This window comes from Amblyomma americanum, chromosome 3, assembly GCF_052857255.1.
Source record: "Amblyomma americanum isolate KBUSLIRL-KWMA chromosome 3, ASM5285725v1, whole genome shotgun sequence".
In the NCBI taxonomy this organism is placed as follows: Eukaryota; Metazoa; Arthropoda; class Arachnida; order Ixodida; family Ixodidae; genus Amblyomma; species Amblyomma americanum.
In genome coordinates this window covers 76852537-76924625 of record NC_135499.1, presented here as the reverse complement: position 1 = coordinate 76924625, position 72089 = coordinate 76852537, and the positions used below count along the sequence as shown (strand labels likewise).

The 72089-nt window shown below is 44.8% G+C and overlaps 1 protein-coding gene across 4 annotated transcripts; it reads right to left on the bottom strand.

Annotated features, from left to right (window-relative positions):
* Positions 1-25873: 25873 nt before the first annotated feature.
* LOC144124682 (chitotriosidase-1-like) lies at positions 25874-68156 on the bottom strand. Of its 4 annotated transcripts, none has more exons than XM_077657516.1 (9): positions 67780-68156; positions 64989-65089; positions 53669-53957; positions 50697-50808; positions 50157-50269; positions 38797-38926; positions 34313-34483; positions 31514-31584; positions 25874-27011 (listed from the first exon to the last, which is right to left on the bottom strand). In XM_077657516.1, exons 2-9 carry the CDS (start codon positions 65080-65082, stop codon positions 26972-26974), a joined length of 1020 nt encoding a protein of 339 aa, XP_077513642.1. In that variant the 5' UTR covers positions 65083-65089; positions 67780-68156; the 3' UTR covers positions 25874-26971. The 4 variants fall into 4 exon arrangements, 3 of the variants coding, with proteins under 3 accessions (XP_077513642.1, XP_077513641.1, XP_077513643.1); XM_077657515.1 differs by having other exon boundaries at positions 25879-27011; positions 31425-31544; XM_077657517.1 differs by having other exon boundaries at positions 26861-27011; positions 31514-31544.
* Between the last annotated feature and the right edge of the window lie 3933 nt (positions 68157-72089).

Below are 72089 nucleotides of genomic sequence, written 5' to 3'. Positions count from 1 at the left end.
GACGATTGCCACAACGTAGGCTTGTTGTTGTTGCTGTTGCCTCAAGGACGTTTGTTGTTTCCACATTCTCGTCCTTGTTTGTGTGTGTGTGCAGCACCCTGTACTCTGCTTCTTTGTTTTCGTCAGTGTTGCTGGTCCGTTGCCTTTGGAAGGCGTTCTTGTCATTTTCTGTTTCGTAGCGATAGCTACATTACGGTAGCATTTCGAGCCTTCAGTGTGGCGGTGGCACGTGACCATGGCGGCGGCACGGGGCAACCACCTGTTTGGTCACGTGACCAGCCACGTGGTGCGGAGCAGCTGCTGCTGCCGGTGGCGCGGCGCGCAGGCGAAACCGAGCTGCAACAGCTGTGCGCATGCTCCGTGTCAAGTGGGATGAAGATGAAGGAACGCTCAGCGAAACGGAGCGGTGAAAGACTGTCTTTGCAATTCAACTGATCAAGTTCCACTCGGCCAGGTGTAGCTATCACGTCATTCCAGGTTTGCCCAAAGCTATACCACCGCCATGTTTTTTTTTTTTTGCAGATTCACTATCCCGCTTTCATGATGCTTCAAAATTTGGAAATTTTCTTGCAGATGTTCGCGCTTTATGTAGAAATATCAGGCCCACCAAAAAGTTTCACTTAGTGTATGAGGAATTTAGCAAGCCAAATCCACACACAGGCTATGAGGGACGCCATAAGGGATGGCTCTGATTTGATTTGAACCGCATGGGCTTAGCTAACAGGTACAGCGCGGGAGAGAAAGGACACAGTGAGAATGTTTCTGCCACCTTTGTTAATTTAAGTTTTAATTTATTCGACATCATTCCAGAGGTCACATCCGCAGACAAAATCTGAAGAAGAGACAGCCTTATGGGGCCTGCTCCCCTTTGAAAAATCATATGTGTACATATATATGCAGGGCCGCCGCGGTGGCTGAGTGGTTATGGCGCTCGCCTGCTGGCCCGAAAGACGCGGGTTCGATCCCGGCCGCGGCGGTCTAATTTAGATGGAGGCCAAATTCTAGAGGCCCGTGTACTGTGCGATGTCAGTGCACGTTAAAGAACCCCAGGTGGTCGAAATTTCCGGAACCCTTCACTACGGCGCCTCTCATAACCTGAGTCGCTTTGGGACGTTAAACCCCCATAAACCATATATATGCAGGGTATCATATTTCAGGGTTCGGCGGAAACCCGTCTGGCGAGGAGTGTTCTCTATGTCAAGGAACAACCTTTCGCCAACGAAAGATGAAGATAAGCGTACAACGTTGCCATTTCGGCACCGCTACGGGTGCCTTGTTCACAATAAGACAGAAACAGTTGGGCTGTTGCGTATCAATATTATTGATGTGATCCTTCATGAACCACAACCGATCTGTTTTTGTGCCATTGTGGACAAGGCACCCGTAGTGGTTCCGAAACGGTAACGTTTGATGATTTTCTTCATTTCACCTTTTCGGTCTGGTTTCGTTTGGTTCGTGAGGTTTAACGTCCCAAAGTGACTTAGGCTATGAAAGACGCCAAAGTGAAGGGCTCCGGAAATTTCGACCACCTGGGGTTCTTTAACAGGCACTGACATCGCACAGCACACGGGCCTCTAGAATTTCGCCTCCATGGAAATTCGACCGCATTGGCCGGGATCGAATCCGCGTCTATCGGGCCAGCAGCCGAGCGCCATAACCACTCAGCCACCGCGGTGGCTCATTTCACCTTTTGAAATGTTTATTTCTTGACGTGCATACCAATATCGGGCGTTCCAGGTAACTTCAGCCACGGTTTAAAGATATGCCGCGGCACTCTAAGGCGACACGACCAAATGCATGTTGCTCGTACTCTAGAGCAAGTCATACTTTTTTTGTGTCGTACTTAATTGAAAAATTATTCGAAAGTTATTTTCGAACTTCGGAAGCAACAAATGTAGACTAAATATTTCAGTGAGAAATTTCCGCAAAACGTCCCTCTCAAAAGTTCCTAGCTATCCATATATTATGTATTAGTTGTTTTCGCTCAATGCAATGCACGCAAAATACACAAAAATAGCACGTGACATGCCCGCTTGCGCGCATGTCATGTTGCGCATGCCACAAACAGTGCAGGCGCTCGTTCGTGAGATGTACGCTAGCACAAGAGAAAAGGGCTGCACCTTCTTGTCGGTATCATGAACCGCCGCGAGGGAAAAATACCGCCGGCATAAAATTTCGCCACTGATATGCGCAGATTAGCTCTGAGCAGGTACTATAATATCATTTATAAATGAAAGTATTGATAAAACGTGATAGTCAATGTGAAAGAGCTGGTATATGAAAGAGACAGTATATAAGAATGTTATAATGCTGAAAAACTCACCAAATGCTCCCAACAAGGCGCGAAAAGTCGGAGTTACTTTACTGTGTATTCAGTGTCGTATTCAGTGTCGTTTTGCAAAACGTTCGATACAAGCCGTCTTCCAAAAATAGATCCTCTAGTTCAAAAACAAAGTAATAGAAAGCTAAAGTGCATTGCCTTAAATTTCCAGGGAACGCATTTCTTCCAGAAGGCGGAGCGCGTTCAATTTTTAGGTAAGGTATATTCGTTTGGTTTCATGAAGTGGGCTTGAAAATCGTAAGATATTAATTTCTGAGACCCTCCTTTTCAGAATACGTAGAGAGTATAGAGATTTCGTAGCACGGCGATTTTTAAAGTGCGGTCGTGACGCATTTTCTTCGGAAAATAGGCTCAATGGTAAGAAAGTACTATCAGTTTATTTAGTAATCTTCAAAGCCTTTTAATGTTCGCAGTATTCATACAGGTGCGCCGCACCTCCTAGTCTTTTCTTAGGGGAACCAAGAGATGCGGACCTTTCAAATCAGTTGCATTACCGATCTCCTGCCCTTTAAAGTTGAATGGGATGACGACGTGAAGGGGCACAGTTTGCATTCACAAATTCTGCGCGTTGAATTAGTGAGCAAGGGCTGTGAATGCACAGTGGTTTACCGTCTTCAGAAACCTAAGAGGACAGTGCGTATTCAGCTGCTTCACATTCAGCTTCGCGTTAGCGCCTGTCTATTACCCTATACTCCTGACGCTAGACGTTAACGCAGACCTCACACTCTGACGCTTCTTGAAACCCTGACATTTATTCTATTCCAGCCGCTTGTTTAATGACCTTCAAAGAGTTGCATTGAAGTTGTGTTGTTAGCCACTTGTCTTCACTTCGTCCGTAGTCAGCCAGGTTGAAATCGAGCTAACCGGAGAGTTTTAATACAAGGGCTCTTTGTCCTTTTATTTTATGATTAACACTTATTCGCGTGTCCAATCGGTTTGCATTTATTATTACACAGACATCACAGACATCAGTGTTGCGATTCATAGTATGTTCATTTCATTTCAGGACATTAACTCACGATTATGCATTGTACCCTGTACTGCTGTGCATAAATAGCGCCTTGCCTAGTTCATAGACATATAATAATAATAATAATTGGTTTTTGGAGGAAAGGAAATGGCGCAGTATCTGTCTCATATATCGTTGGACACCTGAACCGCGCCGTAAGGGAAGGGATAAGGGAGGGAGTGAAATAGGAAAGGAAGAAGAAGGTGCCGTAGTGGAAGGCTCCGGAATAATTTCGACCACCTGGGGATCTTTACCGTGCACTGACATCGCACAGCAGACGGGCGCCTTAGCGTTTTTCCTCCATAAAAACGCAGCCGCCGCGGTCGGGTTCGAACATAGACATATAGGCCGATACGGAAAAAGCAGAATGCACCCAAAGCAAGAGCGTGTAATAAATCCGATAGTACGTTTTGTTACACAGATGTTTCTCTGCTTTATTCAAAACGGAGTGGCACACGTTTGTAGTTAGAGTGAGCTTGGTCACGATTTCGTGACAACCAAAAACTACAGCGGACATCAGTCACATACATTTCTCCAGTTCCTACAGCCAAGAATATCATTCCAGCTAACGCCCGTCTTAGGTGCTGAGCCGCGATGTTTAAATAAGTAAAATGGTGTATTTATGTGCACTTAATTCAATCTCTCAGCAACTTCAACAAGCATTTGCCACTGACGAAAGGTTCTACTTAAATAGACTGAATAAGCACCTGATATCTCCAGCTCTCGCAAAGTTTGCAGTGGCGACAAACCTTGTTTGATACATTTAGCTTAATTGGTAGTAATTTCTCCCCTTCAGTAAAAGTGACCCAGTAAACTGAGTTGAGAAAAGCAAAATTGATTCCTCATTTTGCAAGAACACTATCGAAGAAATGGTGCAATGATTCTCAAGCTTTCGCTTCCTCACGCACATGCGTATACATAGTTAAAAACGACCATTTAGGAAGGAAAAAAATGTACAGCATTCACTGACATTTTCTTATAGCATTGAAGGTGCCAAAAATATCCTCGGAAGAAGATGGCGGCGTCCCAAAAGCTATTATAATGTACAATTATGTCAGATTCAGAGCACTTGTTTTAGGTTCTTGCGCTGGGACATTTTCGCCCAGTAGCTGAATGTTTGGCATTCTTTTCTTTAAAAAAAGTCCCTTCCATGACTGAGATAAAAACGCTGGTATATCGTTCCAAAAAAGAAATGGTATCTTTGCGCGTGGCAATCCATGCGCCGTGTGCTCACTGACCCCCTAGCACAAAGTAACAATTGAGCACCTATATAAAGTTGTCGGAGTGCGCTACAGGTTCAAAAATTTAAACGAGTCCCGTCCAACAGTAAGCACTGTAATTTATTTATTTAAGAGCAGCTGAGCTTCCTCTGCACAAGGTGGTACGCGATGGTGTTGAAGAACACCTGCGGATGATTTACTCCATGCTTGTCTTCTTCATACATTCCGACGCCGAGCAGAATATCGGTGCCTGATTATTGAATGTTCTGATTGTTTCAATAAATGAAAAAAGAGGTAGTTGTGCCGGCAACACCGGGATAGGTTTTTGCAGGGCAGATACGACAAGGCGAGCAATCATCCTGCAAGTTTAAATCCATCGGAACAAACGGATGCTTAGGAAAAGGAGAGATGCGGGTACATTTGCAATGTGAGTGTAAAATTTATTGGCTAGAAACAAATTCTGGGTATGAAATATTTCAACCTCCATTTTCTGGAATCTCTGGTTCATATTATTCAGAACGAATGACGAAGCCGACAGCAAAATGGAAGCGAAAGGTATTAGCCTGAATGAAATGGGGAAGAAAAAAATAATCCCCGTTCTACCTTGTACAAATGTAGCACTGAAAAACACGCATAATGCGCTTATGATCGCTGAAATGCGGCGCGAAGTTTAGACAATCAGCATTACGAAGGTCTTTTCCAAATACCAGGTCCAGCGATGGCAAATTATCTGTTGTCCTTTTTCTGTCACTGGTATGCGTGAGCAGCCGGCACTCGTGGCGGCCGTGATAGCGTCTCTTACGGCCTTTTCCTAGTGGCAGCGGTTGAGTGGAAACGAAAATGTAAAGACGCTCGTGGTACTACGCAATATGTGTGCAATTTAAAGAACTCAAGGTGGTCGAAATTGGGAGAATGCAGCACAAATAGCGCCACAAACCTGCAAGCCATTTCCACTTCACTGGTGTCAATAAAACAATATATCTCTATTATTTGCTGCCGTCAGGCGTGTTACTCGCTAAATATTTATACGCCACCTGCTGGGGAAGACCACGATATTTTATTCTATCCAGTACAGTAGGCGACAAAACATGGAAATTCATGTAATGCCTCTCACTGACGGCGAAAATTTGCTGAGCAAAGTCAATAGCCTTGCGATGAAGCTTAACTTACCGTATCTTGTTGCAAGGGACGCGGAAGGGTTACACCGCCTTCCTTCTAAACCTGACAAGGTGCCTGTTGTGTTGATTCGTTTTGCCAACCGATCCACAAAAGATGACTGGATTTCAAAGCGGAATAATTGCGAAAATGACATACGATTTTTTGATAACTTGACTGCTTCCAGCAAGAATTTACTCTGGCTCGGCAAAATCAAGGCTAAGGAAATGAAATGAAAAATGAAAAAAAAGAACCTGTGAAAATATGACACGCACAGGTTCTCTGATAGAATAAAGATATATTTGTACAGTATATGTACTTTCGCGGTGATATCCAACCATTTCAAGTTTGCTTCATGGTGTGCAACATCTGCAACAAAGATAGTAGTTACTTTACCTCCGCCACGCGGTTTTGGACAACAAGCTTTTCTCCGCTTTTTAATGAAGCGGTCCACAAAGAGACCACCCTGAAAGGCCAGGATATATTGCTCAGCTGGCGCCTCCACCAATATGCCACCGTTAATTCTAGTCTTGTTTCCTCGACACGGTTGGGGCGACATCGCTTAAACTGGAATCATCAGATTCGGACGCCAAATATTGGCGTATTTTCATGCAATAGAGTCTGCCGCACCAGGCTGTACCACAAGAAATTTTGCACACCCTTCAGAGCTGGCATAATGACTCCCGTTACCCAGTACATGCCGGTAAGCTCCTTTTCTTACGATTCTGGGGCCCTTGCCAGAAAGAGATGACAGCCCCTTATAATGGCATAGTATGCATTTCAAGGAAACAAGTTAGAGTCAAGATATTCCTTACAGGACTTTCATTGCTTCTTGCACTTGTGAGTTAAAAATTGTGCACAATAATGGTTAATGAAGGTACATAGCAAAGGGAGAACAAAGTCTAAAAAGAATCAAATATTAGAGCCATTACACGCGACACCAACTAGTAACAATTCGTTATATATTCAGAGCCAAGAACGCTTCCCTTTTTTTCGCTCAAAGAATTATCACGTGTCTGCAACCTGCTTACGGGCTATTGGTTTCATCTTAAACATTCACTCTAATGAGTAAACCTAGAGGCGCTTTTTGCGCGAACAAAACTCAATGCAGTTACTTTATCGTTCTGGATAACGTATAAACCTAATGAACGCCGCCAGTGTTAACCTCGCAGAAAATGAAACTGCTTTTCCCTGCGCACTACGACAGTAAGATGAATCGTCGTAAAATTGCATAAACAGCTAGTAGTGTACTAGGAACTACATTTTTGCAGGATAGTCAGCGAACAAATATATTTTACCACGTAATTTCCTGCCGCAGCATATGTCCACTTAACTTAGGCTAAAACGTTCACTGCTTAATTTGCCGATTACCTTTAATTCCTGTTAATTACTGCGATGGCTGTTAACAAAATAGACAAGTCACCTGAAGCCGAGGCGGTACCGCACGATGTGTGTAGTATGGTGCAGGCTGCACGTGCTATGTGCCATCCTGAAACGGAGAATGACTTCGTTCTCTTTTTCATAATATCACCAATGACGCACTACATGCAGCGGCATTCGTCAAAGCGCGAATTAAGGTGACTTGGAACCTAAACCCATCCTATTTGCTCACCCACCAATGTACACTGTCTTCAAGCTTTGCGATTACCTTAGAAAGAATACGGTCAGCGGTTGGTTTAGGTGCTTTTCCTTTGTCTGGGTAGTACTGCCTTCAAACGCCAGCAAAACTTTTGTTTGTGGGCGCTAACATAAATGCATTTTTTTTTTCAAATCTGATGGCTGCAGAGAAAGCACGCGATAAATTTTCAAGCTCAAAAAACCTCCACAACTTTGCGCGCCTTCCACCATGTGCCACATTGCACTAAACACTCATTATCACCACTGGAATTTCGAACAAGCGGCACGTCTTATTTTTTTTTATTGCCGAAGGAAATAGCTTGTGTGAGCAGAGGGAACGTTTTGTAGGTAACAATTTCAAGCGAAGAGGGAGACTCCGCCACGATAATCATTACTTTCGTGCCAAATCTCTCAAGGGTCTCCACCAATTGTCTCGCAATTGCAAATTCAAAATATCCCCATTGAGTAATGCGGCGTTCGCGCCACGCAGCCAACAGATGGCGACACTTGTCGAATGCCCATAGGAACGCTGTAGGGAAAGTGTCTCGTCTGCTCCCTTCCTAAGTTGCTGCATTGCTGCATTTGGTGCACCTACCATTGCAGACGACGGCTATGGGTGAAAATTTTCCGGGAACTATGTTCCAGCATTGCGGAGCAGATTTTTGAGGCGTTATATTTCTTTTTCAGTCTGTATATAGCCGCGAAGATGTGCTTTTAGAATAGCGCATAGAGTAATTAAAGGGCTATCATTTGAGGGTTGAAGAGTCCGCATATTTACAGCGCATTCCGCATGCATGCAGTAACTTAAAATGCAGGGGAAATGTTTCGCAAATATTTTAGTCGCTGCCTTTCCCTCTGTGACAGGGGTATAAAGGGAATCTTCCTCATCGTCATCAGCATGACTGCGCCCACTGACTGCACTCTCTAATTGCTCCTGTCCTGTGCCAGCTAGGGCGCCTTATCGCTGCAAACTTCTCAGTCTTATCCGCCCACCTAACTTTCTGCCGCCCCCTGCTACGCTTGACAACTTTAGTTTTTAAATGAGTTACCCTTGACCAGAGTCCATTATCTTGCCTTCGCATTGCCAGTGCTCCCAAAGTCCCTTTCTTCCTCATGATTTCCGCCAGGGGATCATTAAATTGCGTTTGTGCCCTGAACCACTCAGAGCTCTTCCTGTCTCTTAACTTTAAACCCATCATTTTCATAGCTCGCTGCGCTTAACTAAATGTAAGTTGGACCCTTTTCGTAAGCTTCCACGTTTCTGCCCCTTAGGTTAGTACCAGTAATATACAGCTGTTAGATACTTTCTGCTGGATGGATATTGGTAAACTGCTGTCTATGATTAATATCTTGGTGCGGGCTTGTTGGCTAATCATCATGGAAAGCTACAGCTTGAAGCAACATGCATGCGACACGAGAACACAGTAAAGCGCTTGTCCTTCGCTTTCTGTCTGTTTCAACCTGGTTGTTTCGCGCGGCCCCTTTCCATGCCACTCATGATCTGAGAGAGCCTGCGAAATGCCCCACCGCATTAATATTTTTCTAGTTATTTCACTCTCGTGATTCATATTTCTGTTCGCTACATGCCCCAAATAGACGTATTTCCTGACTACTTCCAGCACTTCGCTACGAATTGGAAACTGCTTAGAAGGGTAGATGTGCAGGCCAGTCGGCTAGACATCAGAATGTAAACTGCCGTTTCCTTCTGAGCGTGTTCAACATTAGTTTGTTTTACTGAATACTAATATCTATATCCCCCGTTCTGCTCTTCCTGTCGAAGTCAACGCTCGTCCTGTGTTTCTTCTGCTCCGGTTCTGGTATTTGCGCTCTTCGCTTTCATCTTGCTTTGCAACTCATCTCTTGGGTGGCTAAGCAAAGAAATACTTAGGTGACATTTTGAGAACGGTTAAAATTATTGGAGACGAAGTCTGCAGCCTGACTGTGGAGTTTCTACTATGACTCAAATGGTCTTGAAGTGGGTACTAAGTAATGCATCAGTAATCGAGAATAGATCTGACTTGCAAGAATTACTGTTTCTTTACTATCTTTGGAAGACGACTTAAAATTTTACGAATAAAAAAAAACATTTTACTTGCCTCAGATATTGACTGCTAGATCGTAGCGTGAATCTAGATGGAGGGGTGTTACCTAACGCACTATGCCAATAATTCGAAGCTAAAATAGATTTTCAGAGCTTTTCATGGTGATAATCAACGCTGTAACTCTAAAATTGTACAGGAGAATAAGTTGCAAATAGCACATCACGAAATACAATCTGACACTAAATCCTTCGGTTCCACCTTAATGTTTTTAAAGCCTGGATTCTTTATATAATTGAGGACTCTTACAATCACATCTCCTGTCATGACGTTTGCACTGTGTCGTGTTTGTCGGGGACAGCAACCGATGGCCAGGTGGGCGGAATACCGAACGTAGTTTATTCCATCACAGCTTGTAGTGGAATCCCCCCGGTGGCCGAACAGCGCGGCTTATCTTATAGTCAGCTATAGCGATCGTCGCGCCGCCGCTATCGCTCTAGCCGCGACGATTACACAACACTCCTCCCCTTTTATTTAGAGGGTGCAATTGTATCCTTATACAATAGTTAAAACCAGCTTCGTATCGCTCGGGTGGACGGCGATTTCTTGACGGGTAGCGCCTTCTAAGAACCGACGTCTCGCATGTAGGAGCGGGCGCCGGAGGGACCTCGGGAGGCTGCAAGGGCACCGGCTCTTCTGATGCTGGCTGGTCACCTGTTTGGTTTGGAGGGAAAAGCAGGAACCCCTCCACGTTGTCTACGTCGGATGGCCCTGGTGTCACCTTAGGGCTTGTGTTACCCAGCAGTTGGTCGAGGTGCCGACGCCAGATGAACTTGCCTCGGGGCGTGCTCACCAGGACTTTGTAGGAGACTGGTCCAGTTTTCTTGAGGACAGTTCCACGAACCCACTTCGGCGAGCCTCTGTAATTTCGAACTAAAACACTGTCAATGCAAAAACAGTCTCTGTTGCTTTTCCTATGTTGCCTTTGGGTGAACTGACTGCGCAGCACCTTCCGTTCCACCGTCGGCTTGATTGCATCCAGCTTAGTACGCAATCTTCTACCCATCAAGAGGTTAGCTGGTGCCTCTCCTGTCGTAGGATAAGGCGTATTTCGGTACGCCAAAAAAATTTATGAAGTGTCACTTCGACAGATTCACCTGGAGGTGATTTGCGCAGAGCAGACTTCAATGTTTGCGCAAAACGTTCTGCCAAACCATTTGTGCTTGGATGATAAGGGGCGGTCATGACATGTCTGGCCCCGATGTCCCGCATAAATGCCTTGAACTCTTCGGACACCAGTTGTGGCCCATTGTCGGACACTACCGTCTCTGGCAATCCGAATCTGCAGAAAAGTTCACGCAAGCAAGCAACAGTACGTTCGGACGTTGTGCTGCGCATGTCGAACACCTCTGGCCACTTCGAGTGGGCATCTACTACCACTAGAAATGTGGTTCCTCGAAAAGGCCCCGCGATGTCCAGGTGAATTCGCCTCCATGGTGCGGTCGGCCATGCCCAAGGATGCAGAGGTGCCTTACATGGATCCTTACGTTGTTGCTGGCACGCTTGACAACTTCGTACTCTTGTCTCCAAATCTGCATCAATTGACGGCCACCAGACGTAGCTGCGAGCCAATTCCTTGCTCCGCACGATTCCAGGATGACCTTGGTGCAGTTCGTCGAGAACAGAATCTGGAAAAGTAGACGGGATAACAACCCTCATGCCATACATGAGGCACACTTGACACACGCTGATCTGCAAACGTCTGTCGAAAAATTGCTTTAGACTTGCATCTCGCAGATACGATGGCCAACCTGTGCTAGTAAACTGGAGCACCTTACTAAGCATGGGATCACGTGATGTGGCACGCGCAATCTCTTTGGCGGATAGGGGCATCGACTCCAGGCGCAATGCATAAAATGATTCCTCGCCTTCGGACGTGCCGTCTTGCTGGCCCTGGAGAAGGTAGCTTGAAAAAAAAATCTGCCTCTGCGTTGTCACTGGACTTTTTGTACACGAGCGAGTAGTTGTAAGCAGACAAAGTGACGGCCCATCGCTGCAAGCGTGCTGTCGCGATCGGTGGAATGCCTGTCTTCTGCCCCATGGATGGTTTGTAACGGCTTGTGATCCGTGATCAATGAGAAACATCTTCCATAGATGTAGAAATGAAACTTTTTGACTGCAAAAATGATGGCAAGTGCTTCCTTTTCTAGCTGACTAATTTTTCTCAGCGTCATTTAATGTGCGCGACGCATAAGCGACCGGGCGCGGGCGAGGGCTTCCATCGTCCGCAACATGAGAAAGTACTGCACCCACGCCGAACTGGGAAGCGTCACAAGCCACTTGCAAAAGCTTTTCGGGGTCGTAATGCGCCAGTATCGCGGATGACGCCAACGCATTTTTGACTTCCTCGAACGCCACTTGGCACGATGCATCCCAGCGCCAAGGATGATCGCGACGCAGCAGTTTGTAAAGAGGACTGGCCAGAGTAGACAATCGTGGAACAAACTTCCCGTAGTAATTTACGACGCCCAGAAACGACTGCAGCTGCTGCTTGCTTGTGGGCGCGGGAGCTTTCGTCAAGGCTTCTATCTTCTCTGGCGTTGCGCTGACACCTGCTGCGCTGATAACATGACCAAGATAGCGCGGTTATTTTTGAAAGAACGAACACTTTTCTTTCTTTACTCAAACCCTGTGCTCCATCAGCCGCTTTAGGACAGCTTCCAGATTTGCAAAATGCTCGTCTGCCGTGCTTCCAGTGATGAGAACTTCATCCAAATAGCAGCTGACGCCTTTAAGGTCTTTCAACATTGTGTCCATAATTCTTTGGAAAATGGATGGTGCCGTTGAAACCCCGAACGGTAGTTTGTTTACCGCAAAAAGTCCTTTATGGTTATTGAGTGTCAAGTAGTCTCTTGACGATGATAGGCTCTGTTGAGATCAATCTTGGAAACTTCTTGGCCCCCTGCGAGCTCCGCAAACAACTCATCGACTCTCGGCAGTGGGTACCGGTCAGTTTCAAGACAAGGATTTAGGGTGGTCTTGTAATCACTGCATAGTCTTATGCCACCGTCCATCTTTACTACTGGTACAACGGGTGTTGCATAGCTGCTCGTCGCAACTGGTGAAATGACTCCCATGCCTTCCAGCTTATTAAGCTCGGCCTCGACCGCAGGTTGTAATGCAAAGGGCACACTTCTTGCCTTCAGAAACTTCAGCACGCTACCATCTTTTAGCGACAACTCTGCTCTTTCTTCTGAAAATTTTCCCAGTTCGTCATTAAACAAACTCTGGTATCTGTCTAGAAGCGCGCGTAGTCTGGCAGTTTGACTCGAACAAGCAGAATCATCTGACCTGGAAATGGCGTTGAGCTTGAAGATACTGCTCCAATCGAGTCGGATGGCTTGCAACCATTGTCGACCTTGCAGCGGAAGTCCCTTTTCTTTCGTGATGTAGAGAGGCAGCTGGGCCCTCTGCTCTCCGTACTGCACGGCCACGTGAGCGACTCCAACAGGCTGGACTATGGCTCCCTGGAACGTCCGCAGCTTCAGCGTCGTTGGCATGACCTTGATTGAGGGAAACATCTGCCGAAACTGATAAAAAGACATGACGGACATAGTAGCCCCTGTATCGAGCTCCATGATCAAGGGCCGCCCTTCCACGTGCACAGAAATTTTTACCGGAGCTAGACCAGGCGAAATAATTTCCTTCATGCTCACAGAAGCTTGAACGGGAACCAACATCTTCATCGAGTTTCGCCGCGCTCCCTTCGTCTTTTGCTCCTTGTTAGCTTGGCACACCCTTTGAATGTGTCCTTTCTTATCACATTTGAAACAGGTGGCTGCTATGTGGGGACACAGTCGGCTTGCATGCTTCGCCGACCCGCAGCGATAGCAATTTCGCTGCGTCATATCGCTTTCCCCAACGGCTCTGACCTTGTGAACGTCCGGAACGCCCGTATCAAAGGCGTGCGCTTCTGCTACGCTCTTTTTCGCTGCTTCCATGGCTAGCGCTCGTTCCACGGCTTTTTGAAAAGTTAGCTTGTTATTCTCCGTGAATAACATTCGCTGTATATCTTCTCTGCGCAAACCGCAAACAAAACGGTCTCGCAGCTACTGATCGAGTGCGGATTCAAATTCACTTGTCTGTGCCAATTTCCGCAACTGTGCAACATATTCCGAAATCGATTCAGTCCCGAGTTGCGCTCTCCTGTGAAATTTCGCGTGTTCACTAATTACCGACGCCTTCGGTGACAAGTGGTCGCCTAGAAGTTTCTTTAGCACGTCGAAACTTTTAGCTGACGGCAACTGCGGCGCTGTCAATGACTTGAGGAGACTGTACGTCTTTGGGCCTACGAGACTCAAAAAAGCGTGGACCTTGTCGTCCTCGGGGATACGGTTGACCAGAAGAAACGACGTTAAGCGTTCCTCGTACGACGGCCAGTCGCTCGTAGACTCGTCGAAGGGCTCGATGTGTCCCAGTCGACCCACGAGTTGCGTGACTGCTCCCGCCGCAGCCGAACCATCCGTTGCCATGTCGGCTTGCTGTAGAACTGGTCGTGTTTGTCGTGTTTGTCGGGGACAGCAACCGAAGGCCAGGTGGGCGGAAAACCGAACGTGGTTTATTCCATCACAGCTTGTAGTGGAATCCCCCCGGTGGCCGAACAGCGCGGCTTATCTTATAGCCAGCTCTCACGATCGTCGCGCCGCCGCTATCGCTCTAGCCGCGAGGATTACACAACACACTCAAACTATCGTCCATTGCAGTTTCATGCCCCTGCACTGCACTGTATTTAGACAGCACCATACGGCGCTAACTAAAGCGAACATAGATGTGAGAACAGGCCCTAAACGGGGGCTCTTGTGCGTGTAAAGGATTATCGGGCTTCGTCGGAGCGCGCTGGAGGTTTAAGAGGAGTAGTTCAGTGTAGCTTACAGCAGCGCGAGACGACGACAATTCGATATCTAACTGCGCCGCAGGCACCCGTCAAAAGAAACGAGCAGCGAACCAGCCGTGATTTGATATGTATATTCTCTTTATTCAGCATCAGATACATCGTTGCGGAGGGTTGCAGACTAAAAGCGACACAAACGGCTCGACGAGGTCCACGGCCACGTGCATTTGGCATAGGCTAACACAAGAAACTATATATAATGCACGAACTTACACACATTGGGCATATGCTGGAACGTAAAGATTGAAAGAAAAAGACAAAACTGTCGGGAAGCGCAAATATGTACGGAAATAATTAGCTTAATCAACACTCTTTAAATAATTGGTATGAAGGAAACGTAGATTTTATTTTACTTAGTTAGATCGATTCCTTGGAACTCTCTCAATCTGTTACCATGCGAGAGCCACGCGTTTTTACCTGCTTGCAGGATGGTAAACTGTAATAGAGCAAGAGTTATTATATTTAATGCCGATTTTATGGCGCTTTAGAATCGTGGTTTTATGAAGCTCTGGTATGTCGGGTAAACTGAGGTCTTCGTATAGCGGTTCGGTATGGCAGCCCTAAGCATAACTAGTGACAGCAGGGATTGCTTTTTTTTAAATCTTGTGAAGTTTGTCGGTGTTGTTTAAAATGCTGGTTGCCTATACTAAAGGGCAGTAGTTAATTTGGAACATGAGCAAACTACTGTTAATAAGGAGTTTTATTCTTATTTCTAAATAATATCATTACTTATTGAGTATGCCGCACATTCGCGAAACCCTGCCAGCGACCAAATCAAGGCGCATGTTCCATGGGATCTTTTCTTCTAAGAAAAACCCCAAGCCTATTATTTTACGAGACAAGTTCAATTTGTCTCTTGCGCATATGAATTCTTGATTTGTGCTTATTGTGTCGTTTTTCGGCCTGAACAGCACGGCTTTTTTTATTGTTGTATTGGTGGCTACAGGGTTAGGAGTGCTGCACAAGGAAAGTGTTGCCAACATAAGGTTTGCGTCGTTAACCACGTTAGTAGGAACTTTCTCTGCGAAAAGCATTGCGGTAAATTTAGCGTATATGATGAACTGAGTGCCACTACCATTGTGACTAAATTGCTTACATTAATACTGAAGAGTAGGCGGCCCAGTATGTTTCCCTGGCACTCACCTGGTAGCCATGGTAACAAAGAAGAGGAGGGGGCCCCGGTATTTTTCCATATGGCACACCTAGTAGCCACTGTAATACATGGTAACAGACACGCTGGATGACGCTGAACGTCCTGTGTCTGACGTCCTCCCCGCTGGTATTATTCTTCCAAATATATTTCAACTCGCCCAACTCTCCATTCTACTCGATCGATGGTAGCCAAGAAGTCGTCACTGGCCACTATTTTAACACGGCTGCTAGAAGCATATGAGCCACCAGTTCGCTGTCGGGGCGCGGCAGAATGGTGCTTTCCTGACTCTGTTTTGGCTTTATAAGTGTTGGTTGGTTTTTTGGGGGGAAAGGAAATGGCGCAGTATCTGTCTCATATATCGTTGGACACCTGAACCGCGCCGTAAGGGAAGGGATAAAGGAGGGAGTGAAAGAAGAAAGGAAGAATAGGTGCCGTAGTGGAGGGCTCCGGAATAATTTCGACCACCTGGGGATCTTTAACGTGCACTGACATCGCACAGCACACGGGCGCCGTAGCGTTTTTCCTCCATAAAAACGCAGCCGCCGCGGTCGGGTTCGAACCCGGGAACTCCGGATCAGTAGTCGAGCGCCTAACCACTGAGCCTCCGCGGCGGGGCTATAAGTGTTGAGACCAAGAACCAAAGTTTTTAAATGGGAGTTCAGAACAGGACAAGCTTCTTTTATGCTTCTCAACTGGAGAAGGGGCTAAAATAGCTCCTTAACTCAATTCTATTTCTTCCTGATGGACTAAATATTATCAGACATGGAGTCTGAAGGCCGATGTCAACCACCCGAACTCCCTGTGGAGTTTATTCGTTTTTACATTGTTGTCCTTGTGCAAGCGCCGTTTAATGCTTCAATGCTCAGACTTCGAAGATGCTGCCAGGGAGCTTTGGTACATCCGTTTGAACTGTCTTCTATGACATGATTTCTAACAAGAGGCAACTCACATCATTCCATTATATCTCCGATTTGTTTCATAATTTTGTAATGCACCAATTGGAAGGAGTTTTCGGCATACAGCTCGTAGCGCCTTGACAAGGAAGGAATGAGCGCAGTCTCACGTTTTTTTATTGGTCACTCTTGTTACGGCACTTTCCTTTCCTTATGCACTAGGCAAAGTTTTTAACAGTTATCCATATTCTACGGAAAAGCCGTCCACCTTTTCGACAGGCGACGTTAAGGCCGACTTTTTACTCTTACTCTGTGCTGATTTCACACCACGCGTTCCGAATCAACGAAATGATGAGTGTAAGTCTCTAATTACTGCATAATTGTATTTTGTCTGAATGCTTTAGCTGCCTAATCATGCAGGTTCAGATGCTCATGCTATATAAAAAGAATTTGTCAAGATGTTCCTTAGCCCTTTCCCCAATGCTGTAAAGCTGCGACTACGCCTCCGTGGATTGTCTTCAGGTGATTGTCATGCAAGAAGTTGGCGAATCGGCACTGCCTTACTTCTTTGCTTAATCGCCATCTACTCTGTTTACATCCAGCAGCAACTTGAGCAAGTCGGTAAGGTTTGGTAGCAATATTTTTATTGTTATTCCAGTGTACTAAATCAACGCTGCTATCCGCAGGAGAAAAAGCCGTTTAGATTGGAGTAACGTGGAACCGTGCTTGCTTTCTTTGTAAATTTAATAAACACTAACAGCATCTATAAATGAGCGGGTACCTACTGCAAGGGTGGGACGAAAGATGACCGCAAGCTGGATCGGGAAACTATCAGCGCAAACACGGCACCTCTCATAACGGTGTATGTGTTTATTTATGCTACGAGAAAGTTAAAACGAAAGCTCTGTCGTCTGAGAAACATGCTGCCACAGCAGACTTGGGTGATGTCTTCGTGCCGCGTTTTTGCGAGTAGCGTTCCGTATGCGTTCTTCTGGACCGACCTCAAATTGTGGCTTCTTGTGTAAATAATGTGCTGACACTGCTCTCAGAAATTCCTGCCATGAAATTTACGCCGTCAACCTTAATGATGGATGAATGAATGGACGGACGGATGGATGGATCGATGGATACGGCTGAGCGCTTTAAAACGGTCGGTGGCTCAAGCAACCTACCAATGACTTATGAAATTTTACTCTTGTCTTCATTTTAGCCACCAATCAGATAACCTTCGCTTGGTTACTTCTACCCGCTTAAAATCTACTTTCTCTTCACTGTCCTTAAACCTCAATGCCTTGGATAAACCAGCCTCGCTGCTTTCTATTGTAGGGTGAAGCCCTTTACAGAAAAGTATCAAGTGTTCAACCGTTTCCTCCTCCTCTCCGCAGGTAACGCACAACGTTTCCATCTCGTGGCACCTGACTCTACATGTCTTAGTCCGCCAAACTACCGTCCTCGCCTCAAACAAGAAAGAGCTTCCCCTACAATTATCATAGATATTTTCTTTGGCAATTTCCTGCTTAAAAACCCTGTATGTTCCCAGCACTGATTTCGTCAGCATCGCTGTTTTCCACAGAGCTCTCTCTGTTTTTTTTACCTTTTTCTAACCGATAATTACTGATTTGCCCCCTTCTGCTGTCCAGATATTTGCTTGTCAAATTTCTAGTTTGCTTTCTCCATTTCGTATGAACATTCCTTATATACAGGTATCTGAAAAATTTCCTAGCCCAATGCTTTTCCTCCATTTTTTATCAATCGCTCCTCAAATGCTATCTAACTGCTAGCTTCTCTGCTCTCGAACGACGCCCATCCCATATCACCCTGTACCCCCTCATTTGGTTTATTGCCATGTGCTCCCAAAGCTAGCCTCCCTACGCCACATTGTTTAATTTCTAACCTTGCTTGAACATGCACAGGTCTCATGCACAGGACCGCATTACTGAAAGTCAGGCTAGGAACCATCATCCCTTTTCAGATCCCTCTTACCACGTCATGCCAATTGTAGTTCCACAGTGCCCTATTTTTCATTACAGCTGCATTCCCACTAGCTTTATTCATTACATATTTTTCATGCTCTGTCAGATATTCAGCACCGTAATTTATCCACACCCTGAGATACTTGTACTCATCCACTAGTTCCAGAGTGAACTAATGTACTCTATGCTCGCCGACCTCATCATTAAATATCATGACTGCAGATTTTTCCTTACTAAACTTGAAACTTAATCTATCTCCCTCTTTACCACATATGTCTATAAACTTCTTTAAATTTTCCTTTTTTCAGCCATTAGCACTATATCATCGGCGTATATTAGTCCTGGTAATGACGGTTTGAGACATTCTCCTTGCTTTAAAAAAGAAAGGTTGAAGCCTAGTCCGCTCCTCTCTAGCTTGGTCTCCAACCCTTTCAGGTACAACATGAACAAAGGAGACAGAGGACATCCTTGCCTAAGCCCCCGCTGTTTCTCCACAGGCTCTGATACATTTTTTTTTCATTTTATAAGCACTCTGGTACCTTTATATATATATATATATATATATATATATATATATATATATATATATATATATATATATATATATATATATATATAATCACCAAAAATTGAAGAAACATAACAGGATTTATTTTCACGACGTTTCGGCTGGAGGACCAGCCTATATATATATATATATATATATATATATATATATATATATATATATATATATATATATATATATATATATATATATATATATATATCTTTCAAAAGATTATTTACTTCATCTTCCACATCCAACGTGCCCAGTATGTCCCACACATACTCTAGAATAACTTTGTCGTAGGCCCCCTTAATATCCAGAAATGCTAGCCACAGGGGCCTGTGTCCCTTTTCAGCAATCGCTATACACAGCGTCAATGAAAACAGATTGTCCTCCAACCTGATTTGTGTCCGGAACCCATTTTGTAGCTCCCCTAGCACCCCCTCGTTCTTCACCCAAGCCTGCAATCTTTCCTTTATAATCTGCATCAATACCCTGTAAACCAGAGATGTCACTGTTATGGGACGCTAGTTACGTCAGTTTTGTCCCTCTTTCCCTTATATATTACGTTCATTCTACTTAATCGACATTCATGGGGGACTTTCCCAACCAATATCTTTTTATTCACTACCTGTAATAATGTTTGCTTGGATTATGGTCCTAGCTTCTTTATTAACATAATCGGAATACCATCTGGTCCTGTTGATGTGCCACTAGGAACCTTCTTCTCGGCCCTTTTCCACTATCTTTGCTCAAGTGAAGCTATTGCAGTAACCGGTCTGTCCTCCTTCGATAAATTATGTGCAACATTTCTTTCTTTAAATTTTTCTCTCATCCTTGTTCCTATGTGTTTTATCGCTTCATCCCCTATTAGTCGAATACCCCAATCTGTAACAATAAACCTTTGCTCTAGCCTAGTCTTATTACTCATGGCATTTAGATGTTTTCAAAATTTTTCAGCTGCTTTTCTATCCTTTTTATTTACTTTTGACATTCACTGGGCACCCTTTCTTCTAATTTTTTTATTAATCAAATAGGATGCCTCCCTTCTACACATTATGAAGGTATCCCATTTTCTGTCTACTTCAACTTCTGGTTCCCCCTCTTGGCATATCCGTGTTCTCTGGACGCTTCCTGACGTTCCTCTGTCGCCCTCTTGACCTCCTCATCCCACAAACTCTTGGGTTTGCGTCTTTTCCCTTTTAGTTTTACTCACACCTTAGCTAGCTCTAGCTCCAGTAATCGAGTTAATTGGTATAAGTCCATTTTGTTTCACTATCCTCTAAAATTGCTTTCTCAATTTGTTTGGCTGCGGCTTCCAATTGCTTTTCTGAGTAAAAATTCCCCTCTTATTGTTCATTTCGCTTCAATCCTACATTGGTTACTCTTCTGAAACTCACATTGATACGCTTGTGGTCACTACCTAGACTTCTGGAACCATGTTCATCTATGCTCATTACTCCTAATCTATTATTCATCCTCTACGACATTAGTGCATAATCTGTCGTCAAGTGCAGACTCCCTGTCTCCCATGTTATGAGCCCTTCGCACCTCTCGGTACTGTTGCACACAACTAAATCATTCCTGTCACACAGGTTCTGTAGCACGCTTCCTGTCGAATCTGTGTACCCATCCAGGTCTTCTATATGTGCGTTCATGTCACCTAATATAATTATCTCGTCCTATCATCTTAGCTCATCAATGTCGCTAGAAATACATTCTAACATTTTCTTGTTTCTTTCTTTGGCATTAGGCCTGTCCACAGGTATACAAAGCCAAGGAGCGTTTGCTCCTCTGTCACTTTTCCCTTTAGCCATAAATGATCCCTGCATTCCAGTTAAACCTTTGAAAACACGTGCTTTTATGAATGAATGCCCCAGTTTCACCCCCTTTCTGCTGCTCTGTTCTATTGCAATATTCCCATGCGTAGTCTGGGTTACAGGGTGGTTGCTCCATGTCTCTAAGATGCGTTTCCACTAAACCATATACCATTAATTCCTCCTGTCTTAACTGTTCTTCTAATTCCTCCCATTTCAGCCTTTTCTGGCCACCTTGCATGTTAATGAAACATATATCTGAATTAACTTGGCCCTGGCGCTTGTGTTGATCTTGGTTCTTCCTTCTCTACACTGGTTCCCTCAGAGCTCTGGCTCCTCCCAAAAAAGTTGTTGCCTGGCGACCTATCCTACTACCCACCCTCTTGCCAGTGGCACCACCGTAGTTAATGCCATCCTGTGCAAAAGGGTGGGGCCTGACCTCGTACAGTTCCCTATCAACTTCCATTACCCCGTATCTTAGTCGTCGACTCATTGACCTAATTACACAGTTAGCCTCAACGATTCTCCTTTCCGTTTCGCCAGCCTGCCTCTGGACCTCTGGGATTGTGCATATGGTCACATGCACACTCTAAGAGGCCTCTCTAAGCCTACGTATCCCCACTTCTAACTGTTTCTCGAGATTCTGGCTCCTCCCCTTCAGCACATCGTTGAGACCAGCATGGATAACTACAAGGCGTTCGCCATCCATGCTGCCCCCCCCCACCTCCTGGGCTTTGGCCATTGCATCTACCATGCACTTCCCCGACTGAGCCTCTACCTGCACCCGCATGTGTCCGCCTTCACTGTCGTCAAAACGTCTCTCGCAACCCTCGCTATGTTCGAGTCAACGACTACCAGAACCCTCCTCCGCTCTAACCGTTCTCTTCCTAATTGCGACTGTTGCCCTCCGGATCGCACTACCTGTCTCTCCCGCCGCCGTACGCTACTGTCGTGAGTTTTTACCTCTCTCTCTTCCCCACTCAAAGCCTGCTGCGCTACAGCACTGTAGGATCGACGAGCATCGTCCCCCACCGACACTGCTCCGAACCGGGTGCTCTGACGGCCGCGACCTGAGCGCTTCCGCCTGCTTTTCTAGCTGGGCCTGCTTTTCCCTCTCCTCCTTCAGTTCGCCCACAATTCACTCCAACAGGTCGGCATTAGCCTCCTCCCTCTTAAGCGACTTGGCGGCCTGAGTTTCTAACTTAATCCTTTCCCCTCGTTTCACCTTTAGGTCCGCTTTGAGTTCCTTAATCCTTGATATCCATTCCCCTTTCAATATCTGAACGGCCTCCTCAAAACGCTTACATATCTTGCACGCGAAGCTAGCCCCATCTGCCTCGGCTAAGCTCCTGAACTTGGTCTCGTCTAAATAGAACCGATGGTCGCACTCCTGGCACTGCACATACTCCCAGTCCCCGTCCACATTGACTTTCCTAGCTTGCCGGCCCATCGTTCGGTCGACTACGCAACGTAAAAGCCCGCCAAAATTCCTACACAAAAACCTTCGACACTAAGCAACGTAAAAGCCCGCCAAAATTCCTATACGAAAACCTTCGGCACTACGCAACGTAAAAGCCCGCCAAGATACCTACAGAAAAAAACTTCGGCACTACGCAACGTAAAAGACCGTCAAAATTCCTACACAAAAACCTTCGGCACTGCAGGATGTAAAGGCTCACCAAAATTCCCACAGAAAAAACATTCGGCACTACACAACCTAAGAGGCCGCCGAAATTCCTACACCAAAAACCTTCAGCACTACGGAATGTAAAAGCCTGCCAAAATTCCTACACAAAAACCTTCGGCACACACACTTCCGTTAGCCTTCTTAACCTTAACTCGGTGAAAACTACCGCCCGACAGTATGTACAAAAATAATAATAACAATAATAATAATAATTGGTTTTTGGGGAAATGAAATGACGCAGTATCTGTCTCATATACCTTTGGACACCTGAACCGCGCCCTAAGGGAAGGGATAAAGGAGGGAGTGAAAGAAGAAAGAAAGAATAAGTGCCGTAGTGGAGGGCTCCGGAATAATTTCGACCACCGGGGGATCTTTAACGTGCACTGACATCGCACAGCACACGGGCGCCTTAGCGTTTTTCCTCCACAAAAACGCAGCCGCCGCGGTCGGGTTCGAACCCGGGAACTCCGGATCAGTAGTCGAGCGCCCTAACCACTGAGCCACCGCGGCGGGGCGCATGTACAAGCGCAAATGCAAATACCAAAAAAGGACTTAGCTTCGGACGTAGTCGCTGGAGCTCCGAAATGAGTTCTAATTTGAAAGTGCCACCTAGCAGGCCGCGGTTTCCGCGTCTGCTCCCATGATTGTAGATGATCTTGCCTTTCTTTGACTAGCTTTTTGACGTTTTCCCGTCGGGTTAAATTTTCCCGATGTATGCAACAATGTTCCTCTAGGACATGGATATCCTTTGGTTCAGCGCCTTCCAACTAGCGTCTCAGTAGCGGCGTCTGCCTAGAAATCATCTGGTACTAGTATTCGCGAAAACTTAAAGGCATAATTCATTAGCTCTAACACGTTTCTTGACATAACAATCTTCAGCAATTCGAGCCACACATTACAGTTTCGTAACACATTTAAACGGCGTAGCCCAAAACTTCACTTGCCAGTAGGAAGACGCCACATCATGAGCACGAGTCATCCTTTCATGACGTCCAAATGGCTTCTTTTCTCTCTTTTAAAGAAATGTGATCACGAAACGCACAGAAACCACAGAAAAACACCACAAAAAAAGACCCATACAAAAACATTCGCAATGCTGTCATTTCCAAAGCTCTCATTAGACTGTGCTTCACCTTTCTGTATGACATGTCCAGGCATGTCTGCACAGGTAAGCCTTTATTTCTAAAGCCGAAAAATGTTTTAGAAGACAATTTGTTAACTACCGGTTTCATGCCAGTCAGAAACGACTTCTTGTGCTGCCTCTAATCAATTTGTTTTGTGTATTTGAATTTACTGTCGCCACACCCTACTCATGCCTTGTTTTCTTAACAACAAGCAGAGTTCTCTATGGGACGTCTTGTCACTCATTGACAGTGATTATTTTGATAAATGGTTCTTTATGGCATTTTGTAAATTTTAGCCACCCTGTGTCAAATCGTGGCGGGTACTTAAAATTGGCGCTTGTGTAATTTATTGTTTGTCGAAGCAATAGATCTCAGCAAAGCAGCCTCAAAGCCAGAATTCCAAGCTGTTCCGAAACAGTGTCTCTACGAAACATTAAAGAAATGATGCAGCGCAAGTTCTGCGCCCTTAAATTGTGTACTAATCTCGCTTACCTCTGCGGAGGCATAGTGGTTTGAGCATCAACCTCGCATTCGGGAAATGACGGGTCCGACCCCCCTGCCGCCGGTTGTCCACCGGTAATATAATGGGTACAAGCTTTCCCCTGACCTGGTTCTAAGCTTGTTTAGGAAAAAATACTAGGAAAATAGGCATTTTACTCCACCTTGAGAAGACAAAACCCACCTTGTGTCATTGCGCAGTTTGGCCCCAGATGCCCTTCAGGCATAAAAATTCACTGTTTTCATCTATCTCGCCTATTCATCTTGACATAACCGCATATCTAAACACATAACGCTGAGCGAATCACAGCAATAATTACATGTCTGTAGGCGGTGCATAGGTGGTAGAAAATAGCTGTGCACCAGGGAAAAATGCTGTACCAGAAGCCGCCGAAGGAGATCCTTGTTTTGTCCGCTCGCTTTCAATGGGCACACTTCAAGTGTCTTCTCACCCGGTTACAAGTCAAAGTTTGCTGGCTTCTTGGGAGCCATATTTTCTTAGCCCCTGCTGGTTTAAAAAGATGGTGCGCGTTTTGTGCTCAGTGCATAAGACATCGAACATTTATAAGCGAAATTATCTTTTGCTTTTCTAAAGTTCATTCCCCAGTTCACTTCCGGCCACGCGGGCACGACTCAACAAAAAATATTTGGGCGATATGGAACCTCCGCATCTATGGGCCTGACCCGATAGTGTCCATGACTCCCGTCAGCAGTTCCTCTTGCCCACGCAGATACGGACACTTTGCATATTACATGAAGCGCAACAAAACATGCATATAAAGCAGCGATTTAACCAAGCCGCACCAATGTGCCTGCGTGGCCTGGGGATAATGTGTCTATGCTACCGCGATAAAATTCTTTATTAAGTGATTTTTTTTTAGTTTGAAGCAAGCTGACTTGTTTCATCAAATATTAACTCTGACTTTTTGTTCCCATGGGAACGGACTGTAAATCACGAGATGAATCGTGGCCTGTAACGGCCGCCGCTTAGTTGTCGGTATTCGTTTTATCGTCAGCAAGACATTTCAGAAAAGCGAGAATCGAGCTCCGGCACTTCAGTTGTCTCGATTAACACACATTGTTCATCTCCGCGTCCACGGTTGTCATGTGATTTATATGCGTGAGCAAGAAATTGTTCAGGACTTTCGCACACCCATGGGCTTTGCCTGTGCTGCTGCGGCATCTGAATTACTTCTAACGGAGACTTATCTGCGTAGCCAGTTCATTATCAAGCACCGTGATGACGACCCACACAACTTGCGATGTGGCTGCGAAGAGGCCAAGACGTAATATCAGTCTATTTTAGCAGCACTCAACGTGAGCACTGCGTTCAACGTGTCATTTCAGAAATCTGCCCTCCAAGCCTTGCCTTCTTAGAGAAAATCACTAGTGGGAATTTAGGTTCGCCGATCTATATACTTCATGAGCAACTCCGGCTGTTTTACTTGGTTGAAGAGAGAATCAAGAGCAATTGCAACTCATTTGGCCGAGTATTTCCAAACAAAAGGCTCTTTTTATTGCGAAAGCAATACTGCTCGAGGTCTCCGCTCTTGGCCGTCGTCCCGGAGAATCCACCATTGACCTTTAGCGTGACCTATGTGTGACGTCATACCAGCTGTGGAAAAGCGGGGCCCCAACACGACTCGTCGCGATCGTCCCAGCGAATCCTCAATGCTGCAGCTGCGCGCCGCTGCCGCGAGGGGCGCTCGCTGTACGTGACGTCATGCCAGCTGTAGAAAAGCGGCCCCCCCAACTCGGCTCGTCGCGATCGTCCCAGCGAATCCTCCACGCGCCGCTGCCGGGGGGGGGGGGGGAGGCGCTCGCTCTACGTGACGTCATGCCAGCTGTGGAAAAGCGGCCCCCAACTCGGCTCGTCGCAGTCGACCCAGCGAATCCTCCACGGTATGTCGGATGATGTGTATAAGGTGAAGCTGCAACGATGTGCTGCAGCTATGAAGCGGCGGCGTGCGGAAGGAACGGATGAAGAGCGGGAACAGCGTTTAGCTAAACGGCGTGCATATTGTCGTTATGGAGAGCGCGAAAGAGACGCAACAACGACAGAACGAAGCGAGCAAGAAACAACGCGCTCAAGAGACGCCAGAAGAACGCGCCGCAAGACTCGGGAAGCGTCGTAACGCAGATGCGGCTAGAAGGAGTGACACCTCCCTTAGTGACTCTTCAACTACGGAAGAGACCGCTTTGAATTCTCGAGAGCGTCGGAGTGAGACGCTGCGTAGACGACGTGCCGAGGAAACGAAGCTTTCGCAATTCGACTTGGGTTAACCAGAGCTAAACCACAGACAATTTTTTATTCCACTCTTATAAGCACATCGAGACTGGTGGTCTTCTGAACACAAAGCGTGACAGGCACCGCTGTCGGTAACGGCGTGTAAAAATACGGCGCGCAGAATGTCTTTTTCGTATTTTCGAAGTCTCGGACTAAAATAAAAGAGAAATTTCAACTCTGAATTCTTGGGCCTCACACGAGGAAAGCCAACTAGAGAACAAAACCTTCCAGGCTTCAATAAACTGTAAAGTACAATTTCTTGCTTTACAGGTCATTTTTAATTAATGAGACGAGGTTAGCAAATTCGGCCATGCTTTTTAGAGACTTTTTTAGCAGAATTGCGAATACGTGCAAGCTGATAAAAAATCTAGCGTGCCAGCTCGCCATTCTGTTAGGAAAACTGGCTCTACCAACTTACAGAAAATCATGCGTGATTTGATAATATTGAGGAAGGTTTCGCCATTCAATATTGGCACGGAAATTAAGACGCGTTTTTTTGGCCCGCTTTAGTGTAGCCTGGGTTCATAACACCTTCTGGAACGTAGTAACGCATTTACTCGTGCCCTTCGCTCGAACTATATTTCATGATGGCTCGTTGAAGCGGGAATGATCCGTTGCCACAAGTGCCATCCCAGTCGTCCGAGTTCAGGCTGAATGTCATGGTGCCTCCATAGCCGCTCCTACGAGTCCAAGAAGCCTGAAAGATTGGACAAGTTCGTTCGGTAAAATATCAAAAAATCAATCGCAGACAATAGAAGTTCTCTACATAATCTATGCTTACCATCGAAAACCCCTTTATATGTAGTAATGCTTCTCTCCGCGTAAAGCAACCCTCATTTACGATGACTGTTCACATCGACATTTCCTACTTATTTTTCATAAACACACCACAAGCAGTCGTGGCATTTATACTTTAAATGCAAAGCTCAGCATTTTATACAAGTTAGTGGGAGCAAGACTGTAAAGTCGAAGGCCTGAGTGCAGCACTATGCTGTAACGTGGTGGTGATGGCAGGCATTTTAGAACGGAGACTGGCAGATTTCTCCTATACTCGGAAACTCTTTATTTGGGCCACAGTTTGAGATATACAGGTGAGGACTCAACACTCGAAACGTACTGGATGCAAGCAACAATATAAAGTAGCACCCATGCACTTGATAACAGCGTTTCTGAGGGCCCCTTCGGTCGGCCGGTTAGGGAAAACGTCGCAGACACAAACGCACACATGACCTATTTCGACGCCATAACCACCGCATGCTATATCACTGCACTTGTTTCTTGGGGCCTGGCCAGGCAGCCTTTTTTGTGCGCGGCCGTGCCATACACATGATGCATGCGTGTTTTTTGTTTTAGTTTTTGTGGAACGCGGGCACTAAGCCTCGGTGCGCAGTGACGGGCGCAAAAGGCGGAGCTGATTGAGAGGACATAATAGTAGTGCTAAAAAAAGAGGGACCACCGGATAGAAGAAGACAACACAGGAGATTAACGAGCTTGCCAATTATCCAGTGGACAAGAGAAATGAAGGATTATCGTTAGGTGAGAGTTTGTGGTTTGTAAATATGCCGCCGTTTCTGACCTGCTTAACATGTCTGTAAAACGTGGGAAAATGAGCCGCTGAGGAAATAGTCACTTAGTGGGGCGTAGAGGAACTAGGCGACTTAGTACGCCAACAGCTAGCGTCACCGCTTCCTCACCTATATTTCTAACGCCGTTATTTGGGCAAGCGTGTTCGCTGAAAAGAATTCAGCTTGACGATAGCGATTACAACAGGTGCTCCGGAAGGAAATGGGACTTTGACATAGCCTCTAACTAATATTGGCTGCGTTTAATTCGTAGGTGACGGCGACCATTCGACTGAGGTGTAATAATTATGCACAAGAGTTCCTTATTTTCTGCACTTCTTATTTTTGCCCATGCCTAGTTCGCTCTTTACTGCTTTTAAGGCTACCTTCATTCTATAAGGCATGCTCAATTCTCTGCGGAATATGATTTATTGTGTCGGCTGTCGTAAGGCTGCTATAGCGAGCGCAAGTCGTTTCCAGCGCGCGCGACGAAAAAAGAAGAGAAAAAATTTGCGTTGGTTTAGCTCTTGTTAAACGTGGAGTGACGCGACAGCTACAGCTGGCTTAGTGGAACTTGGTCACGTGACCAACCACGTTACCAGCCACGGCACCGGCAGCTGCTCCGCATCACGTGATCAACCACGTGACAGAGTGGTGGCGCAGCCACAGGGTGGCGGCGCCGCCACGCTGAAGGCTCACTCGAAATGCTACCGTAATGTGGCTTCGCTGCAGAAAGAACCCTCCCGGACATTCCAGAAGGCGCTCGCGGCTCTAAGCGCCTCCCAGAGCAAAAGCCAGGACCTCCTCCTCCCGAGACCTTGGCGAAGCGGGACGCACGGAGAGATTTTCAAGAGAATTCCAGTGCTTTCGAGAAGACAGAGCTAGGAAAACGTAGCTTAACGGCGTGCTGCGACGCCTCCTCTTTCAGCGCCCTAGCTGGCTCGCTTCTAGAAATTTCGAAATATGTTATTTAACAGAGAGAGAGAGAAAAACAGAAAGATGGGAAGGCAGAGAGCTTACCTAGGCGATGCCTAGTAGGCTACCCTACACGTGGCGAGGGGAACAAATAGAATAAAAAGGAAATAAGGAGCCGCTACGAAATGAGTTTTCCATGTGTCCATCGACCACTGATATTATGGGGTTCTAGATCAGGCTTCGCGCAGCGGTGTAAACGGGCCCCAGCTTTTGGCATCCCATGTAGAGCGAGCTCGGAGCTTAAGTGTGACTGTCAGCTTTGGTAGCTGAGTGAGTAGCGCCTGCTTCTTCTCTGTGTGTATTTGTTTTTGTACAGTTTTTTAAATGTGCAAAAGTCTTGTTCCTTTGTTCGCCCGAGTGTCAACGTCTGGCTGTCTGCTGCGAGTCCAACGCCAAATAAACGAGCACTTCGAAGGAAGCGAGGTGTTAATACGGAAGAACAAAACATCTTTATTGGTGTCCTACTCACATTTTCAAAATTTGAGAGATTTACATTTCTATGTGATCTATGAGGTTAGTAGCTTTCATTATTTCGCGTTTGTTAATCTGAACTTTCGTGTCCTGCGAGAGCAGAGATGCTCGCGAGTTAATCATTCATCGTTTGAATGGTGTGGTTATCGTCCTACGTGGAATGAAAATATTAGTCCTCCACCGAGATCCTGAATTAATCGACTCATTCTGACCGGCAAGTCCTTTATGTGCTTATTGCCCATAATTTTGCTATGCTCGACATTTAAACCTAGGTTAAATCAAGACCTTGCCACTTTGTTTTTCTGCATCCTATGCGCCATGCATCTCCACATAGCTCATGATGCTATGGTGTGTGCAAAATATGAAGTGTATATCACATCTAGTCAGGCTGTTCACGCTCTTCCAACTCCTCTTCCGGTTCTCACGTGTGCGGAAGAGGGTATTCATAACCCGCACACAATTTTCTTCTGCGAACTAAAATAAGAACACCTTGCTGCCTGCTCTCCTGCATGCTCCTTGCATACGTTGGCATTGAAGCCACCATTCAGAAAAATGTGCTGCTATTTTACTTTACTCATTGCTGATTTTATGTCTTCACAGAACCTTTCGAGAATCTCCTCATTATGGCATTGAAGTCGCCTTTAAAAAAAAGATATACTGCATTTTTACTTGACTCATTGCTGATTCTACATCTTCATAGAACCTTTCAAGAATTCCCTCATTATGGTGCGAGACTCTAAAGTATGCTTACAAACACAAAATATTAGGTATTGTACGTCTAGGCAAGGATTGGAGCAAGAAGCTCGACAGACGCTGGAAATTAACTGCCATATGTTTAAAAAAAGTGCCTCTCAGAGTTTTCAGCAGAGAAATGTCAAAAACGAGAGCTTTTCGCGAAGAGAGACGACGATTTCTTTGTGCCAGTTTTTTGCCTGCCTGGAGAACTCAGGAATGTGTTTTGGTGCACTTTTTATTGTAGTTCACTGCCTCCCAGCCTACGTTTTTCGCGAAGCAGCAGTTCGCGCACAGCATGAGAGCTGATATGTGCGCAGAAGGAACGAAAGCCGCAATAAATTAGTTTTTTTAAATATATTGTCAATCACTCCGCAAAAAGCAAGGTGCGACCTTGCTAGTGCTCGGAATTTAAGCTTCTTCATTCACTATAATGAAATTCTGTTTTTACTCCAGCGTCACCTGGATTTGTTTAGTCCAAATCCTTATTAAGCATTTCCTATTTGCTGCTTTTTGACTAGCCCTTCCAGCCGCCCTTTTTAGCTAGATGTTGTAATCTAGTCATAAAAGGCCTATTCTATTAAAAATATTATTCAAACAATATATCGTCCTTAAACGAAGTGTACAGATATATATTTTATCGATAAATACTCAGTTCGTAATACATTCAGTTCTTCACTCAAAATTTTACCTGATTAGATTTTTGGAATGTATTTGGCGGATCTTTGTTTCGCACCATTTTACCGTCTCCAGAGAGCCCATTGTTAACAAAATCTATTTTCAATTTGAACTGCCCATCATAATTTCACAAATAAAAAGCAAGCAATGCCAAATAACTAATACAGGTAAACTGAGGCAACAGGATCATATAACCACTTTGAGGGTGATGTGTTGACTGCTCAGGCTCATTTCTCGTATGCAAATTATAATACCTACAAACATAACTGATGAGCCGCGCTTTTGTACTCCTTTCGCCCTCTAGATTCCATGGGTCACTGTATGCAAGTTATTTGATGAGGACATAATCATCCTCTACGGATGCTTTAGGTGTCCTTTACCTTCCTTTTTTCCTCAGTGTGAAGTGGCACCTCTGGTACATGTTTCCACCGAACGGACTTTCCGCCTTTCTTGTCACTAAAGTTTTCTCCACACCGTTTAGACTACAAACAGTGCTGAAACGACAACAATGGAGATGACAGTTCTGGCAGTGTTATTGCTTTCAGCAGCAGCGGCTTTTTTCCTGCCAATGCAGCCGTTCTCTGGAAGAGTGCTTTTGGCTTGTCGCTGGCTTGAAAAGTTACATCACAGCTGCGACGTCCACACAAGCTACATCTTCGTTGATCCACACATGCGGACTATACCCTGCCTACCTTGAGCGCCACACTGTTGTGGTCGTCGTAGCTAATCCAAAGTGTACCCTTGTGAAGAAAAGGCACCTTGGCTTCTGGGTCGTACTCACGTGCAGCTCCTTTCTTCAGCAACGAACAGACCTGGGAAATAGTTTACGACTCCTGAAGAACTGCAAAGATTCTGCAATGTGAGGTATGAAAATTGCGCGCAAAGGCACAGTAATCTCAGGCCCGAGTACGTTTGCGGTATTCTCAATTCCACCCGTAAATAAAGCATACAAGACTTAATTCAGCACATACCAAGCTACATGCAAAAAATGTTTTATAAGCAGCAAGGACCGGAACATGCGAGAGCATTATTATATAAGTACTCTGTGCCATTGTGTTTCACTCACTGATCAAATGAATAGGAATAAAGAATGGTGTGGGGCGACATTTTCCTCGGGAATAAAGTCGGCTCGAAATATGTGATGAAGACTGCTTATATCAATGCGCACAACCGGACTAAATGCCGCATGATAATAGCGACACCCACTTCATTTCTCCCTATGGCAGCAGTGCCCCGCCATTTTGCCACTTCTTCAAATCGCAAATGGTTCTTCCCTCAAATATCAGCCAATGAACACTGCCGCTGCGTGTTTACGGTTACAGATGTGTCGGTTAACTGCATATTTTTGCATTTCTATCTTTACCACGTAAACTAAGCCAGCTGCTGGACACAGGCCTCTCCCACGGATCTCCAATTATCCCCCTCGAGCGCCAGCAGCGACAAGCATACCCCCTAAAGAAGTTTACAGTTGTAGAGACGTAATTTTGATGGCATGTGTTCTTCTCTACAATGATGCGGACTACGCTACTACGCATTAATCACAATGTTATACTCATCTACGACCGTTAAATATTTTATAAACGAATAATTTTTGTTAGGCTGTTCTGGTTTCGGTTTCAACAGCCGAACAATGGCTGTGACGTCAAAGAGTGCTTTTGTGTCACATGAGGCATGGAAAAACGTCCACATAATCACTGCTTCTTCGTTTCAATTTACTGCAGTGGTGAAGCCAGGCTTCTACAAGAGCCGGAATGACCACAAATGTGGAAGCAGCGTTTATGTTGCAGTTTTTTCACGTCTTCCGTGATTTGTAAGCACATGTTGTCGTCACAGTCCTCGTTCGGCTGTTGAAACTGAAACCGAAAGCGTAAAAAATTGCAACCATAATTTTAGCGCTCGTAGGAGAATACCAGGTGGTAACCTATGTATAATAATGCGTTATGCATCATTACAAGCAAGAAAACACGCACCGAAAATTACCTGTCATCATCACACACCACAACCGCACACTCTATACAGTAATGAGTTTAAAGGGAGTAACCTCTCTTCTTCTGAACGGCCTGTTCCAGAATGGTGTGCACTAGAGGGCAGCTTACTGCCTTTTTACTCCCATGTAGGCGTATTCGTGTTTAGAGTGTACTCGCGAGAGATTGTCGAGGTATATGACAATGCAAAGAGTGGAGATTTCTGTGTCACCAAGCTATAGCTTCTGCTTTCCGTCAAAGAATTATGTTTTTGTGTGGGTCCTGCTAGTCTTCGGGTTTTAACGCTTATAAAAGCTTCTCAATCTTTTTTTGTTTTTCTTGATATTTATTGATTGCAAGGTTAGAAACCAAGGCTATTTATGACAGCATGTCCTGTGTAATCTTTCCTATCATGCCCGTTTTTCTGGCGCTAGCGTGCTCAGAATGAACGCTGCTTTAACCTTGTTGACCACTATTTAATTAACGTTTTAGAAACGAGGATAGCAATGTAACAGGCTTATATTTTTATGGTTTTGATATATTTCAGCTGGATTAGTGCAAGGACCTTTCTATGCTTTGCAAACTGTAACACAAAGCGACGGTCTGTGGGGTGGGGACGTTATGAGATGCCATATTGCCAACCCACCCCTTGTGCTTGGGCAGAGTGCATAGAGAACCTGCGCTGCCCAGGTGGCACCGCAACTGTTTCATTCGGTGACTAAAAAGTTCTGCTGCCAGCCAAATTGACTACTATAAATGCGAAAGCACATTCTGAGCTAATAGAGGCCCGCGCTCGGCTGACAGCATTCATTGTCAATCTTCACTCAGAGCAGCCCAGATAGCTGACGGCCTGCAGGTGTGGCTTCGACAGATCGCTCAATGTCATATCAATAAGCGCAGAAAGGTGGCGTGGGAAAGCAGTATAGGTTGCATGAGTGCACCAAACACTGCTTGCTCCTTTCGCTAGGCTATGTGCAACGAACCTGCAATGGCATGGTAAACTTCGGCACAGGTTCTCTGTAAAGCTGTTCGTAAGCACCCGACTGCACTTGTATTAGCTGTTTCCTATGAATATGAAGACATTTTCCAAAGTGCTGAAAGATCTCGTAATGATGCTAAAAACTATAGAAAAGATTCTTATCGGCGTGAGCAATGGCTTCATCATATTACTCCTGTAACACACATGCTTCAAGGCGATCTTTCCGTAAGCAGCAGGAGGTGGCAGGCACCAATCGGGCTATGGAAGAAACCAAACGTCCGTTACATAGAAGTGCTTTATAGCCCAATACTTATTATGAGGGTGTTTCTCAACTTTGAATATTGACAGTAAGTTTCAAAATATCACGGCATGCCTAAAATCAATAAGTTCCAAAATATATTTTTTCTTTGTCATTAATGAGCAGGTGCAAAAACACCTCTGAGTGCAATATAATTACCTTCTGGAGCCTGCGCTATCGCAGAAAAAACAAGCACTGACATACCTGCCGTAACAAGTGTCGCACAGCCGCTAATCTGAGCCCGCCTATTGAAAACGGGACCATCCCTGGATTGTAGGCTCAAACTATGGGGATAAATCAATTTTTTTTTCCTTGCGCGATGCCAGGCAGTTGACTGACCTGAGGATAGTTTACGTAACCACCGCCATATTTATGCCGTCCTATGGCCAGTGAGCCGACATCCCAGAATTCAGGATTTCGCAGCACCCAGGAGAGCCCGTATGTCGGAATTCCAACCATGATTTTGGAATTTGGCATGCCTAGCATCACCCACAGTTCAGCGCTGCTCTCCTGTAACGAACACATGTTCGAGTTAGAACTAAACACTGATCACTGAGCTGCATTTTTTTAACAATTTAATGCGACAAGAAAGAAGAAAAACTATCGCAAAGCTTGTGATTTCCGGATTTCTGCCACCTCGTGGTTGAGGAATGTGTGCAACGCAAAAGGAGTGCCGATCTCAAGCAGAGGTGTCCAGTATTGCAGGCGTTAGAATAGGTTAATTGCGCAACACTTAGAAGTACACGAAGAGGGGAACACACGCTAAACGCAGTCTCGCAAATTAGAGGTGTGCGTGCCTCGTTGTGTTAGTATAACAGCAATTCGCGAAAGTGCGCTTTTTCCTGTCACAGTCAAAGTAGCGGAACTGCTTCCACGCCGTCAGTTTGAGGCTTTGAATTATAGTTCTAGAAGGTATACCTACAGAACGCTGAATGGCTGTTGGAGCCATGCGAGGTCTGGCGGAGTGACAGCTTCTGCTGCTTTCTAGTGTGTCAAAATTAGCTTCCAATAATAGCTCTAAATAAATCTTCGAATTCATGTTCGCATGAACATTATACAGTACGAGGAGAGAAGAAGAAAACTTTTGCTTATAATGGTCGTGTGAGAGCGTGTATGTTGTCCTCCTTCTCTTAAGTGTTGCGTCTAGTTTTCGCTGTTTTTCATCATCAGTTTAACTGCTGTCTTTTGCAGTGTCTTGAGCTTTTTGAGGGAAATATAAGGAGGGGTGGCATCAGCAACAGCTGTAAGTCTAACGGTGTGATGCCTCATGGAAGGGAGTTATATGCGCTGCCTTCAATTTGTAAACGCATAATACATTAAGAGGAATTCGTCCTAAAAACGCTGCGGAGATATTTTTCTTTATACAGTCATTTATTCGGTCGTTTCAACTCCTATAGGTGGCTCAGCGACAGTGCTAAAGGGCGGCCGAGGCAGTGACGGCTCCTCTGCCTTAGCGTGGGTATAGGATCAAAGCGGCGTCTTGATGCTGCGGCAACTTTCGCGTGAGATTTAGCACATACGTAGGAAGCAGTAAGTCATTTTCAATTATAATAACAGCTTATGGTTGAGTTGGGCTGAATTACAGGCTCTAAATACATTTTTATCGACATGAGCATAGAATAGGCAGTTCGCAAGTGCCGCAAGAACTCCGTCTGCGTTGACGAATGCACCAAACACGGCACAGTAAAGTGCGACAGACGCTTTGAACACTAATTCTTCTGCGAATTCACTCTCTTTTTCTTTTAGCGAGTTTCTGTGTAACGATTACCGCCTCTTTACGAGTAAAGGCAGCAGTTTGTTTCGCAATTTTGGCTGTTTTCGGAGCATGGCCGAAAGCGGAATTCTACATTCCGGTTTTTAAGGTAGTGTCTGAAGAAACTACATTAGTGACACAGACATTATGCCGCTATATTTCGTGCCTACACGAGTGCGGCGCTTACCCCATATATACGATATGCTTATTTATTGCACGCTGATCTTATAAGGACACAACTAAAAAAAAGCCGGGAACAATGGCCACGGTCCGTGGGGTCCTAGACTACTTCACTTGCCAATTACAAAGTGTACGAATCAGCTTTTCAACATTTGGTTGTATCAGAGTAGCCAGAAACATCAAGATTCCTGAGGCTACAATTTCGTCTCGTGATTAGCTGCTTGTTCAGGTAAAAGAAAGCTTTACCAGCGGTCCACTTTTTCTCACGCAGGAATCCGCCTTTTTCATTTTCCTGTGCTGCCACCTCGCGTACAACGCTGGAAGCTCACTGGTAGGGTACTGCGCGCTCAACCCGGCCGGACTGAGTGCCGCTGCGGAGCCCGTTTTGTTGGAATCTGTCAACGATGGCGTGTCCTGGGCAGCACCTGGTACCTGGAGGATTTCTAGGGTTGACTGATGGCTTGGTGCGACGTCCGAGGCAGGCTGTAGTGCCCACTGAAAGGCAAATTCTTCAGTATCGCCGATCATCCGGCATGCGATGCGAACACCAGCTAGCAAGGGCCGCCGCTTCAGAGATGAAGGCTACATTCGGAACATAATGTTCAATGAAATATCCCCTCTCAGTAAGGTTGGCGTTTTCCGCTGTATATGCTTGCCATTCATGAAAGGTGGATACTACATCGTGCACGCCGTAGTACAGAAAACGACTGGGGACAACAGTTTTCACAAGCAATCGTTGTGCTCAAGCGCTGCAGAATAGCTGCACGAGCTATAAAAGCACAAGCGTACTCGCAACAAAGCAGCTCTGTTAGAATTTCACTGTATTTTCCCACAGCACACCGCTGCATAGGTTAAACAAGCATGCGCGTCCCTAAAGACGAGCGCGAGAGGCGCACATTAATCCATTCCGGCGATACCACGCAGAGCTCTTCATCATGGATATGGTTCGAACACACGCATAACGCACCTTCTTCTTCTGCCTCTTAATACATGGCACATACCCACACGGGGGGATTGGCCAGGGTGTAGTGGCATAAACAAGGAAATTTCCATAGGAGATTATGACAAAATTTTAGCACCATGTGTGAATGCTCTCGTAGCGTCTTTTTCGTTGCCTGCTCCATCGCGCGTTGAAAGCGGCTCACAGCACTTGCCCATTTGGCCTTCTTGCTTGATAAAGCAAAAAGCGTCGGAACGAAGTCTAGGTGCCGCGGTGACATTCGAGGCCTTCCTGCCCATGAATAAAACACTTCGTGATAGACTGCACACGCATTTAAACACAGTACCTCATCCGTACCTGTCACAAAGTGATTCCCGCAGTCTTGACGTGCTTGACGGTGCCCAAGGGCGGCACGATCGTCGAGCCGGCGAACTGCTTTTATCCACGCTTCGCGTCGAAGGCTGTCCCGGGAAGCGCTCGGAAAGCGAAAAAATCCGAGTTTACTTCCCTTTACATATTGGGCATTGCAGCCGTATGCAACACATTTCGTAGGTATCGCCAAATGCGTCGCGCTGAACGCCCGACGGCTGCAGCAACGCACCCCGCGTATGAAGCCGGTTTGTTTACACTTCCACGACCGGTCTCGAGTGGAGCGAGCGACCCTTCCAATATGTTTCGCGACACCGCCGCCAGGGGATGGGCGCATGCGCAGTCGCGTCGTGAAAAAGGCGGATTCTGTTCGTTGGGCCTGGATGTCGGCGGAGCTTCATTGCAGACTCAGTTTTATCTCACTATAGTTTATCTCCCGACTACGTCTGTCACATATGCGTTAGCAGAATTGGCAATGTATACTGTTTGAAGCGGCGACCAAAGGGTCATTTGAACTTAATTCATGAGCCGAAATGGGCGCTCGAATTGTGTTTTCGACTAGTGGAGAAAAGCGCTGTGACTGAGTGAGCAGACGAAAGTTGTCAAGAAATGTTTTTGGTTATTGAAACAGTTTGCGCATTATACCCGAGAAACAAAGATACAGATGTGAAATTCCTCCATGCATATCGCATTTCGCAATCACCTTGTGGCCAAAAAGTCACGTTTAATCTAGACAATGTTTTGCATCAGCTCAGTTTTTAAGCACTGCACTGCTCTCACGCCGTTTCAATACGCTACGTAGATCTTATTTTAACAAAATTCCGCACAGGAATGCATTCGCTACGCGGCGTCATGGCGCCAGAAAAGTGCGTCGCTGAGTAACACACGCGTCATGGGGCTGAAAGGCCTTACCAAATTGCCGGACGCGTTTAATCACTGCTTTTTGCACTCTTTATTGTTTAGAGAAACATGTTTCCTTTTTCGAATGTTCGCACAACACAGAAGAGCAGAATATTCTCATTTTTGACTAGTATCATTACTCTCCGAACCACTGCGATCGCAAGCAGCGCGCAGAGCGATCACCGGCTAGTTACTCCAGGAAGAGGCCGCATGGCGCCGCTACAATAGCTGGAACGACCGAGTTGGCAGGACTGCACTACCAGCACTGTGCTGGCTGAAAATTTAAATCATTGTAAAAGTACACTTTTCTTTCAAAGACACGAAATCAAAAAAAAATTCTGATGTGTGATTTCAGGTATAAAGAATAATTGTCGCAATTTTTTTTCACTCCCTCGTATGGCAAAATTTCCCAAGCAGAAATATCTTTCCGAAAGATACCGTCACAGGGATTACGCTGTTTCGCGGAAATGTTTCAAGACGCAATGAAACCAGACATGTATATCTGCGCCGTGCATTTAACAAAAATCGCTTCGTAGATTTTTGGTTTCAGACCTGGTTAGGCAGCACTCGAATGCTCCAAATTGAAGTAGAAGTACTTCCTTACGGTACGTGCTCACTTTATGGTACTCATGTTCACATCATGTAAAAGATGAAAATGGCAGAATAAAAGGCATCACCTACCACATTGAGGGTGTTGAAGTACGGAGGATCGCCTGCCCTCGCATACAGTGGGCTGTTGTGATCCACCCATGGCGTGTACCATTTGTAGGTGTTCAAGTCGTACGTCATTAAATTGACAAAGTCAACGAATCTGTGGTGACCATGAGGGTATCAGATATCTCGGAAGCAAATGTAGAATTATTTTGACGCTTGAAATGTGTATGACACGACGAGGTGAAACGCTCGACTCCGTCCAGGGTCATGCAGAAATCTGTTTTTTTTTCTTACCGGCGCTCAACTTGGGCAAAAACAAATTTGCATATGCATTGTTTTATATCAGAAAAAATGAATGTTGCTCCTTCCAGGGCTACTCTTTGTCGCGCCTGGCTGAGTAGATCTCGTCTGTTCGGGAAGGAGATTATGCAAGTGAAGAGGTCGAAACAAAGCGTGTTTAGTTTAAGCATTTCGGAAGGACTTGAGGCTGCACATCTTGAAGCACGCCGCTGTCCCTTTAGCTCCAGTCCCCAGCAGGACCAACATATTAGTACCGTGCCAAACGGTACAACTCTCACCTTGAGCCACATCGGTTGAAAAATTGAAAATTGGTTTTTGCCGAAAGCTAATAGCACAGTACGTGTCTCACATATCGGCGAACACCTGAACCGCGCCGTTAAGAAGGGATGGAGGAGGGAGTGAACGAAAAACGGAAAAAGAAGGTGCCGTAGTGGATGGCTCCGTAATAATTTCGACCACCTGGTGATCTTTAACCTGCACTGACTTCGAACAGCACACAGGCGCCTTAGCGTTTCGCCTGCATCCAAACGCGGCCGCCGCGGTCGGGTTAGAGGCCGGGTACTCTGGATCTGTAGCCGAGCGCTCTAACCACTGAGCCACCGCGGCGGGTGCACATCGGTGGCCAAGAGCAAGGATCTTGGCACTCGCTGGCCAAGGAACCTGCTTCTGTTATCTAGCTCTTTCCCCATCTGCAGTGTCCCTGCTTACATGCGTGACGCCCGGGACGCTGCGCAACAACCTAATGGGAGACAAGAGAGTATAAAACCCGAGTTCTCTGACTCGCTCCCGCTGCTAAGTCAGAGAAATTTAATTCAGCAATGGTGCTGAGAGTTCACTTATGCCTGTGGCGCATGTTGCCAGCTGTCCGAAACCGTGCAAGGACTCCATGGTGGACAGAAAGAATCTCCGTCCTGCGCTGCATGTTTTGCAGCTAACTGGGCCTGAAATTATTCGCGAATTATTTGCGAATAATTCGCAAATTATTCGCGAATAATTCGCAACTTATTCGCGAATTATCCGCGAATTATTCGCAATTCTTTCTTTCTTCTACCACCCCTAAGAATAAAACCAGAAAAATACGAATTGCTCCTAAACTAGACATCTTACAGCTCGGGTCTGGAGGGCTGTATGTAAAGAACATTAAGACGCAACACGCTGCAAAACAGCCGGGTAAATGACCTCAAGCAGTATACCTTTCCCAAGACGGGCTAGGGCTGCGGAATTATATATATATATATATATATATATATATATATATATATATATATATATATATATATATATATATATATATATATATATATATATATATATATATATATATATATATATATATATATATATATATATATATATATATATAATTCCGCTTATAGAGTTACCTTATGGAAAGTCCTTTTTGTACCTAGGTTTTATTACCAGGCATACAAGAAATGCGATCCTAATTGCGGTTTTCAATCTGATCAAAAGCTCGAGACTCCTATTAAACTCTCTTTTTTTCAATTCGGCAAGCCTGCATTGTTACACAGAAAGCTTCCAGGATACTGTGCCCCTATATTACTACAATTGGTAGGAATTTCGAGCACACAATTCTCCACAATATTTGCAGAGAACTACAACTCAATTCGCGGAATAGATGGTATGCGATGTACACAGCTCCATCTTTTAGCGCTCCCAGAACGAGGCCCTTCATGTTGGTTTGCTCGAGAAAACGAAACCGCTGCCTGGCGTTGGGGCAAGGATGGCTGCACTTTGTTCTAAAGGTGAAATGCCAATGCACCGCTGCTCTCTGTGTCATGCACTCTGACAGGATATTAGGATACGCGCGGGAAGCATGTATACGCTTTAGCTTCTCGTTTATCATTCTTTTACTATGCGGGAACGTTTTAATAGAACCACACGCATGCCAGGTATGATGCCTAAGCGGTTCGAACGTTTACAGTTTTCGCTTGTAGCGCTGATCATTCACAAAGCTGTATAGGTAATTTGTTTTCAAATTACGATATGAACTACACTGTTTGTTTTCTGTGATCAGAAGAAGAGCCAATTTTTCGTGCATTTACTTACTCGCCAGCAGCGTATTACTGATCAAACAGTATCCTATCGACGCCCATTTGAAGAACGAATTAGAAGGGAACATTTTTTTCAGCCCACGTATGCCGGCGTTGCTCAAACATTTAGTCCGTCGGCAAAGAAGGCCTTTCTCTAATTTACGGGCAAATCGTGGCAATGCGCACTCTGTGGGCTGCAGTTAAAAATGTCGATCGGTAGAGCCTTGACGTATACTACAGTGCAATCAAAGAATCATGCGCCGATTACAGTTTAGTTCTTACGTGTTCACATGTTGATTGCATCCCGTGCTCAGTTATTTTTTGCATCGCTAGTGAAACTCTCTTCACATTGCAGTTGTCACATTTAAGGTGACATGCACTTCATCACCCTCACGTTATGCAAATTAATGCAGGCTTGTGACGCAATCCGAGACATACCTTGTGCATAAACACTGATGTGCAAATATTTTATTTCATCAAGCTTTCTACAATATACATCCACGATGTGGGAGATTAAAAAAATGGAACCTATTTTCCTAGACAACGACGCTTTTCATGGCTCAAGGGAATTTCGCTTCGACATCGCAAGTCAGAAATAAAAAAAATGCGTCCTTGCTTGCAACATTGCAAACAATACAGCTTACTTTACTCTTGTTAGCATCGGCTGTTAACAACGCAATATCTCTTACACACGCCTTCCGACACATTTAAAATGTGGCGCTAGACGCTAAGACAGCGCAAATCAACGCTGGCAATCTGCTAGGATCCGTAACGGTGGTGTTGAAACAGGAATGGATAGCCTTACGCAGGTTCCCGTGCGTCCTTTGTGATTACACTGCTGCACATGCCAGTGCTAACATTTGCAGTGGTACACAGGTTTTTCCAGGCAAAGGCATGCGTGAACAGAAAAAATAAAACGCTGGCTACCCTACGCGGCAAATTTTCGCCAATTTGCAAATAGAAGTGCGATGTTAGTGCGCGAGGCTGGAACCGATGACTTACTCCGCGCATTAAAATGAAAATGGCACAAAGTTCAAGTTTTCTACCCACTTCCCGGTGCATATCCTTGCCATCTTCCCCACCAAACTTCAAGCGGAGCGGAAGACGCAGTATGAGCATGCTGGCATTGACTAGACGACAACAAAGGGTCTAGGTTTGGTCGAATATCAGAGGTAATAGCAGCGCAAATGCTGGAGCGTTGATTCTGAAACTATATTCACGAAATTCATGACACTTCACCCATATCAAGAAAGTCCACTAGCAAACGATGCACCTGTTCGCATCCGGAAGCTACTGTCTCGGTGTCGCCAGACCTCTAAGCAGTTTCGCATATCGCCTATCCAGCTATTTACTCTTCGAGTAGTGGCGTATCTATTGTTTAAGGCATTCAGGCTGCGAAAGAAGGCAAACTTCATAAGGTATAAGTGCCTCAAATCAAGGAGAACTTTCCATCTGATCGTTCATGTCGTGCATGCTTCAACACGTGGATTGCTATGAAAATTTTGAGACGGATATCAACGAACATGAGCGCGCAACAATAATTTACTCAGTGGAGAAGCCTAACCAGGTGTGCACATGCAAGGAAACTAAATCGCTAAAGGAGGTGATTAATTTTCTATTATTACGACCCTGAAAGCGACAATGATGGCAGCATTTCTCTCCGCCACGGTAAATACTACATATACGAATACAGTTTGGTTTTGAAACATCAAGAAAGTAACTTTTAGCATCCTGCCTTTATTCGTGCGTATTGTGTTAGTGCGCGTGTGTGTGGAGGGGGGGGGGGGGGGGGGGGAGGGGAAGTGTTGAATTTAAATTACGGACAATGCAGTGAGCTATGGAAAGGAAAATGTTAGGTTTAACGTTAAGGGGCAGGAATAGGGCTGAGTGGGTGAGGGAACAAACGCGTGTTATGACACCCTAGTCTAAATCAAGAGGCAGCGATGGGCTTACGCAGGGCATGTAATGCGAACGCAAGTTAACCGCTGGTCTTTAAGGCTAACGGAGTGGATATAAAGAGAAGGCAAGCGTAGCAAGGGGCGGCAGACAGTTAGGTGGGCCGATGATATAAAGAAGATAGTGAGGACGAGCAGCAACTTTAATTGAAAAACAAAACGTCCTCATGGGTGGGTTCCTAGTTATCGAAGATTGCACTGGCCTGGGCCTCAGGGAGAGCTCTGTCCACAAGCCTGTTTGGCCAGCTCGTTGAGCAGCTTGCAGAGTGGCCTCCTAACGAAGTTTGCAGGGGTAAGGTGGCCGCAGCTGGCACAGGACAGGGTGAATTGGAGAGATATGGGAGAGACGTTTGTCCTGCAGTGAACGTGGTCAGACTGATGGCGATGATGATGACTGTCGAGTACAAAACTGGCGCGCACTATGGGACCTTGGATTTAGTTTTACTCCCAATCTAAATTCTGCGAATCTCTGCCATCGGGAAGTGCGAGGACATAACTCTTTTTTTTTTCCTATACGCATGTCACTTCCCTCGTTTTGATGCGTAGCGGCCAAGCTTGCCGAAAACGCTCAAAGTTTCTGAGCGCAAAACAAGCCAAGCAGCACCGCACGGTACAGAGCACTTTCGCTCGTGGTGATAAACCTCCATCTTCAGGGTAGCATCACTACTCTTATGGTATGCAGGGCTAAATGTCCAGAATCTGTATGTGGGTTGACGAGGCATCTTAGTGGAGGGCTACTGCGTTTAATGCAACCATCTCGAGTTCGAGTACCTGAAGGCACGGCGCACAGGCGTTCTGCGAACTCTTTCCCGATCGATATGCGGCTACCAAGAACGGGAGTCAACCCCTTGGTCTGGCGCTTCGCAGCCACGCCTATCCATTATGGCGCCGTGGCAGGGTAACTGGTGTCTCACTGGTGCGTACAAAGTCGCTTCACGTGAATATATTGCAGCGCTAAAACAGTCGAAGAACACTTTTTTACAAGTTACACTTCCGTCCATGCTATGCACTGATCCGCAAAAGTTTTGGCGCACCATCAACCCGACCGATAGCAATAGCATATCTCTTGTTAACAACTCTGGAGCTACCATTCCCCCCGAACTGCAAGCTTCCGCATTAAACGGAGTTTTCACATCCAATTTTTCTATCACCGCTCATCCCCCGCTTCCTAGCACCGTGTCATTCGATTATGCGCCCATGTATCTAGCTGTTACAATAGACCTTGATGGTGTTGCAAACCTGATAATCTCTCTAAAAATATCCGCTGCTCCAGGCTGCGACCTAATCAATGCTAAATTCTTAAAAAAATACAAGTGTTTATTCTTCCGTCGTACTAACAAAAATTTTTCAGCAGTCACTTGACCAGGGTTCGCTACCTGCCGCATGGAAGGTGGGGAAGGTGATTCCACTCCACAAATCAGGTAACAAGTATTCTCCACTAAACTACCGGCCAATTTCTCTCACCAGCATTCCTTGTAAACTTCTCGAACACATCTTGTTTTCTCACCTAGCTAACTTTCTAGAATAGAACTCTTTCTTCTCGCGATTTCAACACGGATTCCGAAAATCATATTCATGCGAAACCCAACTTGTATCCTTTACTAATAAGTTGCATGTTATCCTTGATCGTAACTCACTAACTGACTGCGTGTTCATAGATTTCGCGAAAGCGTTTGATAAAGTTTCATAACTTACTACTATACAAATTGCAGCAATTTGACCTGGACCCAAAGATTCTAACCTGGCTTGAAGCTTTTCTTAGAAACCGTCAACAGTGTTTCTATTAATGACCTCACCTCAGATCCGAGTGTGGTTCACTCCGGTGTTCCCCAAGGCTCTGTGCTCGGTCCGCTTCTTTTCCTTATTTACATTAACGCCCTACCCTCTGCATTTCATCTCACATTCACCTATTCGCCGATGACTGCGTAATATTCAGGGAAATAACATGCATACAGCGACATACTAATGCTACAATCCGACCTCGACTCCATATCAACCTGGTGTAAATCTTGGCTAATGGACCTTAATCTTAACAAGTGCAAATTCATGCGTGTGTCTCGAGTGACTAATAACTTGCCCTCTTATCACATTAACGGTTTGTCTCTAGACTCCGTACACTCTTATAAATACGTCGGTGTTCACATAACTAACTACGTTACCTGGACTGCTCATGTCACACATGTCGTTAACAACGCCAACAAAACACTTGGATACCTTCATCGTAACTTTGCTAAAGCACCATCATCGCTGAAGCTTTTACTGTACAAAACACTAGTTTTACCTAAACTCGAATATGCGATCATCGATATGGGATCCTTACCACCAGAACTTAACGCACTCACATGAGATGGTGCAAAATACAGCTGCTCGATTCATTCTAACTACAACAGAACTGCAAGCATCATCATCATCATCATCATCATCATCAGCCTTACTACACACCCACTGCAGGGCAAAGGCCTCTCCCATGTCTCTCCAATTAGCCCTATCCTTTGCCAGCTGCATCCACCCTTTGCCTGCAAACTTCTTAATCTCATCCGCCCACCTAACTTTCTGCCGCCCCCTGCTACGCTTACTTTCTCTTGGAATCCACTCCGTTACCCTTAAGGACCAGCGGTTATCTTGCCTTCGCATTACATGCCCTGCCCAAGCCCATTTCTTTCTCTTGATTTCGGTTAGGATGTCACTAACCCGTGTTTGTTCCCTGACCCACTCTGCCCGCTTCCGATCTCTTAACGTTACACCTATCATTTTTCTTTCCATGGATCGCTGCGTTGTCCTTAACTTAAGCTGAACTCTTTTCGTTAGCCTCCACGTTTCTGCCTCGTAGGTTAGTACCGGTAAGATCAACCAAATCAACTGCAAGCATAACCAGCATGAAATCTAGTCTCGGTCTGCCATCCCTTCCGTCCCGTTGTCGAGCACTTCGTCTTCGCCTTTTTCATAAACTTTTTCACCATTCTTATCTACGCGAAGAATTTATTTCACCCCCACAGTACGTGTCATCACGCATGGATCACGCCCACAAGGTTGGAATACCATTCTGCAGAACGAAACCCTACTTTCATTCCTTTTTACCCCGGACATACGACGAGTGGAATCACCTTCCCGCACCACTGGCACTAATCGATGATCACCGTTTATTTCAAGATGCCTTAGCTAACACTGTATAACTAGCAACCTTCTGTAAAATTGTGCTCATATTTCTATGTTTTACTACATTGTATAACCACTCCCCTCTAGAATGCCGTATGGCCCTGAGGGTATTTCAAATAAATAAAATAAATAAATCGAATGCCTTCGTTGTATTTGGGCAGATAAGGAAATGGAAATAAAATGCCTGTTATGGTATAGAAATGAAGGAAGCTAATGGCCAATGAAACCAAGCATATGGCAGTTCTCCCCTTACCTTTATTTGCTGTTTTAAAGAGTGGAAAATTTGCAGCATGTTAATCTCTTGAGATGAATGAAAATGTTTTAGAAAATAGCAAATAAGAGAATCACATGCCACACGTGGGCTGGGAACCTACGAACTCCTCATGTTGCATACAGGGCTCTATGAATACAGCTACGGCGGCGGTGGCCAACCTTCCATTTCCAAGCAAACTTTCGCTGCGTATAACCTAATCATCAGTGTTTTCTTAAGAGTTTATTGACAGTGTTAAACACGGCATGTTTCATGCGCATTATGTGCACTGCAGAGAGCAATTAGCCAATTTCTTTTATTTTTAACGGTGTTTATTTTATTGCGAAGCAATACTACTTTAGGTCGCACTTCAGCCCGTTCCGTGGCGAGGCGGTGGTAGGCAACATTCACCTTTAGCGTGACCTCGCTGCGTCACGTCACACCACGTGACCTAGAGTGACGTCACACCAGCTGTGTAAAAACGGGGCCCCATCTCACGCCGTCGCGAGGCGAGGCGGTAGCCACCAACGGCGGCCTAACTCCCCGCTCCTCTCACCAGGGGCGCTACGGTCGGTGTGACGTCACACCAGCTGTGTAAAAACGGGGCCCCATCTCACGCCGTCGCGAGGCGAGGCGGTAGCCACCAACGGCGGCCTAACTCCCGCCATACACGGATTCGACGGATGACTTCCTCTTAGATGATTCACTGTAAGCCGTAACACTAGCATAACCCAAGACTACCACCAGCCATACTACCAGCTGATCCGAGAATAACACATTATGGCTTCGCAATCACCAGGCTTAACCAAGCTAAGCCACGGCCGTTTTTTAGCAGCTGAGAGAAAAGCGTTCGATGGTCGGTGGCTTAGGCGTGTACAGACTGAGGCAAGGAGATCGTTTGAGCCTGCATCACGGCGATCGTCTTTCTTTTGCGGCAAATGGAAAATCTGCTGTGTACGGAGATTTCAGTGCAAGTTAAGGAACCGCGCGCAGTTTATATACATGGATATCGGGAATCTTGCGCTGAAACATGCTTCAGAGCACGTAGTGCCGTTTTGATTACCCCGTACCGTTTCGCATCACGAGCGAAAGACTTATATCATAGAGTTTCTAAATGTTACATAGAGGGAAAGCTGGCGCTACCGTCTATGCGCGTTTCTAAAAGAGCCATGAAGAAGCACTTCATCCACAGTGGGAATTCCGGCAAGATGTCAAGGCGCACTTGGCTTGTGCCTAAAACATGAGTACGACTGCAGAAATGCAAATTTTCCCAATTACATGTTGCAAGGAAGCGTTGTTTTGCAATAAACATATCCTGTAATAAAATATGCTTACTGTACATTGCAATAAATGAGCAGAAATGAAACAATAACCCAATTTGCTCATGGGTCGAGAAAGGTTTTCATTATGCCGCCAAATGCAGCTAACCTTGGAAAATCATTTTTGCCTTTAAGAGAGACACTTTTCACTGTGAATATTCTTGCAAAATAATGTTAGCTCATAAAATGCTGTCCTTTAGAAGCCTCAGTTATCGCCTTGCGCAATACAGAATTCTTTCATTGCTGCAGTCTGCGGTTGCAGGACTCGCCCTATGTCCGTGCATAAGCAGTGTTTGTTCCGTGCGAAACTTGCCCGAGCCCCCCCTTTTCTACGAGAAATTAGTCTGCACACATTACGTGCCGGCTCTCGGCATGTCCTGGCCCTGCGTTTGCAGGTTTTGTCGAAAAAAAATTAGGAAGCGCAAACCTTTTCTACCGCAAGTAAGTGCACGGCCGTGTTCTTGATGACAAGTGCTACATGCGGGTATTTGCGTGAATTAAATCATGAAGTGAAAGTCGTTCCTGCATGCAATGCGCGGCCACCAACAATCCTCGAAATGAACCAAATGCGCAATCTTCGGCGAGTAAGGTTAACATAGGTTGCGCTTGTCGAAATACTTAATTTATGCCCTTTTAAAGTGTCTCCGAGACACCTACGAGAAATGTGCTGAGTGGTCACAGCAGCGCACTGTTGCGTTTTCTGTTCTGAAAAAGAAAAGCGCTGTGTTGTCCGTTTCCTCCTTTCCTCTGCTCTCTTCATAGGCCTTGGGTTTGCGCTGTTTCACGTATATCATTTTAAAAAAATTGTTTGCTTCTTTCACATTTCAACGGACAGGTAGCACAGGTACCCGCAGAGCTAAAGCCAGGTTTCTGTGTAAATCGCTCCCAGTGAGGGGGAAAACAGAATTTATGCCTAGCAGGCGCCAGACACTGCGCTGAGCTCATTTCGAGTCAAGCGCCTTCGGATCTCAAATTAACTGCAGCTGCACTACACAACCACGAAGCGCACAAAACGTCAGCAAAAACTAGAGTAGTGAAAACGAAACTGAACAACCCAAAAAATCCAATCCGCAGCATAGTCAACAAGCCGCCAGAAGTAAATCCGATGTGCTGTCTTCCCGGCATTCCTCGGGCGCACATGGTGGATGAAGTGAAAAAATGCCAGCCTTCCCTCTAGTGTACAGTAAGAAGCTCTATGACTGATATACAGGGCGTCCCAACTAACTTTAGCCAGAGTTTTAAAATATACCGCTGCACTCTAAGACAACGCGACCAAATGCATGTTCCTGGCTATTGTATGTTACGACACAGACTATTTTTTGTATTGTGCCTAATTGCATAATTAGTCGACATTAATTAACCAACTTCTCAAGCAACGACGATAGGTGAAGAAATCTAATGAGAAAGTCGTAAAACGACCCTCGAAACGTTCAATTGAACCGTTTCTAACTGTACATCTATTACATATCTCGTTTTTGTTTCGATCTCTACAGCTGCCCACGAAAGTCTAAAAGTACCACGTGACGTGTCTACTTATGCGCCGCGATTGCGGTGCCCTCAGACGGTCCGCGTAGAATCGAACGGAGCATTTAGCTCGGTGTGCTGGTGCTTAAAAAGGTGACAGGGCTGCGACGCAGGCGCTGGCTTTGCGAATTACGCGAGCACAAGCGATGAGGACTGTGTCTGCTTGTCGCTATCAAGCGCCACAAGGGAAGCATACCGCTGGCCTATATGGCACAGCCAGCTGCCGCATCGCTGCCCTGTAACCTTTTAAGCGGCAGTACACCGGGCTAAATGTTCTGTTCGTTCCTGCAAGGAGCGTTTGATAGTACTACAATCGCGGCGCGCAAGCAAGCAAATCACGTGTTTTTTTTTTGTATTTCGCGGGCATCTGTAGAGAGCGAGAAAAAGCCGATACGTAATAGATAGGCAGTTAGAAACAGTTCATTTGGACGTTTGGCGCACTGTTCTGCTACTTTCTCATTGGAGTTTTCGTCTCTCTTCGTTGCTTACGAAGTAGGTTAATAAATCTCGAATAATTATGCAATTAAGCCCAATACAAACAATGGTGTGAGTTGCTCCATAAAACAGTCAGCAAGATGCATTTGGTTGCGTCACCGTAGAGGGCAGCGGAATATTTTAAAACCCTGGCTAATGATAGCTAGGACACCCTGTATATGGATTTATGTTTTTCCTCTTAAGTATCCAAACGCACTTAAGGCACTTTGCACCAGCTTTAGGAAAATAACACTTGTTCACCCAGGCTCCCTGTAACTAATATAGGTACCAGCAGGGCAGCGTCGGGTCGTTAACGCTGAGCAGCTACGTCACAGACACATCTTTAGGCCGTTCTTACCGAGCCATGAGGCGGACGCGGTAGCCTCCTACCACGAGCAAGCTTGGTGCAGGTACCGCCACCGATAAAATGAGAGGCCGGTCGGCGGTTTTCCTAAACTGGCTGGACATTTCCTGCATAGCAGAAAATCGTGTGCATAAGGAATAATGTTGTGGCGGAGCGTGACTCACACAGAGCTCTACATATGCACAACTGAAACTTTTCTTTGCTTAAGGCCTTAAACAGAGCTTACAGCAGGTGCAGCGGAAGCGACAGTTCTTGATTGAGTGCTTCTGTGGCGAAGATATCCTGTCAAAAATGCATAATGCCAGCCGCCCAAAGATGATGTTAGAAACAGTTCATAAGAAAGTTATTTGCTTATGAGTGGCGTCGCCTGAGACCAAACAAAAATCGACTGGCATAATTTTGGTAAAAAATATTCTGCAATGTTTATCTACTTACGAAGCTATTATATACTGAATCGACAGTAATTGTTGTTCGAGCATGTAATGAAATAACAGTCTTGAGGCGAATAGACGGACATGGAAGAGCGCGCCGCACCTTGATAAGACGGGCGAAAGGCACGGCATCAAATATCCTTGGGAATTCCCAGTCCAGATCCAACCCGTCCAGGCCTGCTGCTTCGAGTGCTGATCGGGCGGAGTCGATAAACCTGCACACACACAATTATAGTAGCGTATGCCATTTTCTGAAGCATTCCTAAGCCTCAATATACCGATTCCTAACTTTGAGCGGCTTGTGAAACATCCAATTATGCTGAATATTGGTTACTATGGGACCACTGCTGCATCGGATTTTTCTTTGAGTGTAGAGCCTTGTTAAAATATTCGTAGCAAAAAAAATCCTAGGCGGCTTTTTTGTTGAAGCCTCCAGAATAGATTAGTTTAAAAGACGCACCTGGTAAGGAGCCATAATTCATAATTCCCTGTGCTGTTGAACTGAGAAACTCTGATTAGAAAAAAATAATAAAATGCATCCTCCTGCTATGTCGTTTACTTTACAACAAAATACATTATTAATCTACTTAATAATGGCTTTTATGTATGAATGTATGTATATATCTATGAATAAATGGGGTACCTTATTTGACGCGGGATATAATTACGATGTTAGCGCATACAAAGCTGTTCTCAGCCATATTCACAATTTACCCTTTTCCGAGAAGAAACATCGTTTTTTATGAAAAAAAAAGAACTCCGCGAAAAGAACAAGAGAGAAGAAGCGCACGGGACGACCACAGACTAACGGCTCGCTTATTACACCAGCACCTCCTTCCTTCAGCAACAAAGCGCATGCGCACCAAACACACAGAGCGAAAAAATGTAATCATCTCGTCAACCCAACAAATAACAGCTCCTTGCGGTACAAGTGGATAGACGCCTACAAATCTGTCAGCCCCTGCGCATGCACTTTGTTGTTGAAGGAAGGAGGCATTGGCGCAATAAACCAGTTTTTAGTCTCCGCTTGTACGGGGGCTTCTCTCTTGTCCCGTCCTTATCGCGCAGTCTTTGTTTTTACAATGCACCAATTATCCCCCACCTCACTCTTCGAAATGACATAGTTCGTGCTGGTGGCGCTTCAATACTAGCCCGAAAACTTCTAATAAGGGAAGATTATTGACCATCGAATTTATTTTTCAAGTTTAGAACCTGAGGGGCTTGTCATGGGAAGGTTTCAGGCGCCAATATAATACGAGCTTTACTTTTAGAGCTTGGGACCGTAACGGTTTGCCTTAAGTCGCGAAGCACACGTTAATTAATTTTTCTTCACTTTTAAAAGAATGCCCAAAAGAATCTACACAGTCAATTTTATTATTTTGACGATAGATATATTAGAGTTTCATTTTGATAATTATTCGCCGATCCTGAAACAATGGTGGATATCAGTATTAGGAGTAATAACTAAAGGGTACAGTATATAATATATATATATACCCTAAGAGTTCTTCAGAAATGAAATTGCGTGGATGTTGCTGAGGCTTACCTAAAGTTACAGTACTACTTATTTGTCGTCCTGCTTAATTAATTAGTCGAGATAAGTTAAATAAATGTTTAAATATAGCTTGAAACGTTCAGGCGTCAATAGGAAATTTGTGGAGCTCAACAAATATTGTCCAACCCAGACATTTCCAACGAGATAAACTTAGCGTGGCCGTTTTAATTCTGGAAAAACAAAAGCCCATAGAGTTTAAAAAATACCCCGCCACAGCGCGCTCCTCGCGCTCGAACGCGCCGCGATTACAGCGCTCTCATTCGCGCTTTGTAAAAAACATCGCTCGCTTCGCGCCTTTCGTGCTGCACACCACAGAGCTTCGTGTTGTGGTTTGTTCCAAGATAAGCGCCAGTGGGTTCGGGTGGCAGTTCAAGGAATGCCGGCTCCCATTTCTGCGGCGATAATTGCGCGCTCACGCTACCAGATTTTAGAATGCGTCGCCAGCCGCCGCCGACAACGTCAGAGCCGAGCAAAGATAGAATCCCTTTCTCGAGAGTAAGGGAAGAGAAGGCGCGGCGCTGGCGATGTTTTTTACAAATGACGAGAGCGCTGTAATCACGGCGCACTCTGGCGCACGGAGCGCGCTTACACATGGTATTTTTGAACTCCGCGGGCTTCCGTTTTACCCGATTAAAATGGCCACACTAAGGCTAAGGCTATCTCGTTGGAAGTGTCTGGGTTGGGCATTATTTATGGAGCTCCACAACTTTCCTGTTGACGTCTGAACGTTTCAAGCTATATATTAAAAAAAAATTATTTATTTATTATGGCTATTTAACCCGCCGCGGTGGCTCAGTGGTTAGGACGCTCGACTACTGATCCGGAGTTCCCGGGTTCGAACCCGACCGCGGCGGCTGCGTTTTTATGGAGGAAAAACGCTAAGGCGCCCGTGTGCTGTGCGATGTCAGTACACGTTAAAGATCCCCAGGTGGTCGAAATTATTCCGGAGCCCTCCACTACGGCACCCCTTTCTTCCTTTCTTCTTTCACTCCCTCCCTTATCCCTTCCCTTACGGCGCGGTTCAGGTGTCCAACGATATATGAGACAGATACTGCGCCATTTCCTTTCCCCAGAAACCAATTATTATTATTATTATTATTATTATTATTATTATTATTATTATTATTATTATTATTATTATTATTATTATCTCGAATAATTATTCTAGTAAAACGAGCAAAAAAATCGCACTCAAACTTTAGGAAAACCCTAACAGCATCCACATGATTTCAGTTCCGAAGAACGATTGTTTTTTTAAATATCTTGGTCCAAGTTTGCTGGGCCGCGGCGGTGCAATTTCGATGGAGAGGAAATTCCAGAGGCCCATGTACTGTGCGTTGTTAGTGCACGTTAAAGAACCCCAGGTGGTCGAAATTTTCCGGAGCCCTCCACTACGCCGTCCCTAATAGCTAGGGTCGCTTTGGGACGTTAAACCCCCATAAACATACAAACAATATATATTGTTCATCGTTTAACGTTATATGCAATCACGAATAAAAGTATTGTGGTTTTAAAGCCACCTATATCTCCTTGCCGTTTTGGCCACCATTTCTTTGAAGTTCCTGTCACCCGCTCCTCCTCCAACCGAGATCATGAGCTTGATTTTTGGATTGCGCCGTCGAAGTGCAGCAAAGGCGGTCAGAGCCTGTTCGCCACCCAGAGGAGCCAGGTCAATGCTGTAGCGTGGTGATACCGTGGCAAAGCCAAGGATGATGTGACTGCAAAGCTTCACATCCACCCGTTCAAACGGCAGTGCCGAGGAAGAATTTTTAGGTGACGTTAGATAGCATATATGCTTGAATGGGGAACCTGTGCAAAGAACAAGATGAAGGCATTATATACATCTATACGCTGCAAACATAATCGGCTCCTCAGTTTTTCTAAACATAGCGCACAGAAAAACTTAAAAATACCCTCGGACATCTATTGGCACATGTAAAATTCGTCGTGATGCTGATATGTTTGCCTAGAAACTAAAGATGTTCTTTGGGTCATTTTTCACGTGAAAGAATAGAAAAGAAAATGGCAGGCAAAAATAAATGATGCTGGCAATTTAAAGCCGCAGCAGATTGCTTCCTTCCGGTTCATAGTGATGGTGTTTATAATCGTGGCATTCAGGCATACCGCTGTAACCGACATTTACAGCAGCTTCAGAAATGTGGTAGGCGAGAAAAGCGAAGTTGTTGGGGTTGGCGATCAATTCACTCTCGAATGCCTGTACACTATCGTTATAGTTAGCCCTTCTGCTCGGTCTAACAGAAGTGTTTAAAACTTAGTGGTGATTATCGGGGAGTGGTGCGAGGTCTTTGAAATACCACAGTGAACCATGAACAGAACCAGGAAAAGCAATATAGCCTCTAGTGGAACTGTTGCTAAGTGCATCTAGTGGTACCACTGAGATTTGTTTGCCACCTGCACGTAAGAGATTAATTTTCACGCATTTACAGCCTAAAGTAAAGTGCCCAATTTTGGCGTGCTGTTTCGCCCAGCAGTGAGCTGACCTGAATGTTGTCATTTTCGGAGGGCTTATGAGAAGGCTTCGTCTTGTCATAAAAAAAAAACTTAAAGCGCTGGCAGTGCACCACGTGCAACATAAAACGGCCCAGCAAATAACGTTCTGGGCTCTATATTTTTCGCAAACTCAAGGTGTTTACTGTGGCGTCTCTCCTTGGCGATTTCGGGGGATCGCACTTCAGGGTCACTTCGTTGACGGTCATTCCCACCAGATTTACACACACATGCTATGAGGGACAAATGTTTTGAGGAAGCGTGGATGACTGCCAAGTCTAATTTCAGTGATGCTAACCACGGTTGACTAGGTTTAGTAGCTTACGTTTCAGACACTAAGCTCAAATTTCGCCTCCACAGATATGGCTTTGACCCACCAGCAATATAATACAAGGGTAGAATTGGTAGCGCAAAAAAACACAGGGACACAGAAAGACAACACCACAAAGCGCTAACTTCCAACATAAGATTTATTTCGTAAAAGACGGGTGGTTTTTATACTGACTTATCATGCACTACTTTCAGACCACCGCTAGCACCGTATATCAGACAAATATAGGAGCTCCTTTGGCAACAGAGCAACTGAAGGACTACTTACACAATCATCATCCAACAAAGAAATCCATTCCGCTTGAATTATCTCTCTAGTTAAGCTGTTTTTGTGCATTTTCAAGACCACACATTTTTTTAGGTGTGCTACGCAATGACACACACGGCAGTGGGCTGACAAACCTTTTCCACGCATATCACTTAGATCACGCCCATGTTCCCGAAGCCTGTCATTCAGACATCTGCCTGTTTCCCCTACATACTGTTTGCCACAGGAAAGGGGTATCTGATGCACAACATTTTCAATGCAGTCAACACATTTGTTTTTATGTTTCTTAGTACAGCCAACCGTCTTTTTGGATTTTGTCAAATTTTTTGTGCACAAATAACTTTTTAGGGGCTGAAAAAATTACCCTGGCTCCCGAACGCTGCGCTATTTTTTTAAGATTATGGGAAAGTCGATGAAAGTAAGGAATAACTGCTACTTTCTCTTTCCTAAGCGTAGCCTCTTGAGTGACTTGCGTTTTTATCCGGCAGAAGTTCTTTAAAACACCTTCCGCTACTGAAACCAGAACATGGGAAGGATAACCGGCGTTTTCCAACCGCTTGCACTGCTGTGAAAAACTTTCATGCATGAGGTGCGGACAGGACTTCACAAGAGAATTAACAAACGAAAGGTGAACAATGGAACGTTTTACGAGTTTCGAGTGTGCTGAATGAAAAGGTAATAAAGGTTTTCACCTCGAGGTTTAAACAACCAGCAAGTCCGATCATGCTGTAGTATAATGTTGATGTCAAGGAATTTGATTACCCCCTTTTCAAGTAGGTAAAACGTTAGTTCTAGAGGACGGAAATGGTTACGGACCGAAGTGAGGATATTACGATCATTATCCTTGAAGGAACCGTCATTTGTGTTAAGTACAATAAGAAAATCATCCACATATCTAAAAATCTTGATGACATTGGTATTTTTTACTATATCCGCAAAAGACCTGTCCAACTGAGCTAAAAACAAGTCGCTAAGGATGGGTGCTATGCAAGAACCTATGCAAATGCCTTCTTTTTGAAGATGTTGTTTTTCGTCCCACACTATGAATGTAGACTTAAGATAAAATTTTAAATGTTCAAGAAAACCATTTACCGAGATGCCAGAAGCATTTTGAAAGGCAATAGGTCCGTACTGATCAATACAATCTTCAACCCATGTTAACAAAGCTTAATGCGGAATGGAATAATAAAGATCCTTTATGTCAACCGAAAAAACAGAAAGGCCATGTTCCTCATGTGACTTGAAAAAATCTAAAACCTGCTCAGAATTTCGGACAAGGAATGGATCTTGAATGGATAACATTTTCAGATTTTCTTGTAACAAAAGGGCAAGATTTTTGCCATGTACCATTCTCTGATACAATAACTCTAAGAGGAACATCAGTTTTATGGGTCTTTGCATTGAAGAAAACCTGAAGGAAGTCTTTTTTACAATCAGTAATTTCTTTAAGAACCGCCCCAAGGTTCAACCTAGTACAAAGTTTCTTCGCTTCGGCTTTTATCTTTGAAATTTTTACATTTGGATAGCAATTAAAGGCGGAGGACACAGCTTCACATGCTTTCTTATGAAAGAGCCCAGAAGGAAATACAGCAAATCTTCCTTCTTTGTCTGCAGGAAGGAGGCACAATGAATGATGTTCTAGGTAAGACTTAGCTCGATTTACGGGAAGTCTTGAAGGCTGTAACTTACATCGCCGCAAGGTGTCGACGCCTGCAGAAACACATCGGTCTGCCTCATGCTCGGGGATGATACGAGAAATCTGATGAACGAACGTGAGCCGCTCCGCTGAAGACGATTTTGGTTCCAGAGCAAACTTAGGTCCCAACGACAGAACAGATTTTACATGTTCAGGAAGATCCAGCCCTTGTGGCGTATGGATGACACACCGAGGTGAACGTGACTTATTGTCAAGCTGTCCTCTGAGGTAGTCCAGTTGTCGCTGCCAAATGAAGTCCGTAGTCTGGCTGGCACTCTCGTAACGTCTTCCCTGCTGTGAAAGGGCTTGACCTTTTGTGAACCAAAAGGTGGAGATATTCCTTGTAAAGGCGAGCTAGACGAAACGACTCAACCTTTAAAATCTTGCACACTCTGACGCCATGACCTCCTGATGGGATAAACCCTCCGAACAGACGCCTCACTTCATCCGGAAGCATATTGTTCCGGCAGCAGCTCTGTTGCCAAAGGAGCTCCTATGTTTGTCTGATATGCGGTGCTAGCGGTGGTCTGATAGTAGTGCATGATAAGTCAATATAAAAACCACCCATCTTTCACGAAATAAATTTTATGTTGGAAGTAAGCGCATTGTGGTTTGTCTTTCTGTGTCCCTGCGTTTTTTTGCGCTACCAATTCTACCCTTGAAAATGTACCAACAAGCCTAAGTTTCTACCCTTCTGAATTATATTTCTAGTACAACGGGCCCTTTTGTGTGTTCTGTGGACCTTTCGACTGTCATCACCATCATTAATGTCATGACCAACCGCGCTAGGACACTCTCATTCTGCTGCCGGAACAATATGCTTCCGGATGAAGTGAGGCGTCTGTTCGGAGGGTTTATCCCATCACGAGGTCATGGCGCCAGAGTGTGCAAGATTTTAAAGGCTGAGTCGTTTCATCTAGCTCGCCTTTACAGGGAATATCTCTACCTTTTCGTTCACAAAAGGTCAAGCCCTTTCACAGCATGGAAGACGTTACGAGAGTGCCAGCGGCTTGTCAGCAAGACTACGGACTTCATTTGGCAGCGACAACTGGACTATCTCAGAGGACAGCTTGACATTAAGTCACGTTCACCTCGGTGTGTCATCCATACGCCACAAGGACTGGATCTTCCTGAACATGTGAAATCTGTTCTGTCGTTGGGACCCAAGTTTGCTCTGGAGCCAAAATCGTCTTCAGCGGAGCGGCTCACGCTCGTTCATCAGATTTCTCGTATCATCCCCGAGCATGAGGCAGACCGATGTGTTTCTGCAGGCGTCGACACCTTACGGCGATGTAAGTTGCAGCCTTCAAGACTTCCCGTAAATCGAGCTAAGTCTTACCTAGAACATCATTCATTGTGCCTCCTTCCTGCAGACAAAGAAGGAGGTTTTGCTGTATTTCCTTCTGGGCTCTTTCATAAGAAAGCGTGTGAAGGTGTGTCCTCCGCCTTTAATTGCTATCCAAATGTAAAAATTTCAAAGATAAAAGCCGAAGCGAAGAAAACGTGTACTAGGTTGAACCTTGGGGCAGTTATTAAAGGAATTACTGATTGTAAAAAAGACTTCCTTCAGGTTTTCTTCGATGCAAAGACCCATAAAACTGATGTTCCTTTTAGAGCTATTGTATCAGAGAATGGTACATGGCAAAAATTTGTTGCCCTTTTGTTACAAGAAAATCTGAAAATGTTATCCATTCAAGATCCATTCCTTGTCCGAAATTCTGAGCAGGTTTTAGATTTTTTCAAGTCACATGAGGAACATGACCTTTCTGTTTTTTCGATTGACATAAAGGATCCTTATTATTCCATTCCGCATGAAGCGTTGTTATCGTGTGTTGAAGATTGTATTGATCAGTACGGACCTATTGCCTTTCAAAATGCTTCTGGCATCTCGGTAAATGGTTTTCAAGAATTTTTAAAATTTTATCTTAAGTCTACATTCATAGTGTGGGACGAAAAACCACATCTTCAAAAAGAAGGCATTTGCATAGGTTCTTGCATAGCACCCATCCTTAGCGACTTGTTTTTAACTCAGTTTGACAGGTCTTTTGCGGATATAGTAAAAGATACCAATGTCATCAAGATTTTTAGATATATGAATGATTTTCTTATTGTACTTAACAGAAATGACGGTTCCTTCAAGGATGATGTTCCTAATGTCCTCACTTCGGCCCCTAACCATTTCCGTTCTCTAGAACTAAAGTTTGAACTACCTGAAAAGGGGGTAATCAAATTCCTTGACATCAACATTATACTACATCATGATCGGACTTGCTGGCTGTTTAAGCCTCGAGGTGAAAAACCTTTATTACCTTTTCATTCAGCACACTCGAAACTCGTAAAACGTTCCATTGTTCACCTTTCTTTTGTTAATTCTCTGGTGAAGTCCTGTCCGCACCTCATGCATGAAAGTTTTTCACAGCAGTGCAAATGGTTGGAAAACGCCGGTTATCCTTCCCATGTTATGGTTTTAGTAGCGGAAGGTGTTTTAAAGAACTTCTGCCGGAAAAAAACGCAAGTCACTCAAGAGGATACGCTTAGGAAAGAAAAAGTAGCAGTTATTCCTTACTTTCATCGGCTTTCCCATAATCTTAAAAAAATAGCGCAGCGTTCGGGAGCCAGGGTGGTTTTTCAGCCCCTAAAAAGTTATTTGTGCACAAAAAATTTGACAAAATCCAAAAAGACGGTTGGCTGTACTAAGAAACATAAATACAAATGTGTTGACTGCATTGGAAATGTTGTGTATCAGATACCCCTTTCCTGTGGCAAACAGTATGTAGGGCAAACAGGCAGATGCCTGAATGACAGGCTTCGGGAACATGGGCCTGATGTAAGTGATATGCGTGGAAAAGGTTTGTCAGCCCACTGCCGTGTGTGTCATTGTGTACCACTCCTAAAAAAATGTGTGGTCTTGAAAATGCACAAAAACCGCTTAACTAGACAGATAATTGAAGCGGAATAGATTTCTTTGTTGGATGATGATTGTGTAAGTAGTCCTTTAGTTGCTCTGTTGCCAAAGGAGCTCCTATATTTGTCTGATATGCGGTGCTAGCGGTGGTCTGATAGTTGTGCATGATAAGTCAGTATAAAAACCACCCGTCTTTCACGAAATAAATCTTATTTTGGAAGTTAGCGCTTTGTGGTGTTGTCTTTCTGTGTCCCTGTGTTTTTTTGCGCTACCAATTCTACCCTTGAAAATGTACCAACAAGCCGAAGTTTCTACCCTTCTGAATATAATACAGCTGTGCACATTAGGTGCCCTGCGCGGGTCCTGTAGATATTTGTCCCCGATATTTTATAAGAGTACTCTGTTGTAATCGTGCGTTAGCCTGCTTTGTTTAGTTTTATACAGGGTGTCCCAGCTAACTTTATGTAAGGCTCAAAAATATGCCGCGGCACTCTAAAACGACGCGACCCAATCCATATTGGTGGCTGTTGTATGGCGAGCTCACATTGGTATTGTATTTTGCTTAATTGCATAATTAGTCGAGATAAATTAACCAACTTTGCGAGTAACGAAGATGACGAAAAAGTCCAATGAGAAAGCTGTAGCACGGTTCACGAAACCTCCAACTGACTAAACAGTTTCTAAGTGTCCATCTATTATGTATCGGCTTTTCCTTGCTCTCTACAGATGTCCGCGAAATACAAAAAAAAAACGTGATATGCTTGCTTGCGCGCCGCGATTTCAGTGCTATCAAACGTTCCTTGTAGGAACGAGCAGAACATTTAGCCCGGTGCGCTGCCGCTTAAAAGGTGACAGGTCAGCGACGTAGCAGCTGGCTGTGCGATATAGGCATGCGGTATGCTTCCCTTGTGGCGCTTGATAGCGACAAGCAGACACAGTCCTTATTACTTGTGCTCGCGTAAATCGCACAGCCAAGCGCCTGCGTCGCAGCCCTGTCACCGGGCTAAATGATCTCTTCGTTCATAAGCGGAACGTTTGAGAGCACTGCAATTGCTACGCTCAAGCGGGCATGTCACGTGGATATTTGTGTACTTCGCGGGCATCTGCAAAGAGCGGGAAAAAGCCGATAGGTAATGATGGACGTTAGAAACTGTTCATTTGGACCTTCCGAGTACCGTTATATAACTTTCTCAATGGAATTTTTAGCCTATCTGTGTTGCTTGTGAAGTTGAATAATTAATGTCGACTAAGTATGCAATTATGCACACAATACAAGAACGAGTGTGAGTTGCCACATACAACAGCCAGCAACATGCATTTGGTCGCTTCGTCTTATAGTGCCGCACGATATCTTGAAACCCTGGCTAAGGTTAGCTGGGACAACCTCTATGAAGGGTTCCGACTACTAATTAATATCGATATACGCGCTCATGTCCAGATTCTAAATGTTTTTCATTTGTGTAGACTTCCCCGCAGGGGGTCATCTGCAGCTCGCAGGCGTTGGTGAGTGGCGACACCACGGGTTCCCGAGCATCCGCAAAGACATCCCCGCAAGGTGAGGATGGTGAACAGTGCACCACAACGGACCCGGGCACCCGCACCTAACCGTGCGTGGAATCGCCGTTCCCGGGAAAAGGAGGTCCTGATGGTTGAGCCGATGCCAAGCGTTTGGACCTTTAAGACCCCTCGGTGCAGGCAACACATCACTTTGGCACCAGCTTCCTGTATACGGCACCTCTGCCTGACCCGACCGGAGGAAATCGGCAGTCACCTTTTTGTATCCTCCCCTCCATCTTTCACTTTCCTATCTCTTTCTCACAACTCTGCTATCTCCTACTCACTTTTTGCTTTTTCCTTTTTTCCTGGAGGCGAGGGTGAACCTTGTGTGACCAACTACCCTGAGTTTGGTCATATTTGACTATAGTTGAGGTGTACAGATGGCGTCAGCAGGACTTGCTTTCAAGTTCCTGTCCAGTCCCCTTGTTGGGCTCCGTGGTAGGCGGCTTGCACCACGGCCGAACAACACATTTATTCCATGACTCCTTTCCTTTCACAAAATGGAGGTTTCGGATCCTCCGCGACCAAGCAGACCTAGGCATCTGCGGAAGGTTGCTGAACTGCTTAAAATATTTTCTTTCTGACCGTTCATTCTATGTACGCTTATTCTCCACCTTTTCCAAAAAATTAATTCAGGGGAACGATGTACTGCAGGGATGTGTTTTATGTACTAAATTCCATTGATAAATAGTTCCAAAGTCAGTTATGCTTTCTCTATCTGTCGATGACCTTCAAATAGCATGCACATCCTTCAGCCTATCAATCTTTGAGGACAGATACAACTGACATTAAACGGACTTGCGATTTTGGCAGAAAGAAATGGGTTTAAGTTCTCAACACAAAAACAGTTGCTGTTTTTATTTCAGTCAGAAATGGTTTGCAGATTGACCCCACCTTGTACTTAAATGAAATTACACTTCCAGTTAAAAAGGACATAAAGTTTTGGGCATAACATTTGAAAAGAAACTCACATTACTGCCACACATAAACATAATCAAAAACAAAGCCTCCCAATCCCTGAATATACTAAAAGTTCTGTCATGAAAACGCTGGGGATCTGATAGGAAATGTTTTTTACAAATATATAGGTCTGCAGTACGCTCTACTCTAGACTATGGATTCGTTCTATATGGGTCCGCGAGGCCGCCTATATAAAACGACTGGACCCAGTGCATAACCTTGGTTTACGTCTTTCAACTGGCGCATACACAACATCCCCCATAATCAGTCTCTCGGTCGAAATCAATGAACCCTCCCTTAAAGACAGAAGAACTATGCTCACATGCCCATATGTCCGGAAATTTCGTTGCTTGCCGAAACACCTTTGTTATTCCATAGCAACAAACTGCACCTCCCGAACACTGTTCAACAACAAACCGCCGTCAGTTAGACCTCTGCTCTGCTTCGAAGATTGTTGCCAAACTTTAGGAATACTGGATACCCTTCCTGATACCGCCTCAGGGTACGACCCACTGCCCCCATGGTATAGCCTTCCCACTGTGTGTGACTTCACGTTAACACAATACCAAAATAAAAAGTCACATGAGCACATTTTACATGAATACCGAGCACTACAAGAAAATATGTGAACTACACAGAGATATACACGGATGGTTAAAAAACAGCAGATTATGTCGGAAGTGCGGTAGCGCAAGGAAACTGGCAAAAGATAGTAAGGCTACCAAACTGCTCATCTATTTTTACTGCGGAGTGTTATGCTGTCTGTGCAGCTGTAAGGAGAATACTAAATGATAGTTTGAAAAACAGCGTAATTTACACAGATTCACTTAGCCTACTAATGGCATTACATTCCAGAAATGCAATCGAACATTTTTTTAAGAAACATAATACATAACATAGAAGTAGTCAAAACAAAGGGACGAATCAAAATTTTGCCGGGTGCCGAGCCCTGTTCGAATAAATGGTAATGAAAGAACCGAAAATTTGCTGCACCAGCTCGCAGGCGTGAAATTGAGAAAAGACTGCATGAAATGAATACACAGTAATCTGAAGGCTAAATGGCAGAAAGCATGAGATAATGAAATAAAAAACAAGCTGCATTTAGTAAATCCTGTCCTTGGCAAATGGAAGACGTGTACACACCAGGAACGTTTTACAGAAGTAATTTTATGTCGTCTCTGCATCAAACACAAACACACCTGACACATAATTTTTTACTAGCCAATCAAGACAAGCCTCTTTGTGAAAGATGTTGACACGAGCTCACACTACACCATATTTTATTATCATGCGCAAAACTCGGAAAACTAAGAAAGAAATATTTTACTCAATTTTACAACTAATGCATTCTATTTCAGCCGGCGCTGCTCTTATGTGGTTATGCAATTGTTTATATGTCTTCTGTTTTCAACTTTTTAAGAGAAGCTGGTTTTCTTGATAAACTTTGAATTCCCCACTGGTCGTTGATGCACCTCAGCCAATTTCTCTTTCCTCAGAAGAACGCCGGGGTGTCTATTTCACATTTCATTAATATGGAGCCTCTTGCCCCATCAAGGACGGCTGCTGAGGTTACCCGACCTCCTTTAAAACTTTTAATATTAGGCATTTATAACTCTTCTTATCGCACTCAATACTAGGTACAAGGAAATAACTTTTGAAGCTTTTTACTCCACCATAATTTTTCTTTGTATATTCTTCAGAAAACAATTTTCCTATACCATGAGCTTGGCGCATGATAGCCTTAGCTGCTTATGCGCCACTGAACCCAGCCCAACACAACACAACATTTGTGTAGACTAAGATGCACCATCAAAGGCCACCCAGCTCATCTGTCCTGCGTGGCTGTTATTGAGATGGCTCAAAGGGCGATCCATCTTTGTTGCCTGCCATCTCCCGTACATCGTCGTTTGCTTCCTACTTGAGCACCTTGCAATACGTTGATGTTCGCGTAATCGCGGACACACAGCTATACAACTACCACGCTGTACGAGTAAATAGGTGGAGTGTGCGAGTAAACGTTAAACTGTTGAATATTTGTCTATATTTATGTCCTCTCGTGTAAGCTCTGCTAGTTCACTGCATAGCTGCTAGCGACTCCAAACAGCGGCCCCCGAACAATGGCCGACAATGTCAACTAAGTATATGCGAAGATAATCGCTCCGATTTTTTCTGCCCACTTGTGCCGGAAATCCACTCTGTATCCAAACATTCGTAAAAAGCTGTATCCAAACATTCGTAAATTATTCCGCTGCCGCCCATATATAGGCCACATGACTAGATGTGACATAAGCTCGCCTACGTGCAGCCCTCGATGGACTAGAACGTAAAGGCGGGCAAAAACGTAGGTCGCAAGACCAGGAGTGGAAGGATCACGAAGGCACTCATTCCCAGTGCCTAAAACCTCATAGCCAAGTACAATCCGGAACACTTCCATAATGGGCAAAGATTGAGCGCTCATGTTTTTCTTGGCATTGTAGAAGACTGCGATGGGGCTAATTTCAGAGACATCCGCTATAAATTTGTCACCGTGACCGTCAAACTTTTCTAAGGAAGCAACATTAAAATAGCAACACTGGTAAGCTACGCTCCAGAGCAGCCCAAAAGTGACCCACTCACAAGCGGCATCCCGAAGGCACTGGGAGGCAATCAGAGCAATGCGCAACACTGACGGAAATAGCCTCTTCTTGTAGAGCCTGGATGACAGACGCATCCTGATTCTGTAAGAAATACGAGACGTTAACATGCTATCCCTACCAAACGCAAATATCAACGGCTAGTGAACATTGATGTCTATACGTGCATGGTGTCCGGCAGGCGCATAGAACTGTTTAAGCATTGAATATGAACTCTAGTTTCCAGTGCCTACATTGTTTTTATTTGTTTATAAATTGTTTACATTAAAGACACGATCACATGCGTATAAGCATTAGGGAAGGGAGGTGTCAAAAATTTCCTAGTTAAGCAATTACAGCTATGTTACTAACAAATAAATAGTGATCGCCAGTCAGTGGCAAGCATCTAGGATGGCGATTTTAACTTTTGAATGTCCAGGGTAAAATCGAATGGAAATAACACTTACTTCTTCAAATTTGTATTCCAGCGTTGTTAACTTGATCCAACTGAGTTGAGACATACGGCGTGTGTGTGTGTAAGTAGGCGGGAGATAAATTCTTCCCGCAGTCAAATGTGGCAAAATATGTTCAGAGAAGAGCGAAGGCAAATTCTTTCGCGATGTCGTGCAAGGGATGGTAAACGAAGGCTGGAATTCATAGCAGTTGCGGTTGCAAGTCTCTTGTATCTGGCATGGTTACAAAGAGCGTGAAGTTGCAAATATGCAATCCCGTTAAATGTATATGTTTAGGAGATAGCATTCTTCGATATTGTATGACTGTGTACAGAAATTGTTCACTCAGCCGACAAAAAAAATCAATAAATTTCTGCACAGAATATGTAAAAGTATAGCATATAGAGCAAGCCCGTACGAGGCGTAAAAATAAGAAAAAATGAAAAAATATTCCCGTTAAATTTTAATTAGCTTTATGCCTACGTTGTCTTGACCTCTCGATATTATAACACCCAATTCAGAACGCTGATCAACAAAGAAGGAACATCAAAAGTAATAGAGATGCCATATTCCGAAAGTGTACACCACATTATGGAAAAAGAATTAGAAATCCCTATGTGCCACATCTCTTTTAACAAAGTGGCCACAGAGTACGCGAAATTCGATAGTAACAAAGAGGTAAACAAGATGGTAAAGAATTAGTCATTCCTCTTTCATTAAATGTAGTTTGTGTAAAACCCTTAAATTTTTTCTTGCTTTCAATCGAAAAGAAAATCATTTACCACTGCCTTACAAGTTGTATACACTAATGCATCTGTGTCCTTCCTGTGTTACCTTTGGTACTGGGAAAGTGCCTGTTTCTTTTTCGTCGTTTCCTGTTAATTGTTTCCTTTTGTTACAAATGTAATCAAATCTTTTCTACACACAGGCCTTGAGACTTATTCCGATTATTTCTTTATATAGTACATGTTTTCCCGATACGTACCCGCTGTCCTGCCTACCCACCCACAAGTACAGTATGATTAGGTGCATTTGAAAACGTGTACACGGAAATACAAATTATAAAAAAGAATACAATTAATACTATAAAGTAAACTGAACAGAAACATTCTGGACTATTTCTACTGAGTGATTTAAGTTGTGCTTATGTCGGTCCCATAAAAATGCTCAGTACCTGAGTTTAAGCAGGACTACTGTATTGCATAGAATTTTAAAGAAGACGGTTCTTTAGCAATATCAGTCCCATAATAGTGCACATAAGATGTTAGCACTGTGAACACCAAGTTATTGATAACGGAGAGCGCAGTATAAACAGACGCCATTAAGGTTATACGGGGGCAAAACGTCAATCACTCAATGCATACGAATAACTTTACACTTGTCGTTTAGGTGCCTTACCATTATTTGGGGCCGATCAAGTGAAGGTCAGCTTGAGGCGTTCATAAGCCGCTGTCGCATTACATTTCGGGTAATGTTACACAGCTGAATGAAATCTAGGGAGTTAGGTCAATAATATAAATACAGATATAAAAAGGGCAGAGCATGACAGATTTAATAGCACCGCAATGAACCACGTTCAGCTCGAAGATCAAGTCACTAACAAAAAATAACTGTAAACAGCTTCTACACGGGTACCAGGGTAGAAATCTAAAATTAAAGTTATGATCTTTCTTTCGGTTTACTACGTGCGCGTGGAAAGTGTGCTTTGTCTTAGTTTGACATTAGTCAACTTAAGGGTGATGCGGCGATATTTATAAGGCGAATATGTGCCGATGAGATGCGCACGTTTTATTGAGGTCTCGTTTGCTGTTGAGAATGCCTAGTAGATTTTCTTTTAAACACTGTTATGTTTCCAGCGAAGATCAACGTGAATGAGAAATTCCTCAAAAAAGCAAATTGCTGCGTTGTGATATGTCCTTTCCTCATCGATACAAGATAGAGAACGACCATGTTGCGCCGTCAATGCATATAGGGACTTTTCAATGGGAGTCACTTTTTCGCAGAGTTGGTATAGAGTGTTGGCTTTTTTCTAAAAGATGTCCAACATTTTTTAAAGATGACCAGTTTTCCTCTCAGCACTTTTTTGGCTTAATTTTACGTTAGAACGGGCTCCGTTTTATTCTTAGCACACTGCACAGATAGTCCGTGTGAATCTTTCAGGAGATCGAATATGATAGCCCCTTTTTCGGAAGACTGATCCTCTAAAACCAAGGCTTCACGCCGGAACTCAAAATGACTAGTCAGTGAGTTCCGCATTCGGTTCTCCGTAACCGGAAAATAGTAGCGGGAAAATGGAAGAAATAGAGTCGCGAACAACATTAAGGAACACTTGTGGAGCTTTACCTTATATTGCGTTATTCCGGTTTTGTTGCGCGTTCTTCCTGGTCCTTTGGTGAAAGAAGTTGCAGTGGCGATGGGCGCAACATAAACACCCTGAGGGCTGGCTGTGCTCCTTGTATTTTTGAGGCGTCTCCACGAGTTATTATTGCATGAATGTAATATGGGCCACAGAAGTCAGCATTCTGCTCCTGCTTTTCTTCTTCTAAAACGGAAGTTTGAAACACTCCTTTTTGAAGAGACTTTTAGCTTGGGAATATACAATTGTGTTTTGTAAGCGGACAGAATAAGAGTGCGTCAGTGCTACACACTGCTACACAACGTAACCTGTTGCTAAAACGTGTCGAAAACAGCGGCTGGTCGAAATAAAATGCGTCGCGGAGAAACGTACTTTGAAGCACTGCCACGTATGTTATCTTGAGGACAATACAGCTGCGTAGAAAAGCTTTCTATTTTCCTTTCCCATTGTTACGCGGTGGACTGAAATTGAACGCACAAGATCCGCAGGTGTATAGCTACCCGGCCCTGGCTTAAGGCAACGAAAGAGCACCCATTGTAAGTGCGCAGTGCCTTTTTCGCAGCAGTACCGTGCTCCGAGGGCGGGGTAGCGCTCACTTCATTATCTAGCAGGCGACTTTTTATTGTCCAGAGGCGCAGTTTCAGGACGCTGGTCTACGGCACTCAGGTTATCCTTGCAGTCGTCAAGCGCCGGCAAGTGCAGCAGCGCCGCCACTCCGCTTCGAGACCGCTCCATCCAGAGTCACGCCAGCCTGGTTAAATTTTCGCAAAGGCGCTATCATTATATGTGACAGCGAGTCGAAAATACCGAGGAATTTTTGCTTTAGCCTGCTGCATAAAAATTGAGTAAAAGTTAAATGTGCGACACGGTGGGCTCGCCTTTCTAAAATAGCTTAGGCGATCCTCGGTAAATCGTTTAAATACGTTAGCAGCGAAATGTTCATAACATCCGAGGTCTACACGCTAAAGTTCGCTATATCTTTGGCGGCACACTTAGGTTCGTTATATCCGAGGTCGACGCACTGAGTTCGTTGCATGCGACGTTAAGGCTCGAAAGTTCGTTGTATTCGAGGTAGCCCGCACATTTCGGTGCATCCAAGGTTAACTCGGGAAAGTTCATTATATCCATGGTGGCATATGCTATTAGGTTGGCTAAGCTCGAGGATAACACACTAAGTTCGTTATATTCCTGGTTTTATGCAAAAGTTCATTATATCCGACGTGGTATACCAAGTCCGTATGCCTAGGTAGTGCGCAAAGTTCATTCGTAGCCCGGTGAACAGGCTGTGACCTGCCCACCTTGGCAGGTGGCCGATCGAGTTGTTTCGATACTGACGAACAGGGCGCGCCAATTACGTTGGTAGACACCCTTGTAATGCGAATGCATTTATAGTCTGCAGTGGAAGAACGCGTTCGCATAATTTGCCATTGCATGAGTCCCATCATTCTTCCTAACCTACAGTGTGATAAGGTGTCAGCTTGTTGATGTCTTTGCTTAGTGCAGTATATATGAATGACCTGCATTGGTACGTTCGCGCCAACCTCGCTAAGTCCTGGGGCACCCCACGACACCAAGCTTGGTTGTCCTGTGGTACCCAGCCTGACCACACCTCTAATAGCAGCGTGGCGTTTTGTGTTTGTTTGTGCATGGTCGATAAACGACCTGCGGCGCAACAAAAGACGCTCATGCGCTTGGGCTGATTGCCTCCCTTTCTGTGTCTTCGTGTTGTGCTTCACTACAGTATTTTTATCATCCCCTAAAAGCACCGCTAAATCTCTTCACTCGGGAGTGCTTTCGCGTTAACCCTCGCAACATTCGCTAATGAATGGTCGCACCAGTCATGCACCCAGATATTCGCGCGTCCTCCACTCCGTCGTTGATCTGAATGACACCTTGGTTAATTGCTCCGCACACGCCAGAAATTCAGTGCTTGGAGTTGAGTGGTGTATTCATCTACCTTATAAGCAATTTTCAGTGCCGCGAAGGCGCTTAAATTGTTCCACTGCGCGTCTCAAAACTTCTGCTGTCCCCTTCTTGTGCGACTGCAAAGGTGATATGATAAATTGACTCTAGACACGACAGTCAGAACAAATGGAGGGCCAAAATTGGCTGATACCTTCCTTTACCTGACTTTTCTGGACGTTGCCCAGATATATGATGCACGTCATGAGTTGCTTCGACATAGCGCGGCAGCTCATGTTAATAACCGCATGAAAGTGGAATGAAAAGCGCTATGAGTGTGTCAAACACTGACTGCGCCTCTCGCTAGGCTGTTTTACGTCGCTGCGATCGACAAGAAAAAATTCCACGGAGGTTGCCTATAGACGCGCGAAAGCTATTCTGAGCCTTCTCAGCTTACAACACTGGCGCAAACCTTAGTACTATGCTCGTCTACGCTAAATGCCGCCGACTTACCTCGATTGATCCTGGCCACGCACAACTGCTTCCACATTTTCCCAGATTGCTGCAGTTGCTTTTCGAAGGTTATTTGCCAGATTTAAACGGAGCGCGGACCAAAACCTCAAGGCATTCTGTTCAACGGCCCTCCAGCACGCTTGTTGCTTTCGCCGCCGCCAAGTACTTCAGTTCATCGTGGGCGCAGGTCAGCCCAGTAACAAGTCTTTTCGAATAAATTTTCGCTGCCTTCGTCACTGCCTGGTCTGCCGTTACCACTACGTGACAATACTGATGAGCCTGCGTGCGCATCTATTCTGGTGAGATTGTAGACTCCGCGTTAAGCAGATCTCTTACATCGTACCAAACTGGACGCAGTAATGTTTTATTTTTTTGTGTAAGACTGTAAGGTACAGGATGAGGAGGAACCGCATGGAGGTTACAAGAGGAACACCTAGCAAGAGAGGAGTTTCAACAATCAATATTGCTCATGTTGCAAACGGTAGTTGATATTCGTTCTGGTACCGCAACTTGATTAAACGATGTTGCGCTCCTCTCGCAATTTCTCGAATACTCACTACCAGATATCAGGCTATTACAGAAAGAAATAGGTACCTGTAACAACGATCCGGAAGAAAAGAGGAATTGGGAGCGTAGCAGAATTTATAATCATAGTCTTAATACGCCCACAGCAGGGTACTGCCATCTTACGTTTTCAATTAAGCGTGTCCTATGCCTGCTGTGGCTGCCTTATCCCCACAGATTTTCTTTTCCCACTAGTCTATCTAACTTTCTGCCGCCCCCTGCTGCTCTTGCCTTTTCTTGGTATCGAGTACTTTAGCCTTAATGACCATCGGTTCTCTTGCCTTTGCATTGCGTGCCCTTTCAAACCCCATTACTTCCTGATTTTGACTAGAATATAGTCAACCCACCTTCGTTCTCTGACTCACTGTGCCCTCTTGCTGTGCCTTAACGGTACACCTGTCATTATGCGCATATCTTTAATCAAGTAGAAAACGTGCGACGTTCTGTACCTGTGGCCACCGTCGCTCTGAATAAAACGAACTTGTTTCTTTTTGTTACTCATCCTTAAACCCATCCAACAACTAGGAGTGAAAGCTAGAAAGCACCTAATCTTACTAGGAGCGGAAAGAACGGCCGCACTCAGTAGAGAGCCCTGACTGGGTTTTGCGTGGAACTGAAACAAAATATCTAAATAGTGTCATTGCGTTCTCCACCTTCAAAGAAGTCGATAATTCGTATACGAGAAGCGCTGATCAATGGGTTGAAAATCGTTTAGCGCGCTTGTTCAAAAAATTTTACTATATGTCTATGTTACTGGTATCTGATCAGGTTACATATGTTTTGAAAATTGACCTGTCGTCCCAATTCGCACATATTTTTATTGATGAGGAACTGAAACCAACCGTTACCCTTAAACGCTCGAGCAGTGTTAAATTCTTTACTACTTTTTCCTTTTTTTTTGTTGCGCTCTACACATCAATATCTGTCCTCCTAAAGCCAAAAGGAGCCCTAATTGTAACTGTCAAACGTGGATTCGACAGCGAACCGGGTGTTCCAGTGAGCACTTTAAAAGATAAAAAAAAGATTTTTGCGTCAAAAGTGTGCTTTTTTCGGCGTACTGTTAACAGTGCTGGCGGACACCAGAAAAAGGTTAATCACCTCAAGTAGTAAGCTGGTGAACTAATTTTCTATAACTACCTCTTTAACTAGTAGAGATAGGCGCCTAGTAGCAATTAGTGATTTATAGCCGGTTGTTAGTAACACACATATCAGGTTTTAGAATTTCTAAAAGAGGGTTACCTTTGGCGCTGTGGCGCGACACATTTTGGCTACACCATGCGAAAATACATGCGCGTTCGGAATCACGCAAGCAAGCCAA

Coding starts and splice junctions, on each gene's coding strand:
- LOC144124682 (XM_077657515.1), bottom strand. CDS start 65,082: ATGCGTCTGTCATCCAGGCTCTACAAGAAGAGGCTATTTCCGTCAGTG. Junction 34,484..38,796: donor ACTTCAACACCCTCAATGTG/GTAGGTGATGCC, acceptor TGTTCGTTACAG/GAGAGCAGCGCTGAACTGTG. Junction 31,545..34,312: donor GTTACGTAAACTATCCTCAG/GTCAGTCAACTG, acceptor ACTATTTCCCAG/GTCTGTTCGTTGCTGAAGAA.